The sequence below is a fragment of the Natator depressus genome, chromosome 6, assembly GCF_965152275.1.
Source record: "Natator depressus isolate rNatDep1 chromosome 6, rNatDep2.hap1, whole genome shotgun sequence".
NCBI classification, from domain to species: Eukaryota; Metazoa; Chordata; order Testudines; family Cheloniidae; genus Natator; species Natator depressus.
The window spans coordinates 2,501,439-2,572,191 of record NC_134239.1 but is presented as its reverse complement, the minus strand read 5'-3'; the positions used below and the strand labels follow the sequence as shown (position 1 = coordinate 2,572,191).

Here is a 70,753-nt window from a genome sequence, read left to right as displayed (position 1 = left end):
TCATCAGGTAACACTTATAATTATTTACACTCTCCCCACTTTAGCTCCCTTGCCCGGGGATAATGCCAGTTTCCCTCTTTTCTTCCCAGGCTGTGGCAAGCGTTCGGTCTCAGGGCGCATCTTCAATGGTGAAGATGCCAAGGACGGGGCCTGGCCCTGGCAGGTCAGCGTGCAGCAGAACGGCTTCCACATCTGCGGCGGTTCGCTCATCTCTGAGAGCTGGGTGGTGTCAGCAGCTCATTGCTTCAATCTGTGAGTACCCCAGGCAGGGCAGAGACAGTGACCGGGCTGCTCTGGAAGGACTCCCTCTCCCATTCCACTGGCTTCCTGGTGTGCAACATCCCTGTGTGGATGTTCCCCAGCCGCTCCACCCCAGAGCTGCCTGCATCTCAGTGCCAGGCGAGCTGTCCCTGTGAGGCATTGCTGGGCAACTGTTCCCAAATTGGATATTTTGCATCCAGGTCTGTAGCCATTTCAGCATATCGGATGCAGCTGGGTGAAAAACGGATTGTCAGTGAGACCCCAACCGAGTTGTTCTCATCGGTGAAGCGGATCATCCCCCATCCCAATTACAACAGTAGCACTTTCCTTGCCGACATCGCCCTGGTGGAGCTGGAGAAGCCGATTGCGTTCACGGCCTCCATCAGCCCCGTGTGCCTGCTTGACGCCTCCGTCCGCGTGCCTGCTGGGAAACCCTGCTGGGTGACTGGTTGGGGGAAAATTCGCCCAGAAGGTGAGGCAGATTCGTAGCTGTTAGAGAGGGGAAGGGCAGGGGAAGGTCCCAGCACCGGATGAAGGTAACAGGCTGGGTGATTTTGTAGCCCCATATGTACCCAGATAGACTGAAAGATACACGGTTACATGGTTATACAGCCATGGTTACACTGTTATATGGTTATACGGGCATAGCATTAGGATTGTACACATACACAGTTACAGGTGGGGATGTGATATATGTCCATAATAGCATGACTGGTGTGGAGAAAGTGAATGGGGAAATGTTATTTACCCCTTCACATAACACAAGAACTAGGGATTACCCAATGAAATTAGTAGGCAGCAGATTTAAGACAAACAGAAGGAAGTATTTCTTGACAGAGCACACAGTCAACCTGTGGAACTCCTTGCCAGAGGATGTTGTGAAGGCCAAAAGTACAATTGGGTTCAAAAAAGAATTAGTTAAGTTCATGAAGCATAGGTCCATCAATGGCTATTAGCCAAGATGGTCAGGGACACAACCCCATGCTCTGGGTGTTGCTAACCCTTTTACTGCTGGGAGCTGAGGCTGGACAACAGGGGAAGGATCACTCGAAATTGCCCTGTGCTATTCATTTCCTCTGAAGCACTTGGCACTGCCGTCTAGATGCACCATTAGTCTGACCCAGTATGGCCGTTTCTTAATGTTATACAGCTACAGTTGTACGGTTACACAGTTATATTTGTATACAGGTACGGCTGTACTATTTTACAGCTATGCAGTTATATAGCAACAGTTATATGATTGTGCAGTTGTATGTTTATACAGGTACAGTTATACAGGTCTATGGTTATAGGATTATATAGCCACAATTCTATGGTTATACAGTTATCTAATTAGATAGATACAGATGTACAATTATACAGTATATGATTCTGGAGCCACAGTTATACGGTTGAACACTTATGTAGTTATACAGGTACCGTTTTACAGTTCCACGGTTATATGGTTGTACAGGCACAGTACTATATATGGTTATAAAGCTATATAGTTATTCAGGTATGTACATTGGACAGGTATGCAATTATGCAACCACAGATATATGGCTATACAGTTATATAGTTATACAGGAACAATTATAGAGTTATACAGTTGTACAGCCACAGTTATATTGTATACAGATCCCGCTGTACAGTTATACATTTTATGATTGTCCAGTTATAGGGTTAAGCAGTAACAGTTACAGAGGTGCAGTTATGCAGTTGTACAGCCACAGTTATATGGTTATACACGTACAAATGTAGAATTATACATTTATAGAGCTACAGTTGTATGGCTATATAGTTATACAGGTATAGTTGTACAGTTATATGGTTATACAGCTGTACAGATATAAATGCGAGTATCAGAGGGGTGCCTGTGTTAGTCTGTATCCACAAAAACAACGAGGAGTCCGGTGGCACCTTAAAGACTAACAGATTTATTTGGGCATAAGCTTTCGTGGGTAAAAAACCCACTTCAACTTCAACATGCATCTGAAGAAGTGAGTTTTTTACTCACAAAAGGTTATGCCCAAATAAATCTGTTAGTCTTTAAGGTGCCACCGGACACCTCGTTGTTGTTTTTGTAGAAATAAAGACAGTATTATACACAGGCTTAGAAGGATTCCATTTTTATTGCTGAAATTCGGTAAATGTTGATTTTGCCATAAAAACACAGAGCAACAAAAATGATTTCCATTGGTAATAACTGAAATTTACAGATAGGCAAAGTAAGAAAAATGCTGCTTGAAAAGTTTTTAGAGTTTGAAAGAAGGATATTTACTTTGTATTTTTTCACATGGGATACTGACAATTTTGTATTAATGGATACACAGCTTTGAATCTCAACCTCCACTGTCATCAAATCATTATGTCTGACCCCCCCCCCCCGCCATAATTTCCTGCAAATGTGAAAATTTAAGCCAATAAAAATGTTAAAATATGCTTAAAAACCATCATTTTGCACAACTGTGAAAATTTAAATTGATGCAAATTGGAAACATATTCTTAAAACTCAACATCAATATGAGTCATCAAAAGTCAAAAAGTAAAATAAATACTGAATTCTGCCAAGCCTAGTTATACAGATATGTAGCTGTATAGGAACTGTTATACGGTTAGACAGTGATATAACTGCAGCTCTGGGATGCTATACACACAGTTATTCACCCTTCCTGAGTGTGATATTAAGGACTGGTCCACACTACCACGCTAAATCAATCTGTTACACACGTTCAGTTACGTGAATAACGTAACTGAAGTTGACGTAGTTAGATCCACTTACCGCAGTGGCTACTCGATGGGAGGGCATCTCCCGTTGACTTCCCGTACGTTTCTCGGGGAGGTTGGATTACACAAATTGATGGGAGAGTGCTCTTACATCGATTTAGTGTGTTTTTGCCAGACCCTCTAAATCAACACTCGCTGCATCGATTGCAGCAGTGCCGATCTACCGGTGAGTGTAGACATGCCCTATGACACAATCTAGTTACTCCGGTATCTCTGGCTGTGCTAATTCTCCTATTTTGCTTTAAACCTGTGTCGTCCCATTTTATCTTAGCTCATTTCTGAGCAGGTTTAAGCTAACGTAAAAATAGCCACACTCAGGGCTACACTTCACAAAGACAGTGCACCAGTTTGGCTTTGATCTGTTTTGTGCGTGTGTGTGTGTTTGAGCAATGTCACCATCTAGTGGCTGCAGCTCACATGGGAGATTCAATTCCTGGCCCAATGAATGGATGTTCATATTTGGGGGTTGGGGGGTTGTATGTGAGCCCTAATATGGTTTTAGAACACTCCTATTGGTGTAGTTGGCACCAGTATATTTACCGATGCCGGCTCTAGACCAATAGGAAGCAGTGTCAGAGGTGGCCACCAGCTGGCATCCAGCATTATCAAATCACACACCTAGTTATATCCTTACTGCCATGTGTGTAGCGCTGGCCTGGAACTGAGCAGCATCTGCTCAGAGATTAAAATCCACTGAACAAAATCAGGCCAACCGTATAGACAAGGCTCAAAATTTTAAAACATGTCCAACAGGCCCGAGTATCAAAGGGATTTAGGCACTTAAAGAAGCAGACAGGCTCCTAACAGGGTATTCAAACCTAGCTGTTTACATTAGGTGTGTAACTCCCATTGACTCTTGTCAAGGTTCCTTCCCCACTCTGAACTCTAGGGTACAAATGTGGGGACCTGCATGAATGACCCCTTAAGCTGATTCTTTCCAGCTTAGGTTAAAAACTTCCCCAAGGTACAAACTTTGCCTTGTCCTTGAAAAGTATGCTGCCACCACCAAGCGTCTCACACAAAGACCAGGGAAAGAGCCCACTTGGAGACGTCTTCCCCCAAAATATCCCCCCCAAGACCTACACCCCCTTTCCTGAGGAAGGCTTGATGATAATCCTCACCAATTGGTACAGGTGAACACAGACCCAAACCCTTGGATCTTAAGAACAATGAAAAATCAATCAGGTTCTTAAAAGAAGAATTTTAATTAATGAAAAGGTAAAAGAATCACCTCTGTAAAATCAGGAAGGGAAATACCTTACAGGGTAATCAGATTAAAAAAAAAGAGAGAGAATCCCTCTGGGCAAAACCTTAAGTTACAAAAGGACACAAAAACAGGAATATACATTCCCTCCAGCACAGCTTATTTTACAAGCCATTAAACAAAAGAAAATCTAACACATTTTCTAGCTAGATCACTTACTAACTTTACAGGAGTGGTAAGGCCGCATTCCTGATCTGTTCCTGGCAAAAGCATCACACAGAGAGACAGAACCCTTTGTTCCCCCTCCCCCACCCCCACCTCCAAATTTGAAAGTATCTTGTCCCCTCATTGGTCATTTTGGGTCAGGTGCCAGCAAGGTTACCGTAGCTTCTTAACCCTTTACAGGTGAAAGGGTTTTGCCTCTGGCCAGGAGGGATTTTATAGCGCTGTGTACAGAAAGGTGGTTACTCTTCCCTTTATTTTTATGACAACTCTCCATTAGATTTAAGTTGCAAAGAACCATCTGCTATAGATGCCTAGGAGCATTTCTGAACCCCACTTGGCGCCTTCCTGCATCTATAGGTACCAGACCCCTTTGACAATCTGGCCCCAAGCTTCGAAAATAAGACTTAGGCTCCTAAATCAGTTTAGGACAATACCTAAAACACCTTTAAAATCTGGGTCATTGGTTCTAGCATGTGTTAAACTGGCCAACTGCCCATCCCCCCCACAAACTCCAACCCACTTCCCTCTCAAGCCAGGGGTAGAGCCCAGTGCCCCTGCTGTAACCCACTCGAACCCCTCCTTTTCCCTCCCTTAGCCGGGAGCTTCTTGTAGATCCTTAATGTGACATATTTTTATGTGACTTCCACTCATGCCATGTGAGTCACCCAGCCCTCGGGCCTTTCATTCCAGTAAGTTCTTCCCTATCGAAGACGTTGCAGGAGCTGGAGGTGCTCACTGTAGACTCCACAGTCTGCAACAATCGCTACCGGGAAGAATTACAAAAGCCTGCGGGTGACAACCCCATCAAAGATGACATGATGTGTGCTGAGGCCGTGGAAGGCAATAAAGGCTTTGCTCCAGTAAGATTCTCTGACTGAGATCACGGCCCCCATTATTCCTGACCCATTTTCCCTGTTGACTTGGTGCTGTGTCTCCGGGCGGGGGGCGGGGGGGGAAACACCCTCCAAACTGTGGGCCTGGATGGAGGGGCTGAGCCCTGAGTTCATTCCCCAGTGTTTTGACAAGTCAGCTCTTGGAATTGAAGATGTGTCATAGAGGACAAAGTCAGCAGGGTCCATCCATTCAGTCTGACCTCCTGTATAACCTAGCCCACAAATGCACCCAGTTACCCCTTCACTGACCCCAGAGACTTGTGTCTGGATAAGCATCTCCCAGAAAGGCAGCCAGTGGGGATGTGAAGCCATCAAGAGATGGAGAATCCACCACTGTCCTTGTGGACGGTGAAGCCTGGTCCCCTCCCCTCCAATTCCATTTCTTTCTCTGTCTCTAGGGTGACTCCGGGGGACCCCTGGTGTGTAAAAAGGATGGGACCTGGTACCTTGCTGGGATTGTGAGCTGGTTCTTGAATAGAACAGTGAACGGGGTATCCAGTGTTGACCCCGATTACCCTGGGGTCTACAACCGCCCGAATGCCCACAACGATTGGATCCAGAAGAATGTGCCTGGTGTGACTTTCACAGTGGTGATCTTCAATCTGAGCAGTGCCAGTCCCCCTACCACCATCACTTGGAAAGGTGCTGGTCCCTTTGCCACAATCCCCAGGGTCCTTCTCCTTGCTGTGCTTGTGCGGCTGACTCTCTGACCCCTCTCCTCGAGTGGGACCCCATCCCACACCAGGCCTTCCTCGCCCGCCACGCACATTGACCATGTCACTTGTGTGATCAGTTATAGTTTTCTAAACCTGAATTTTATAATCAAATTTAAGTTAGATTTAATATGATCACTGTTTTTTTGTTTGGCTCCCCAGGTTATTACCTGACAATAAATAACTTTCATGGTTAAGCTGGTTGCTTCTCTCTCTCTCTGTCTTCCCCTTGTGGGTGTTTTTTTGTCTTCCTCATTCGCTCTGCAGCGACGCTCCTCATCTCTCAGCTAAAGATCCCTGCAGCGCCCAAAAATCCCGTGGGGTTTGCTCATCAAGTGGGTTATGACCAGAGCCATAGTAACGTGAAAGCGGGGCTAGGGACGTGCAGAACCTGGGGCCTATGAGGGTGGCAGATAGAAAGGGCTCCTCCACCCGGCCCGCTCAGGTGTCCTCTATTCCGGTGCAGTGCCCGTGGCATAGGAGGGTGACAGCTTGGGAGTGCTGATTAACCCGGTCCTCTCAGCCGCACTCTGTTAATGTGTGCGTCCGTCTGATTCTGGGGCTGGAGAAGAAATGACTCCTCTGTTTTCAGGTCTGGGTTCCAAGTTTGACCTTTTTCCTGAATGAAAGGCAGCTGTCGTACTCCCCAACTCCCAGCACCTGGTGTGACAGCTATGGCGATGTCCTGCAGTATCCTGGACAAACCTTATGAAATTAACCTTCTTGGCTTTCATTTAAGACCTTTAGGGGGGGCATTGTACTTCAAACGCAGGTAGGTTTGTGTCGTTGTGGAATTGTGTGTAACTCCTCTAGGAGGCTGAAGCTAGAAGAATTCACCCGTCAACCTACCTACGTCTCTGCGGGGGGTTAGGCTGACCGAGCTACAGAGCTCAGGGCACAAGTTTTTTCACAGCGCTGAGCAATGTAGCTTGATCAAAATGTTAAGTGTAGACCAGGCCTGACTAAAGCAATATCTGGGAAGGCTTCGGAACTTCAAAGGGCTTTGCGGGACAATACGTCTGAAGTGGGTTTCCTAGGAAATACTTGGCATGAAGGGAATTTAAAATGACCCACCTGGAATCCATCCCTGGGACACTGTGACTGGAGAAAAACCCATTGTCGACTAAATACCTGCACCTGGAAACTCCAGAGCAAAGACCCCTGAGCTGCATAAATAGGCTTGGCAGAATCTGATTTTGATTTTCAGAGCATTTGGACGGATAATGCGGATGTTTGTTTTTAAGTATTTTTAAGATGGTTAATGATTTAAATGTTCACAATTGTGGGGAATGATGAGGAGGGGTGAGGAGGGATGCAGTGAGTGGGGTGGTCTCGTGGGGAAGGGGGATGGAGGAGGGAAGGATGTGGCGGGAGGGGTCTCACAACGGAGGAGGGGTGAGGAGAGGAGAGCAGTGGGAACCTCCGGGGGGGGGGGGTGGAGTGGAGGGGAGGAGTGAGGAGGGACTAACCAGGTGGCGGCGGGCGGTGGGGGCCTCGGGGAAGGGGCAGAGCAGGGAGGGGGAGAGGCGGAGCCTCCCATGTGGAGTAGTGCTACTGAAATGTGTTTACAATTGATTGCATAAGAGCTAGTTGCTTCAGAGAAGTCATAAGCAAAGGGGATCAAATCCTTTCCTCTTTGCACAGGGGCACGAGTCCTGATATAAAGAGAAATGGCGTTGGGGAGGCGGGGGGGGGGGGGAGAATCACACCTCATTCTGCCGACTGCTGCATGTGAGTGACAGCGCTCGACAACGAAACACTGGGTACAAACGTAAAGAATCTCTCTCTGAAACAAATGTCTGTGTTTGAGGTTTGTTTGAATTCTGTCTGAATATTCCAACCATACAGAGCTTAGTTAGAGCAGAAACAGCAATCCGGGACCTCCCTACACTCCCCCATTCCCTGTGTCTTCCGGGGCTGCAGCCGTCCCCAAGCACTCCACCCCAGCATTCTGCATTGGGCGCCACCCTCCATGCCCTCTGCTCACCGAAGCACCAGAGGCTCCCGGAACTCGTCTTCCTTTGTCCTCTTCTTCCTCTTCCTCCTTATCTGGCCCAGCCGCTCCGTCGGGGTGCATGAAGAGACCCTCAAGGCCACCTCTGCATCTGCTAAAGCAACAATGGACAGAGCAACTATTGTCCGTGCACTTACACCCCTTGATCCAAACAACTTTCTCACTCTCCTTTGGGACTCAGAGCACGGTGGCAGCCGCAGCCACGGTGAGCATGGCCTGGGGGGCGGGGAGGAGGAGAGTTGGGATGTGGGGGGTAGCACTGTGGTATCGGTACAAGCGGATAGAGCTATTGTACTGAATACTGGCAGTGTTTTCCACAAGCGGTGGTGGTCGTAGCGGATATCTCGCTCCTGATGGTAACTGAGGCCGCACGAAGCAGCTCCTGCATGCATCTAGCTGCAGACCAGGTCCATATCCTACTAGCCTGTGGGCTGCAATGATGCCTGCTGAAGTCATTGCTCAGTGGCTTGGCAACACGTCCTACCTGGGGGAAGAAACAAGGCAGCCTTCCCAAGAAACCTTTGGCAGAGCGTTGCAGATTCCTTCCAGGAGAGTTCCCTCGCTATCTCTATGAAGCTTTCATGGAACATCCTGGGGCACATGAACAAAGTATTCTGCAGGCCCCCCGCCCCCCACACCTGATGTAAGCAGTGTCAGGATGAGCTCCACCCTGACATCTGGTGGTGAGGTGTGGCAAGTTGTGGAAAAGAACTTCAGGGGCCGATCTCATTTGCATAGGCACACCCACCCCACCTAGAATGAGGCCATAGCTGCCCAAATGGTCACCTTGGCTGCTGTGGGATCCCCAGTGTCTCTGTTATTGGGGCAGAAAGAATACATTGTTATTACCCTGATTATGGGAACTGTGCTTGGAACTGTACTTGGCCTTTTGGTATGATGGAGGGACTCACCATCAACTACGTAGCACTCGCTAGGCAAGGGTCATGGGTTCCAAAACTCTGTGGAGGGAGAGAGGTTGGGGATAAGTATTAATACTTGGTAGTATGGGCTCCTTGTTGAGGGCCTTACATGCTAGTTGCACTTCCTCCTCTCTCCACTGTGGAATATCAGAGCAAATTTTGATTCTATTAGGAGTCTAGTTGCAGGCTGCTGAGCTCACTTTGGGCTAATGGTGCACCAGCACTGAGGCTCCCCTGCTACAAGCTGAATTCACCAAAGAGCTGAACTGACTAAGAGCTGAAATCGCTGAGCGTTGTGTTAAGTAGTGAGGGAGCCTGAAGATATATTGTGGAGCAGTTTGTGGGCCGGCTGGAGTGCCTTGTGGACAGGCTGGTGGAGCAGTTTGTGGGACGGCGGCAGCTGCTGGTGGGCAGCTGAGCGAAGCAGTTTGTGGGGTGGCTGGCGGAGCAGAGTGAAGGCCTATGGAGCCGTGGGGCGGTCAGCTTCAGATCATGTAAGGTGCCCCTTACCTCTCTTCCCTCCCCCCCCCATCTCCACCCAGGTTGGGAGGTAAAGCTCTGCAGATAAACTTTTGAACTCTGGGGCTCCCCTGACCAGGGAAAGAGACTTCTGGGTCATTGGACTTTTGGGACTTTGGGTGATTTGGGGTTGCTGGACTCAAGAACCAAAGGGAAAGAGCATGCCCCAATTTGCTTGGGGTGGGTTTTTGCTCATGGGTTGTGTTATGAATCCTGTTGGTGGTGTTTCCCCAACATAATGCCACATTGTTTCTCTCTGTTATTAAAAGGCTTTTGCTACACTCAGACTATGTGCTTGCGAGAGGGGAAGTATTGCCTCTTGGAGGTGCCCAGCGGGGGTGGTATATATTTGTCCCAGGTCACTGGGTGGGGGCTGGAGCCGGTTTGCATTGTGTTATTGGAATGGATCCCCTAGATATTGTTGCTGCCAACTCTGATGGGCAGAAGGGTTATACTAGCGTTACTGGGGAATGAGACGCAGTCAGCAACTGTACCTCTATTGGTCATTTCACTATCTCGTAAGCTTGATTAAAGAAGTAGTAAATGAACAGAAGCGTCCCTGAAATATTGAAGCAAACTGAGTACTTATCTGATGTTCCCTCCCTTGCACCAGGCTCGCCAGAGCTGGACGGCTGGGAGTGGCTAGACTGCTCAGAACTCGGAAAGAGGTTCCGGCTTGCCTTGCCCCTGAATCTCCCTGTCGCCTGTCCCTCCTCCTCCTCCTTCTCCTCGACAAGCACGTTGTCCTCAGGGTTCCCTCCAGGTCCCCCGAAGTATCCAGGGGGTGCTTGACGATCAGGGTGGGGCCACCGCCGGGGATACACGCAGCTCCTCGTAGAAGTGGCACATCTGTGGCTCCACACCAGAAGGATGGTTGGCCTCCCTTGCCTCCTGCTATGCCTGCCGCTGCTCCTTGATTTTTACACCTCACTGCTGTTGCGTCCCTACAGAGCCCTTCCCCGCCATGCCCTGAGCGATCTGGCCGTAGATGCCAAAGGTCCTGTGGCTGGAGCGGAGCGGTGACTCCACGACCTCCTCTCCCCAGCGACCCAGGAGATCCATCACCTCCCGTGTAACCCAGGCAGGGGCGGATTTCCTGCCTGGAGCCAGCGTGCTCAGCGGGGCGGTAGCTATGTGAGCTCTCCACACCAAGCAAACAGATGTGTGCCAGTGTGTCTGGCCACCAGGCAGCAGAGTTCAAAACAGTGACCAGAGTTGTCACCGTGGGGCATTATGAGACATCTCCTGGAGGCAGGGGTGAAAGTAACTTCAAGGACTTACCAGTACTCCGGAGTCCTTAGGAGGGGACAGGGCCTCTACTGGAAGAGGCAGGGTCTTCAAATCCCCAGGCCCTTTAAATCAGGATTTAAAGGGCCCGGGGCTAGGGCTGTGGTAGCAGCAGCTGGGAGCCCCGGGCCCCTTAAATCACCCCCAGAGCTCCCAGCTGCTGCCGCTACCCCAGGGCCCCGGGCTCTGGTGGAGCTTTAAAGGGCCTGGGATGCCACTGCAGTAGCGGCAGCCGGGAGCCCCTGGCCCTTTAAATCGCCACCCGAGCCCAGTGGCCGCTATCCCAGGGCTCTCGCAGTGGGGCTCTGTCGGCAATTTAAAGGGCCCGGGGTTCTTGCCGGTATGCCGTACGGTGGTGTACCGGCTGACTGTCACTGCTGCCTGGAGGCCACTTAGGTCAATGTAAGCAACACAGTGTCCACACTGACACTGCATCGCCCTAAGTCAACCTAAGCGCTACACTTCTGGCCGAGGTGCTTTTATGAGGTTGGCGTAGCAGGCGAGTTAAAGCAGTGGGAGGAACACTGTAGTGTAGACACCTCCATAAATAGGTCAATGTAATCAATGTAATCATAGAATCATAGAAGATCAGGGTTGGAAGGGACCTCAGGAGGTATCTAGTCCAACCCCCTGCTCAAAGCAGGACCTATCCCCAACTAAATCATCCCAGCCAGGGCTTTGTCAAGCCTGACCTTAAAAACTTCTAAGGAAGGAGATTCCATCACCTCCCTAGGTAACGCATTCCAGGGCTTCACCACCCTCCTAGTGAAAAAGTTTTTCCTAATATCCAACCTAAACCTCCCCCACGGCAACTTGAGACCATTGCTCCTTGTTCTGTCATCGGCCACCACTGAGAACAGTCTAGAGCCATCCTCTTGGGAACCCCCTTTCAGGTAGTTGAAAGCAGCTATCAAATCCCGCCTCATTCTTCTCTTCCGCAGACTAAACAATCCCAGTTCCCCCAGCCTCTCCTCATAAATCATGTGCTCCAGCCCTCTAATCATTTTTGTTGCGCTCCGCTGGGCTCTTTCCAATTTTTCCACATCCTTCTTGTAGCGTGGGGCCCAAAACTGGACACAGTACTCCAGATGAGGCCTCACCAATGTCAAATAGAGGGGAACGATCACGTTGACCCAACTCTGTAGTGTAGACTACGGCTAGCTTGAATTTCCAGCCACTGGATCTTGTTAGGCTTTGCCTGCTAGACTGAAGAGCCCATTATCAAATATTTGTTCCTACAGACTGGGATCAAGTCACCCTGTAACCTCTTTCCCACCAGAGCAGGGACAATATAAACCCGACACAGGAAGCTTTGGGCTCCTAGGAAGGGGAACACATGCTGCAGGAGGAGTGCAATCCACAGCGGGGAGCTGAACTCCAGGAATGACTCTCACTTACACCCAAACAACTCTCCAGAGCAGGGAGGAAACTGAGGCAGGGAACTGCATGGAGCTGTGTTTGTGCCTTTTCTAGCTCCATGTATCTCTGGCTCTGTCTCAGTCAAGAGCAACTTGTTTCAGAATCCAAGTCTGTCTGTCTGTCTGTCTGCTTCCCATGACTCTAAGGAGTTCAACGGGAAACTCACAGTGTCCACACAAAGGGGACATCAGTAGAGCGTGAGTTTAAGCTACAGGGCAGTCTGAGGGCTCAGTACTGGCCCCAGGGGCTGGGCAGTGGGACTGCTGGCTCTCAGCTCTCAGGGGGTGCTAGACTGAGGATCTGCCCCCTGAGGGGCACCTGGGGACCCAGCCAGGGGCTGTTCCTGGACTCTGTTCAACCACAGAAGGATTAAAGCCCGTGGGGCTTGGTGTATTGAGACCCTCACACCACAGCCAAGTGAGTGTCCAGCAGGGAAGTTCTACCAGGGCGGTGGGTGAGTGACAGTGAACAAAGAGAGAACAAAGTCTGCCACAGTGGCCAACATTGTATCATTGGTCCATGGTGCTTCCCTGCCTGCTGGTCTGTCTGTCTGCAGCTGGTGTCTTCTGTCTTATATTGCAAGGGCTGGGACTGTCTCGTACCGTGTATCTGTGCAGCGCCCTGCACAATGGGGCCCTGATCTCAGCCAGGGGGATCTGTGTAGCATCCAGCATGATAAGGGCCCTGATCTCTGACATGGGGAGATGGGTTCTGTGCAGTGCCTGGCACGACGGGGACCCCCATCTCGGGCGAGGGGTCCATGCAGGCCTGACACAAGAGTGGTTCTCTGCACTCTGCCATCGCACGGCTAAATCCAGAGACAAGGTGGGTGAGGTCCTATCTTTTACTGGACCAACCTCTGTTGGTGAGAGAGATGCGCTTTTGCAGAGCTCTGCTGCAGGTCTGGGACAGGAACTCCCAACATCACAGCAATAGGTAACTGTCATACTCATACAGCTAAGGGTAGCCTAAAATCCCTCCTTTACCTGTAAGGGGTTAAGAAGCTCAAATACCCTGGTTGGCACCTGACCAAAAGAACCAATAAGAAAAAAAAATACTTTCAAATCTGGGCGGGGGTGGGGAAGGGGAGGTTTTGTTTGTGCTCTCTTTGTTGTTCTCTCTGGGACAGAGAGGGACCAGGGCAGGAAAAACCATCTCCTAAAACGTTACCTAAAATAAGCATCTAAGATTACAAAAATTGTAAATAAAGGCAAAAAAATGTGTTAGATTATCTTTGTTTTAGCTTGTGAATTTTCCCTGTGCTAAGAGGGAGTTTTATTCCTGTTTTTGTAACTTTGAAGTTGAGCCTAGAGGGGAATCCTCTGTGTTTTAAATCTTTTTATTACCCTGTAAAATTACCTTCCATCCTGATTTTACAGAGGTGCTTCTTTTTTCTTTATAATAAAGTTCTTCTTTTAAAAACCTAATGGTTTTTTAGTGTCCTTAAAAACCCAAGGGTCTGGTCTGTGCTCACTTTGTTAACCTATTGGTCAGTATATTATTCTCAAGCCTCCCCAAAAAAGGGGGTGAAAGGGCTTGGGGGGATACTTTGGGATCAAGGGACTCCAAGTGGCCCTTTTCCTGAATCTTTGTCTATACCACTTGGTGGTGGAAGCAATACCGTACGAGGACAAAAAACAATTTGTGCCTTGGGAAAGTTTTTTAACCTAAACTGGTAAAAATAAGCTTAGGGGGTCTTTCATGCGGGTCCCCACATCTGTACCCCAAAGTTCAGAGTGGGGAGGAAACCATAACAGTAACAGTGGAAGAGCAAACCTCTTCCTTTATCTCCACTTACCAATCACATTGCATATGCTGGACATTGCATCACCCCTCTGGGGATTGGCTGGGTGACGTTGCAGGACCAGCCCCTCATAGAATCATAGAATATCAGGGTTGGAAGGGACCTCAGAAGGTCATCTAGTCCAACCCCCTGCTCAAAGCAGGACCAATCCCCAATCAAATCATCCCAGCCATGGCTTTGTCAAGCCTGACCTTAAAAACTTCCAAGGAAGGAGATTCTACCACCTCCCTGGGTAACGCATTCCAGTGTTTCACCACCCTCCTAGTGAAAAAGTTTTTCCTAATATCCAACCTAAATCTCCCCCACTGCAACTTGAGACCATTACTCCTTGTCCTGTCCTCTTCTACCACTGAGAATAGTCTAGAACCATCCTCTCTGGAACCACCTCTCAGGTAGTTGAAAGCAGCTATCAAATCCCCCCTCATTCTTCTCTTCCGCAGACTAAACAATCCCAGTTCCCTCAGCCTCTCCTCATAAGTCATGTGTTCCAGACCCCTAATCATTTTTGTTGCTGGACTCTCTCCAATTTATCCACGTCCTTCTTGTAGTGTGGGGCCCAAAACTGGACACAGTACTCCAGATGAGGCCTCACCAATGTCGAATAGAAGGGAACGATCACGTCCCTCGATCTGCTCGCTATGCCCCTACTTATACATCCCAAAATGCCATTGGCCTTCTTGGCAACGAGGGCACACTGCTGACTCATATCCAGCTTCTCGTCCACTGTCACCCCTAGGTCCTTTTCCGCAGAACTGCTGCCTAGCCATTCGGTCCCTAGTCTGTAGCTGTGCATTGGGTTCTTCCGTCCTAAGTGCAGGACCCTGCACTTATCCTTATTGAACCTCATCAGGTTTCTTTTGGCCCAATCCTCCAATTTGTCTAGGTCCCTCTGTATCCTATCCCTGCCCTCCAGCGTATCTACCACTCCTCCCAGTTTAGTATCACCCGCAAATTTGCTGAGAGTGCAATCCACACCATCCTCCAGATCATTTATGAAGATATTGAACAAAACTGGCCCCAGGACCGACCCCTGGGGCACTCCACTTGACACCGGCTGCCAACTAGACATGGAGCCATTGATCACTACCCATTGAGCCCGACAATCTAGCCAGCTTTCTACCCACCTTATAGTGCATTCATCCAGCCCATACTTCTTTAACTTGCTGACAAGAATACTGTGGGAGACCGTGTCAAAAGCTTTGCTAAAGTCAAGAAACAATACATCCACTGCTTTCCCTTCATCCACAGAATCAGTAATCTCATCATGGAAGGCTATTAGATTAGCCCCTGTGCAACGCGCCCTGCCCACACGCTTGTGGACCCTGATCTCTACAGTCCTGGTTCATCTTGTCCGTTGTCCCCAGCATGAGAGTGCTGCTGCTTATCTTAGCTCGCACAGACACCTGGCCTCCAGCACGCTGCTTAGCAATCCCCTATTTATTGCAAGGGAATCCAGATTTTTCTGCCTCCCAGAATTAGCCTTGTGATTTTAATGGGATGCAGAGTTCTCTTTTTTGAATTTCCGATCCCCCTTTATATTAACCTAGGCCTAGCCCTGATGATAACCCTATACCCATGATAACCTTAACCTAATCTCCATGGCAGTCTCAACCCCATAATAATGCTAGCCCTGTCTGCTCTTTCTTCATGCCCGAAGTGGTTGTGATACAGACATGCCCAAACTCACCCAGCCACATGCTGTCAGGGGTATTATATCTGTACCCGACCGTGTACAATGAAAGGGATGTGTGGGGTCTCTGAGATTGAGCTGATTGCTGTGGTTATTACAAGATGTCTCTGGCCTGTGTTATAGCAGGGGTCAGATTAGCTGATCACAATGGTGCCTTCTCACCATAGAATCTATGAACCCCCCTAAGCTAACCTTACCCCCATTACAACCTTAGCTTTGCCGGAGCACTGTCCTTGACCAGCTATTCTCGGCACATTCGGTTGCTAACAAAACAGGGAAGTGAAAATCACAATGGGGCTCCCCCACTGTAAACTTGACCGTTGCACTTTTTTATTGGTTTTCCAGGACGCCCGTTAACGGGGCAATTCCAGTTAGAGGAGACTGAGAACGGTCACATCCTGTTCACATACAGAATTTAGCAGCACTTGGTTCCTTGAGTGGCTCATGAGGGGATGGGTCACATCTGTTCTCTCTCGATCTGGGGAGGGTGGAGGCAGGAGTCTTGTCTATAAAAACCTGCCCCGGCACATTCGTTTCCCAGCCCGGCTTTGGTTGGAGCGATGGAGCCAGCTGGGTTTAGCCAAGACAGGACCATGCAAGGCTGGATCATGAGGCATCTCTGCTCCCTCCTGGCCACAACACTGCTGACGATGAGCCTGGTGCAGGGTGAGTGTGGGGTGGAGTGGAGATGGGAGACGGGGCCCTACTTCCCCAGGATGAGAGAGAGATATGGGCTTGCAGGAGAGGGAATTGGGCTAGTTAATAACAGGGGGATCCAACCCTTTCATCCTTCATAGATACCCCTGTAAATCTAGCCCCTAGTTCTGCATTCACTCCTGAGCCACCCCATTCAGATCAATGGGGATTGTGGACTCTGGAATCTACAGATGGCAATCTGAAGAGTGACTCTGCAAAGATTTTTAACTGTTGCTAAGGATAGTTTCAGGAGGGTGTGGCCTGAGAACTGTGGGTGAAGGTACTGGCACCCATTCCCCCAGACACATTGTGTCAGACCCCAGCAATGGCACCCCCAACATCCTAATATCTTTCCCTTCTCTTTCTTCACTCCCTAGGTGCCCAGGGTGCTCAGAATCAAACAGGTAAGACACACAGCGAAAAGCCAGCCTCACCTACCCTGGGTATGTGGAATGAGAATGAGGCTGGGAGCCAGGAATTCTGGGTCCTATCCCAGCTGTGGGATGGAAGTGGGGTCTAGGGGTTAGCGCAGGAGGGATCAGGTGGTGTCATTGGGGTTAGGGACAGGGGTTAAAGTTATCATAGGGTTAAGGTTATAATGAGGTCAGGATGTTATAGCATGAGAGTTATCATGGGGATGAAGGTCTGAGTTGAAATGTGGGCTTTCTTTCTTTCTTTCTTTCTTTCTTTCTTTCTTTCTTTCTTTCTTTCTTTCTTTCTTTCTTTCTCACCTAGTGGCAGAATGAAGAGAGGATGAGTTAAAGTTTTACCAAGATGGCTTCTGTTAATTTATTTAATTGGCCTATGGAAATAACACTTTTATATTTAAGTGACCTTGTCCCCAGTAGACAGGACAGTACTTTGCTAACAGGTACAGGCTGTAGACTGTGTTTTATGTTTTTCTTTTACTCATAGCTTTATGTTTCCACATCCTGTTCCTTCACTTTATTTTGATTCTCTGTTAAATCAGCGTCAGCTTGGTTTTGCTGTAGACACGTCCAAGTGCCGGGTGCTAAGGAGAGGGTTGAACTGAGGGGAAAGCAGGGAGCTGGGGGCGTACTGTTTCCACGGAGGCAGCAGATCGGTGCTCATGGCGGGTGTGCAGAAAGCAGGGGACTGGGCACTGGAGTGTAACGGGGTCAGGTGTGTAAATTGCCCCCAGCAGAGGGATCGAGCAGGGCTCACAGAGCACCTGGGAGGCCAGCAGCTGGTGGCAGGGAGAGTTGCCCCTGCTGGGCACTGTCAAGGCTCCCCTCCCCACCACCCCACTGGCAGCAGGAGGTTTTTGTGCAGCCCAGACACTGTGGGTCACCCTGAAAAGTTTCACAGTGCTCATGGGAGTTAGAATGAGACAAATAAAGTATCCAGAGTAAAACGCCAGTGTTACCTGCCCTGGACATGTGGAACCAGAGTGTGGCTGGGAACCAGGACTCCTGGTTCTATCCCAGGCTCTAGGAGGGGAACGAGTTGGTCTCTTATTGTCAGGTAGTATTTGTAATTATTTACACTCTCCCCACTTTAGCTCCCTTGCCCGGGGATAATGCCAGTTTCCCTCTTTTCTTCCCAGGCTGTGGCAAGCGTTTGGTCTCAGGGCGCATCTTGAATGGTCAGGCTGCGAAGGACGGGGCCTGGCCCTGGCAGGTCAGCGTGCAGCAAAACGACTTCCACATCTGCGGCGGTTCGCTCATCTCTGAGAGCTGGGTGGTGTCAGGAGCTCATTGCTTCGATCCGTGAGTGCCCCAGGCAGGGCAGAGACAGTGACTGCAGCTGCTCTGGAAAAATTCCCTTTCCCTTTTCACTGGCTTCCTGGTGTGCAACATCACTGTGTGGCTGTTCCCCAGCCGTTCCACTCCAAAGGTCGCTGAATCTCAGCACTTTGTGAGCCATCCCCATGTGGCGTTATGAGTGGCTGTTTCCCAGCTGCCCTAACCCAGAGGTGGCTGCATTTCAGCGCCACACAAGCAACCCCCCTGTGGTATCACTGTGCCGCTGTTCCCCAATGGCGTTTTCCTGTATTCAGACCTGGGGTCAATTCAGCGTATCGGGTGCAGCTGGGTGAAAACCAGATTTTCGATCAGACCCGCAACCAGACGTTCTCATCGGTGAAGCGGATCATCCTCCATCCCAGTTTTGACAGTGCCACTCACCAGTCCGACATCGCCCTGGTGGAGCTGGAGAGTCCGATTTCCCTCACGGCCACCATCAGCCCCATCTGTCTCCTTGATGCCTCCGTCAGTGTGCCGGCTGGGACACCCTGTTGGGTGACAGGCTGGGGAAACCGTTTACCACAAAGTGAGTAAAACTTGTAGGCATTAGAGAGGGGAAGAGCAGGGGAAGAACCCAGCACCAGGTGAAGGTTACAGGCCAGGTGATGGCAGCCTCATATGTTCACAGATGATCTGAGAGTTACATGGTTATAGAATCATAGAATTGTAGGACTGGAAGGGGCCTCGAGAGGTCATCTAGTCCAGTCCCCTGCACTCATGGCAGGACTAATTATTATTCGGGCACCGTTACAGTTAGATGGCTATGCAGCCATTGTTACACAGTTACATGGTGGGGTGCAATAGAGGTCTATAAAATCATGACTGGTGTGGAGAAAGTGAATAAGGAAGTGTTATTTACCCCTTCACATAACACAAGAACCTATGAAATTAACAGGCAGCAGGTTTAAAACAAACATAAGGAAGTATTTCTTGATAGAAAACATAGCCAATCGATGGAACTCTTTGCCAGAGAAAGTTGTGCCGGCCAAAAGCATAACTGGGTTCCAAAAAAAAGGAGATAAGTTCATGGAGGGTAAGTCCATCAGTGGCTATTAGCCAAGATGGTCAGGGGTGCAACCCCATGCTCTGGGTGTCCCTAAACCTCTGACTGCAAGAGGGTGGGACTGGACAACAGGGCATGGATCACTCAAAACTGCTCTGTTCTGTTCATTCTTTCTGAAGCGTCCAGCATTGACCACTGCTGGATAGATGGATCACTGGTCTGACCCAGGGTGGCAATTCTTACGCTCATGGTTATACAGCCAGAGGTGTATGGTTACAGAGTTATGTTTTTATACAGGTGTGGTTCTATTTTTTACAGTTATAGGATTGTACAGTTACATAGTTATGCAGGTACAGTTATACAGTTGTACAATTATATGGTTATATGGTCACCGTTCTATCTAATGATATCGGTACAATTATACCGTATGGGATTCTACAGACGCAGTTATATGGTTAAATAATTATACACTTGTACAGCTATACAGCCACAGTTATACCTTGAAAAAGGTCCAATTATACAATTGTACAAAAACAACGAGGAGTCCTTGTGGTACCTTAGAGACTAACACATTTATTTGGGCAGAAGCTTTCGTGGGCTAAACCCCACTTTGTCAGATGCATGGAGAGAAAAATACAGTAGGCAGTGTGACCAAGTTCCTCCTCTGCCTTGGCGGGTCCTGCGCTTACTGGCGGATTTGCTCGCCTCAGAGGTTCACGGGAGCCCTCAGTTTGGCCACTTTTGCTAGTGGCTCAAACCTGCCATTCACTCAGCTACCCTAATCACTGGCCAGCATGGGAAAAAGGAAGAAGAACAATCCCTGCAGTCTCTGCTGATCCACCATGGGGGTCGGGGAACAGCCCAGAGACCTTCCCCTCTGGTGGAACCCACAGTCCAGGTCAACTCCTCCTGTGTCTGACCAGGAGTTGGGAGGTTTGGGGGAACCCCAGGCCCACCCTCTACTCCGGGTTCCAGCCCAGGGCCCTGTGGACTGCAGCTGTCTAGAGTGCTTCCTGGAACAGCTGTGCGACAGCTACAACTCCCTGGGCTACTCCCCCATGGCATCCTCCCAATACCTTCTTTGTACTCACCATAGGACCTTCCTCCTGGTGTCTGATAATGCTTGTACACCTCAGTCCTCCAACAGTCCACGTTCTCACTCTCAGCTCCTAGTGCATCTTGCTCCCAGCCCCTCACATGCACACCACAAACTGAAGTGAGCTCCTTTTTAAACTCAGGTGCCCTGATTAGCCAGCCTGCCCTAATTGATTCTAGCAGCTTCTTAATTGGCTCCAGGTGTCCTAATTAGCCTGCCTGAATTTGTTCCAGCAAGTTCCTTCTGTTTCAAAAAACTGCTCCTGTTACCTTACCCAGGGGGAAAGGACCTGCTTAATCTGGGGCTAATACATCTGTCTTCTAACACTTACCTGGCAGGGGAGATACCATGGTCACGAAGGTGGTTCTCCCAGGGCGAGGCTCATCCATTGCACTGCGGGTGTGCTGACCCCTGCGATTTCCCCAAATGCGGGAAACTTGACTGCATAATTTGTGGTAGTGGGGGACTGCATTCGTGCTGTCCCCTGGTTAAAAAAAACAAAACAAAACACTCTCCTGTAGCCGTCTGGCCTGACCCTGTCACAGCAGGTATAAATACTCAGCACATGAAAAGATGGGAGTTGCCTTACCAAGTGTGGGGGGTCAGTGCTAACGAGGCCAATTCAATCAGGGTGGATGTGGCCCATTCCCAACAGTTGACAAGAAGGGGTGAGTATCAACAGAGGGAAAATTACTTTTTGTAGCGACCCAGCCACTCCCAGTGTTTTTTCGGGCCTAATTTGATGGTGTCCAGTTTGCAAATTAATTCCAGTTCTGCAGTTTCTCATTGAAGTCTGTTTTTGAAGGTTTATTGTTGAGGAATGGCCACTTTTAAGTCAGTTATTGAGTGTCCAGGGAGATTGAAGTGTTCTCCGACTGGTTTTTGAACGTTACAATTCTTGATGTCTGATTTGTATCCATTTATTCTTTTGCGTAGAGACTGTCCGGTTTGGCCAATGTACATGAAACTGCAGAACTTAGCTGAAAACCCAGAATTTTGCACAGCTGTGAAAATTTAAATCGATAAAAATTGAATCAAAAATCTTAAAACTCACCATCGGTATCATCTATCAAAACTATTTACAAAAATAAGATTTCAATTCTGACGAGCCTGGTTATAATCATTTGCATTTGTGCAGGCTCCGTTATATGGTTAGACACTGGTGTGACTGCAGCTCTGTAGTTTACACAGTTATGCACCCTTTTTAGGTGTGATGTTCAGATGCAATCTAGTTACTGCAGTACCTCAGGCCGTAGGGATGCTCTTATTTTACTTTAAACCTGTGTCAGCCCATGTTGCCTTAACTCATTTCAGAGCAGGTTTCAGCTAAACTAAAACTAGCCATTCCCTGGGTTTACACAAAGAGGGTTTGGCTTCAGTCTGGTGTGCGGGTGAGCAATGTTGCCATCTAGTGGCTGCAGGTCACATGGGGGATTCAATTCCTGGCACAAGGAAAGGATGTTCCAATATGGGGCGGGGGAGGGGGGGTGCGTCTATGTGTGTACGCATTCATGTGACCTAATCTAGGTTTCAAACCACTCCTACTGGTGTAGTTGGCACCTGTATATTTACCGTTGCCGGCTCTAGACCAAGAGGAAGCAGTGTCAGAGGCGGCCCATCAGCTGGTACCCAACGTTGTCAAATCACACACCTAGTGGTATCCTCATGGCCATGTGTGTAGCCCGGACCTGGAACTGAGCAGCATCTGCTCAGAGATTTAAACCCATTGAACCAAACCAGGGCAAACTGTGTGTAGACAAGGCTCAACATTTTCAAATGCAACCTACAGGCCTTGAGTGTCAAAGGGATTTAGGCACCTAACGGTGAAGATGGGCTCCTAAAGGCATATTCAAACGTAGCTGTGCAGGTTAGGTGCCTAACTCCCATTGACGCTCTGTTAGGCTTAGGTTCCAAAGTGCCAGCTACTGTAGGTCCTTGGAGCTTTTCAAAACCCCACTGGACACCTTCCTGTTTCCATAGGTGCCCACATCCCTTGGACAATCTGGCCCCAGTGTCTATAATAAGACTTAGGCTCCTAAATCAGTTAGGGCCTGTAAAACTGAGAGGAGCAAAACTGAACGGAGCAACACCCTGCATCACCAGGGGCTGAAGCCAAAGCCTGAGCAAATTAGCTTCCCAGTGCCCCTGGGCGTGGGGCCCCAGGCAATTGCCCTGCTTGCTACCCTCTAAAGCTGGCCCTGGCACAAGTGAGCCGTGGAGGGGCTCAGAAAGAAAAACATTGAAAACCCCTGCATTAGACCCCCCCTCTCCCCTTCCAAAGGCGGGGATAGAACCCAGGAGTCCTGGCTCCGAGCTGCCGTGTGATAACACACTGGACGCTGCTCCCCTGCCAGAGCTGGGAACTTTGTATAGAGCTTTAACGTGACAGCTTTTTATGTGACTTCCACTCATGCCCCATGAGTTACCCAGCCCTCGGGCCTTTCGTTCCAGTAAGTTCTTCCCTATCGAAGACGCTGCAGGAGGTGGAGGTGCTCACCGTAGACTCCAAGGTCTGCAACAGTCGCGTCCGTGAAGCATTAAGAAAGCCTGCGGATTACAGCCCCATCAAAGAGGACATGTTGTGTGCCGGGTACATGGAAGGCTATAAAGGCTTTGCGCCGGTGAGATTCTCTGACTGAGATCTGGAGACCTCCCTTTGTGCCGGGCGCAGCACAGATCCCCAGTGAGATAAGGGCCCTCATTGCTCCTGGCCCCTTGTCCCTGTTGACTTGGTGTTGTGTTTCGGGGGGATCCACCAAACAGTGGGCATGGATGGAGGGGCTGAGCCCTGAGTTCATTTCCCACAGTTAGACAGGGCACCTTGTGGCTTGAGGATGCACCATAGAGTATAAAGTCAGCAGGGTCCATCAGCCCATTCAGTCGGGCCTACTGTATAACCCAGCCCACAACTGCACCCAGTTACCTCTTCACTGAGCCCCAAGTGAAGAGGTAACTGTGTGCAGTTACCCCTTCACTTGGGTAACTTGTGTCTGGGTAAAGCATCTCCCAGAAAGGCAGCCAGCGGGGATGTGAAACCATCGAGAGATGGAGAATCAACCACTGATCTTGTGGACGAAGGAGGCTGGACCCCACCCTCAAATCCTATTTCTTTCCCTGTCTCTAGGGTGACTTCGGGGGACCCCTGGTGTGCGAACAGAATGGGACCTGGTACCTTGGTGGGATTGTGAGCTGGTTACTGACGATGACAGTGAATGGGGTAACCAGTGTTGCTGACGGTTACCCTGGGGTTTACAACCGCCCGAATGCCCACAATGAGTGGATACAAAAGAACGTGCCTGGTGTGACTTTCACGGTAGTGAACTTCCCTTCAAACAGTGCCCATTCCTCTGCCATAATCCCCAGGGTCCTTCTCCTCACTATACTTCTGTGGATGACCCTGTGACCCCTCTTAGATTGGGTCCCCATCCCACACCAGCACTTCCTCTCCCTTTGTGCACATAGACCATCTCACCTGTGGCACTAGGCCTGGGTATTCACACCCTACACACTGTGGTAACAATCTTTGTGCAAAATACCCCTTATGAGATATCATTTGAAAACTAATAACTGTGTGATCGTTCATATCCTTGTGTGATGTATGTATGCGATGGGTGCTAAGAATTATGGAGATATGCTGGATGGTACCTAAAGTATGTTCATACCAGGTGTATTTGGCGGAGTTGTTAAACAGATTGATCCTAAGGGAAGGACTGTGTGTTTACCTCAGTTTACACAGAAGCAGTGTACAGACCTATCAAGCTAACAAGGGTGGAGGCAAACCTCACACTGACAAGTGGGGAGAAGACAGCCTGGTGTCTACACCCAGCAGGAGAGAGAAGCTCCATCTGGGTTTTACTTTTCCAAAGGATCCATTTCAAAGGTTTATTGGTCTGAACCTTGTGTGATAACCAACCGAATTAACTGATTGGGTACAATCTTGCTGCATTAGAAGAGGGTATGGCGTGAGGTCTTTTCTGAAAGCTAATGACCTCCTGGTGCTTAATATCATTGTGAAATGTCTGTATAAACACTATATGAGGAAATATGGATACTTAATGATATTATGCTTTAAAGTCTGTGGCTAAACTGGGAGAAAGTTTCCTGCCCAGATAGGACTGGGGGCGGGGGGACAGACGGGACTCCTATGTACCTGTCTCCTATGTAAATTAAGCCTGGTAGAATCAAAACAATGGAAGCCCCATTTACATACAGGAGGAAGGAAAGCCCCCCAGGAAGGAAGAAAAGCCTGAGGCAGTCCTGCCTCTTGAAACAAGCTAGTTGAACTTTGGGAGATATAAGCCAGGAGAGAAGCCACCTTTGGCATCCATCACTACACTCACAGAGAAGGAACAGAGCCCTTGCACGCTGAGAAAGATGGGTCCTTCAACCAAGGGTGGGAGCGTTGAAGGCTCTGGAACTGAATATAGGTGAGAAACTTGCTTAGGCAAAGATCTTTCCCCTAGGCAGACAAGGGAACCAGCCCCTTGTGCTTCTGTGGTAGATCCTGCACAGACCCCCCTGACTGAGATCAGGGCCCCCGTCACTCCAGGTGCTGCAGAGACTGACCACGAGCCCAGGCAGGGATGTGTCAGCCAGGGGTGGAGGTGGGGTGGGGGGTGAGGCTGTGGACTTTTGAAGGATGGGGCACAAGTGAAGGAGCGACTGAAGGGCAAACGATAAAGCCACTGCACTCGGGGGCGGGGGATGTTTATATAGCTCCCCCCCATGTACTCCTCTTCCCCCCCACCACTTCCCCATCTGCCACCAAACTGCTGCGGGGACAGGAAATCTCTCTGGTGCCCCCCGCAGTTGCCAGCAGTCTCCCACGCTGCTCTCCCTCCCATTGGCCTCCAGCAGCTGGGACGGTCTGCGATGCCTCCGTTTCCACTCTGCGGAAATGGGCGGCGGGGGCAGGTCCCTGGAAGTAGAGGGGAGCAGGGGGATGCCGTCACTGAGGTGCGGAAGAACGGGCCTGCCGGGGGGATTCTGACCCCAGAGCCCTGGCCACCCGTGGGCACCAAGCACAGGAGCTCGGGCGAGGTGATCACAACGGTCCCGTCTGGCTTGAGAATTGACATGTCTATGTCTGGACTTCCGGATATGGCCCCGGACGGCATCCCAGAAAGGCGATTGCAGCAAAGAGCAGGCCTGGCTCCTCGCCCTGATTTCTCCGCCAAAGAGAAACAGCTGGGATGTCAGATAAATCACCCGGGGCCAGCATGGGGAACCATCCTGCTGCCGATTCGGCTGCAAACCTCTGGGCCTCACAGCGGAGGGGAGGGGAGACAAGGGCCCGGGCTCAGAAGTGCCGGGGGCTTCTCATCAGAGAGTTGCAGGGTTAGGAGGGACCGCAAGGGTCATCTAGTCCAACCCCCTGCCGAGATACAGGATTTGTTGTGTCTGAACCATCCCTGACAGGTGGCTCCAGCCTCCTTTTAAAACCCTCCAGTGCGAAGGAGCTTCCATGACCCTCCCTAGGCAGGTCTGTGCCATTGTCCTGCGGTTCTTACCCACCGACTCACGCGGCCCAAGTCACCCCCCATCTTCAAACCCAGGGGCTGTCTGCTCTGCTCCCCAGAGGCTAAGCTGGGCTGTCCCAACCCAGGGCTCATGTGGGGCCGGCTCATGGGGGGCGCTGTGCTCCTGGCTGGCCTCACTGCTGGTGCTGGCCATATTGCTAGCTAAAAGAGGATCGAGAGAGAATCACAGACCCCCAAAGGAAGGGGAGGTGTCGACTGGAGGGGGCGATCCTGACCCCAGGGGAATAGACTGGGGGGAACAGCCCCCATCTGTTACCTGACCCACAGCTTGCTCTGCCAGTGTCCAAGATTTAATCCTGGGGAAACGAAAGTAAAACCTCAGCTGGTTTCTATTTCCTCCTGCCCAGCAACCGGGCTCTGACCCTGAAGGAGATTGGCTCCCAGTCATGGGAGGGGTGTAGCCAGAGGCTATTAATAGCCACTGGTAGGTGGGGCTGGGAGCCAGGACTCCTGGGTTCTCTCATGCACTCTGGGAGAGGAGGGAAGTCTGGTGGGCTGGGAGCCAGGACTCCAGGGTTCTATTCCTAGCTTTAGGAGGGGAGTGGGGTCTAGTGGGTTAGAGAAGGGGGGTAGGGAGCCAGGACTCCTGGGTTCTGTCTCCAGCTTTGGGAGGGGAGTGGGGGTGTGTCCCCGAGCTCCCTGGTGCTTCTTCTTTCATAAAATGGAGGTAAAATTGATCATCAAAACATTTTGCAATTTGTGGGGCAAGGAGCTCTCTGCTGCCTTCTAGTGATAGAGGTGAAGAGCCAGCGGGTGATGAGTCCAGGGGTCAGCTGCTTGTACCAGATACCCTGAAAAGGGTCATGCCATGATCTTAAAGTTAATGGACACTTCGGGGTTGCAAAAACCTTAGCCAAGCGAAAGGCGAATTTCTGCTGGGTGGATGTAGAAAACGGAGGCAGGAAATGTGAGGTGGCTTGAGACAAGCAGAGCCCCAACGTGGAGATAATCTTGTGGGGGCACCGACGGGGCACGATGCTGCTGACGTGGTTTGGACTTTGCCTGAGACAGAATCTAGAGGGGAGCATTGGCTACTCGCTATGGACACCTTCACAAACCTGCCCCTAAGAAATCCAGAGGCTGGGACGGTAGCCGAGGTCCCAGGGAATGAATCCTCACCAGGTGCGGGCTCCCAGGTAAGTTATGCACAGCTCATGGGTGGAGCTTTGAATCCAAAGTGTTTCAACAGGTTGGTGAGATTCTAGGGATCCATTATCCGGGTCAATCTAACTCTCAGGGTCGTTCAGCTCCGGATCAGGCTTCCCAGGGAGGTTGCGGGATCCCCGTCACTGGAGGCTTTTAAGAGCAAGTTGGATGAACCCCTGTCAGGGCTCATCTAGATTTACTTGGCCCTGCTTCTGCACAAGAGGCTGGACTAGGTGACCTCTCGAGGTCCCTTGCAGCCTCACAGCTCTATGGTTCTCTGTAAGGTCATGTGGGGAAACTGTTAGAAGCGGGGCCTGCTCGGGTCCCACAATGCTAGGGGAAAGAAGAGTGAGAGCCCAAAGCTGGATAATCCTGGGAGGGACCCTCCACAGCACTGACCTGAGTAAACGAAGTGGTGCACAAGATAGAGCTGGGTCCCAGGACTAACCCCAAAGCTACCCTAAGGACCATCTGAGGGCACATTGGGGTGGGCAGGATTTCAGCTTGGCATCCCCCCAAATCTGAAAATGTAGCAGTGGAAGCTGAGGCTGGAAGGGCTGTGACACTGATGAGTCCCCCATTGGAACAGACGGGGCAGGGATTGTCAGAGGCTGCAGCTCTCGCAGACACAATAGGCGTTCCTCAGGGGCCCATTGAACCCAGCCGGGAACCCGGGAGCGGAGTTTGATGCAAAACCATTTTATTTTTGACCACACGTGATGGGGGTGCAGCATCCATATATGCAGTCACACACAGGGGGCACTGTGGAGCTGTAGGAGGGGCTACCTATAAACCATACCCCACTTAGACTGCCCATCTTCTAGTGATCCAATCCCAAACATCCTTGATCTGCATGTCCAAACACTGCCCCCTAGAGGTGCCTTGGAGCAGTGCCCCTCTTCTCCAAGTGATTAGTTCAGGCTCTTTGCAGACTCTGGCAGCGTCGCTGCACCAGTTACACTTGTGCCAGTTCACACCTCTCTGTGAAATCAGCCCAGGCTCTCTGGAGATGTAGCAAGTGTTGCCATGTGGGTCACATACCGGGCAGTTCACACCTCTCCAAGCAATAAGCTCAGGCTCTCTGCAGACTCAGCCAGTGTTGCTCTCAGTCACACTCAGGGCATCTCTCCCTTCTCATTGCAATAGGGTCAGGCTCTCTGCAGACTCAGGCACGCGGGTATTGCTGATAGGTCTCAGATCCTCTCCCATCTCCATCTCACACTGTCCACAGACAGTGGAGGGTTTCACTGCTGGGTGAACGGAGGAGGGACAGATGGGGTGCATCCTGATGGAAGGGGGGTCACAGTGACATCAGGAGAGTAGTGAAGAGAAGCATGTAGGTGCTGAAGGAGGGTCTGGCATCATTTATTCCAGAGGTGCTGTTCTCCATGGTGGTGGCTTGGCCCCCAGAGACCATGTGCCCCCATATCCATTCACCATAGGCCACTATCTGGACATAGACATCCCCGCAACTCACAATCCCCATCAGGAACCAGGTCCCATTGCAGTAACAGGCCAGCGGCCCCCCAGAGTCACCCTGGAGGATCAGATAAATTGGGATTAGTGAGGGCCTTCCCCCTCGTCCCCATCCCCAAGCATCCACAATCCAGCCCCTTAGGGCTATAGGCATATGGGCCATCCTATGCCTCCCGACCCATATATTTTGTCCACACCAACATGAGAAGTGAAAGGAGCATGGTATGCTTTCCCCACGCACTTTCCCTGAAGAAGGCACTGGTGGTAGAGGTGGTATCCCCCACTACGCTCACAGGTGCTGGGGTGGCTGTGCTCTTCCTCTCCTGTCCTACACAGAGACCACTGGCAGGGCTCCCCAGAGCAGTGGGTCTGGGAGTTAAGACCCTCCATATTGAGGCATGGGGTATTTTCCCATCTCAGAGCGACTGGCTCAGGCTTTCTGCAGACTCAGGCAGGCCTCAGTTACCCTCGAGCCACATTGTCCCTCTTTTCTACCCAACCACAAAAGTTCTACTATTACTTTAATAAAAAATAAAGGCTGGAGCTCTGCCCTAATCACAGGACTCCAGGAGCTGGGGCCTAGGCACAGCGCTGTGACTCCACATGGCTCTAAAAGCCAGAGCCGCACCTGCCAACTCGAAGGAAGCTGGGTCCAGAGCTCCCTGGCTGCAGCAGCCTTTCTACTCGCTGCAGTCCCTAGATGGTGACAGGGAGCCACACTGGGGCTCACCTGCATCCAGCCAGCCCAAACACCTCCCTCACCTGGCAGGAGCCCCTCTGCCTTTTGGCGTAGCCGGCACAGATCACGTCGGGTTTGACGGGGTCCCTGCCGATGTTCGGGTCGGGGTCAATGTTGTAGAGGGTGTTGCAGGCTGCAGTGCCGACCAGCTGAATCTGAACCTCCGGCAGCGCCTTGGGGGGTGGGAGAGACGGCAGGGGAGAGAACCAGGCTCCTGGATCCATTGCCTCCCGCAATGCACCCCCATGCCTGACAGTTTCCTGTCCCCATCTGCTCCCCCACCCACTCCATCTTCTCCCCATGTCCCCCTCCCTGCATCCGTTCCCCACTTCCACCCAGCTTCCAGAGCTGCACTGATCCCCACAGGACCCAGTCTGTGCAGCGCTGCCCCGAGAGGGGGTTTCCTCTGCAGGATTCAAATCCGGGGGCCATCTGTATCTAAATCACAAGGTTCCCGCCTGAGATCAATAGATTAGCTGCCTCAAAGATGGCTCTGAGGGATACAGCCAATTGGGGGTAGCCAGCGGGCAGGGGGCAGCAGAGAGCTGGGTGGGGATTATTTCAAGATGCGGCAGGAATCACAGGACTCCAGGAACATGGGGCTTGAGGAGTGGAGTGATAGCGCCTCCCCCCGGGGGATGGTCCTACCTGCAGAGGCTGTTGTCCTGCAGCTGGTGACCCAGCACGTGTGGTTGCCAGGGAAGGAGTCGGAGGGGGCCTGGCAAGCAGACGGGGAGGATTTCATCGGTGTATCGCACTGGCTCCACCAGCTGCGTAGAGCAATGTCAGCTGAACCGAGTCCCCCCCCCGTTGTAATTGGGGTGGACGACGATCTGGCGCACAGGAGATGAGACCCGGCTCAGGGAGGGGTTGGACAGCTGGCGCTCCCCGAGGTTCACGTGACAGGCAGGCTGAGATGAGAAAAGAACAAGGTGTCCTGACTCAAAGATCCTGCCCTGCTCTAACCCACTAGATGCCACTCTCCTCCCATACCTGGGGTTAGAACCCAGGAGTCCTGGCTCCCAGCCTCATTCTCATGGCACATGTCTAGGGCAGGTAAGGCTGGAGTTTTGTGGAAGGTGTCTTACCTGTCTGATTCCAACTCCCCTGAGCACCTAGTGAGTGAAGAAAGAGAAGGGAAAGATATTAATGTGTGTGTTTTGGGGGTGGCGGTGGGGGTTATTCACAGGCATTGCTGGGACCTGAGAAGGTGTGTGGAGAGGAATGAGTGCCAGTAGCTCCACCCATAATTCCCAAGCTCCGTTCATTATCCCCAGAACAGCCCTGTCATGCCATCCTCAGCGCCAGCCACAATTCTTAGCAGTGTTTCTATTTGATTCACCACCAGTAGGTGCAAGAATCAACACTCTCCGTTGATTGGAGAGGGGCAGCTCAGGCCTGAATTCACAAATCCAGGTTGGATGGGCTGGGGGATCTATGAAGGTCCAAAGGGTTGGATCCCCCTGTTATTCACTAGCCCAATTCCCTCCCTCACAACCTGCATCTCGCTCCTCTCCATCCGGGAGGTAGAGGCTGGTCCCTACATCCCCACCCCACACTCACCCTACAGCAGGGTCATCGCCAGCAGTGCTAGGGCCAGTGGGGAGCAGAGACGCTCCATGGTTCAGCCTTCCCCAGACCTGTCTTGGCTGAATACAGCAGCCTCCACTGCTCCGACCAAAGCCCGACTGGGGACTGCAAGTGCCGGGGCAGGTTTTTATGGACACCTGTGTGCCCCTCCCTGGATCTACAGAGAATAATGGGGACTGATTTCCTGGGAACCTAAGCCAGGAAATAACAGCTGCTAAATTCGATGTGCTGAACAGGTTGTGACCGCTTTCATTCTGCTCTGCCTGGTGTCACCCCAGTACGGGCGTCCTTGAAAACCAAACAAAAACTTGTGATGGCCCAGGTCACTGCGTGGTGATTTTCACTTCCCCGTGTTAGTGCCAACTGAGTGTGCTCAGAAGAGAGTGACAAAGATAGTACCAGGTCAGGGATGTGGTTATTGTGGGGTAAAGGTTATCATGATGTTAGGGTTAAGGGTATCATGCGGATTGGGGTTAAGGTTATCATGGGATTAAGAGTATCATGGGGTTAACATGAAGGATATCATGGCTTTTAGGGTTAAGGCTATCATGGGGTTAAGGTTAAGGGCATCATGGGAGCTGGGGTTGAGTTTATAGTGGGGTTTAGGTTTAAGTGTCATTTTCCACCCTGTTTTTTGGACCCTGTCGCCCTTGGCATCACTCCAGTGACAATTTGGGGATCTGCCCCATCTGTCTTGAGAATTCCAATTGATCCTATGAAGTTGTTCTTGTGAAATAGTTTGGACATGGAGCCTTTATGTGGAATCCAATATTTCTTGACTGGGGAGGGCTTGGTCATCTAGACTAGGGACAAAGGTCACTCGTTCGAACTTAAATTGTCACCCATTCAGGCGGGGACACCTTGGAAATGTTGTCCTCTGAGACTACCAAGATCTACCTCTCTGACTCTTCTGCAGGGAGGTGGAAGCAAAATATCGACCATGAAGGAACAAAGAAACTAGGTGTTGGGATGGGGACACATTAACTGAAGGGAAGAATCACAAAAGCAGGATGTGATGCTCTACACCCTAGGGGAGGGCCCTGTAACCCCCATATTCATCATTTGTATATAATTCTGATATTGCATACAAAGCAGGCCTTGTAAGCTGTCATGGGAAAGGTTAGGATCTGCTGAAACCCACTAAACCTCTAAATATGTTCATCATTAATGCATATGAAGTTATGAGAATTTTGTTGGAGGATTGTCACTAAAATATACTGTGAACTGGGGAATCGCCCAGATACTAGTTCCCCAAACTCAATCACCAGGGGGAGAACCAATGCCTGGGCGGGTGTTGAACAACCGTCAACAGCCATTGTCCAGAAAGGGAGCTACAATGCAATGACTCACCTGCATAAGGCCACACCAGGGGAATTGCTCAACCTTGCCTGGGGACTCAGCAATGCCCACCAGACATGCCTGGACTTGTGTTCTCCATGCACATGGGACTAAGGGTATAAAACAGAACACAGGGGCCCCAGGCTTGGCCTTTCTCTTGCCCCCACCTATGCTGCAAGCAACAAGGACGCTCAGAAGACCAAAGACCCCAACAGAGGAGACTGTCCCAGATTTCAAGGGTGAAACCTGTGTACTATGAACTGCAATATCTAGTGGGGTGAGAAAAATCTGCTTAGGATAGATGTTGGCCTGTCTAATAGGGCTGAGAGTTTAGACTGTGTCCTTATATTTTATTTTATTTTGGTAACTAACTCTGACTTTTTGCCTATCACTTATAATCACCTAAAATCTGTCTTTTGTAGTCAATAAACTTGTTTTACTGTTTATCTTTCCCATTAAGTTTGCCTGAAGTGTTTGGTAAATCTGCTCAGGTTTACAAAGGCTGGTGTCTATCCACTTTCCGTTGATGAAGTGATGCATTTGAGCAGTGCAAGACGGTATATTCCTGAGGTGCAAGACTGGGAGCTTGGGGGATTTGGCTGGTGCCTTTCTCTGTATGATTCATGAGTGGCTCTGGAAGCATTCGTGCAATCCAGCTGAGTGTGGGGGCTCCACATGCCGGTGGCTGAGTGATCACAGCCCCTGGAGGGGTTTGCTGCTTGGCACTGGCAAAGCTTTGTGAGAGAGAGCCCAGGCTGCACTCTGCAGATCCCATTGTACAGGATACTTTGGGCAGAGGGAGGGCAGAGATGGGGAGGAGAGGGGAGGAGGTGGAGATGCTTTGATAGCCAGGAGGGGATTCCTGTTTAACTGTGGATCAGCCAAGGTCAGAGAAACCTAGCTGAGTGGGAAAAACACTGTGACTTGGAGAAAAGCCACAAGCTGTGGGGAAAGGATATGGGGCACCCCACAGTACTCTGTCCAAAGCCAAAGCACTACACGCTCCCCAGCAGCGAGGAACCTGAGCCAGGGAAATGCACGTAGGTGTGCTGGCTATTTTGTCTAGAGCTGTTTATTTCTTGTGCTAATAAGCACAGCTGACTGACATTGTTTGGAGGAATAGTTTATTCGTGGAAATATACAGTTTGGAGTCTACTAAAACAATTCACAAATTCAGATTGAATTTGGGAAATAGTTTAAGATGAAAAAACTTGGAAAAGTGGAATCATTTCTTTGACACTTTCCCAACGAAACATTTTCTCTTTTCACTTCAAAGCTGTGCTTTATTTTGAAATTTAACTAGATTTATATTTTTTTAGAAAATCTAAATAAAAAGGGATTAAGAAAGAAAGAAAGAAATACCATATTTCAACCCTGACCCTCATCCTGATGATACCCCCTGCTCTAACCTCCATGATAAACTTCACCCAATGATACCCTTAGCCTCATCTCATTATAACTGTAGCCCTATGATAACGTTAACTCTTATCCCTAACACTGATGATACCACCTTATCCCCTCTGATCTAACCCACAAGACCCCACTCCCCTCTCACAGCTGCGATTGGACCCAGAAGTTCTGACTCCCAGTTTCATTCTCACTGCACATACCATGGGCAGGTAAGGATTTTGGCTGGCGCTGAGGATGGCAGGGCTCTTCTGGGATAAAGGGCAGAGCTTGGGAATTATGGGTGGAGTTACTTGAACTCATTCCCCTCCACACACGTTCTCAGGGCCCAGCAATGCCTGCGGATATCCCGCCCCCCCCCCCACATTAATATCTGTGCTTTCTCTTTCTTCTCTCCCTAGGTGCTCAGGGGAGTTGGAATCAGACAGACAAGACACCCACCACAAAACTCCAGCCTTACCTGCCCTTGACACATGAGAAGGAAGCTGGGAGCCAGGACTCCTGGGTTCAACCCCTGGATCTGGGAGCTAGTGGGTTAAAGCAGGGGGCCTGGGAGTCCAGATTCTGGGTTCTGGGTTCTTCCCATTGTCATGTCGTTGGGCACTGAAAAATAGGGCAGACTGAAAAACAGGGCAGACACTCCAAACTGGTGATATGTTCTATGAGTAATTTCACGAAACCAGTAACAAATGTGATCATCTCACCATGGAGTCACAGACTGTCCCCTTGGACTCTCTGGTCTATCTTACCACCCAGACAAACTGGATGTAGTGATAAATGGTCAGAAAAATCACACCACACTCAGGTTGGTTGCAGTCCCAAGACATCAGTCACTTACTCCAGATCAGTTTGTACCTTAGATCCTACACCAAAGACAATACCCTGTAGCCAGTCCTTGTTAGGGAGGTGATTATACACCATTCTCTTGCTGTTTCCTTTGACTACCCTAGTTTTACTGCTGCAGGTCACTTGTTGCAAAATACTTCTGGTGCATTCAGCATCCCACCTCTGCCACCACCTGTCACGGAGCCACAGGATCATTTCTACTGCCCCATCTTTGGAACTCTCTCTAGGATGAACCACTTCAATGTGTCCGACCCCCTTGGGGTCTCACTCTTCCTCCAGGGTTAGTCAGATGGCTTCATCCCCCTCAACTGAACCTCTGGGGCTCCAGCCCTCCTGCTTCATATTGTGAGTTCTGCTCAGCACAGCCAACTGAGCCAGAGGCCTGGCAGAGACGTGTCCATGCTGCAGGGACTAATGCACCTCACCCGGTATTTGCAGCGACACTCACACCCAGTATTTGCAGTGCTGTCAAAACTGTCGGGCTAGTCAGCTGGCACACCAGCACAGGGGGAGAGAGGGTCCTTTGTGGAGCACAGAGAACTGAAGGGTAATGCACGGCCCATTCTTGGGCAGCCCAGAGCCCAGGTAAACTGCAGTGAACCCCATGTTTGAAGCTCTGTCTGTCTCTCCATCTGACCTCCTGAGTCCCCAGGTGAGAGTCCCGACTCCTTCCAGCACCCAAACTTCATTCCCAGTCCTTTGTTCTGGAGCTGCGGGGTGCTTCTCATCTTCCCTTCTGAGATATGGGGAAATCCATCTCCTGCTGGGGCGCTGGTCACCAGGTGTCAATGGCTGGTGGTTGGATTTGCCATCATCTTCATGGATTCTCCACCGACGTGGGGTCAGCCCGTCCTTTTCCACACCTAAGGGCTTGTCTGGACTTGAAATGCTGAGACCGACGGCGGTGGGACTGGTTCTCCTGCCAGCGTAGTTAAGCCACCCCCCCGAAAGGCAGCAGCTGGGGTGATGGGAGAATTCACCCATTGATCTAGCACTGTCTGCACCAGGGTAGGTCAGTTTAACTAGGTTGCTCTGGGCTGGGGGAGGATTTTTCACACCCTTGAGTGACATAGTGATACCAGCTGAATTTCCCAGTGCAGGCCAGGCCTGTGTCTCTAGCCTGCCCTGAGAGCAAGCAGTCCTTTCCCACATGTGGGGTAACAATGCATACAGGGGAAACTGAGGCATAGCTAGGGACCATAAAAATATTACAGGAAATTCCCGCTTCGTCACACTTGCTCTGGGGAGTCAATGCCTTGCCTGGCATGATGGGGACCCAGATTTTAGTTGGGTGGGGGGTGTCTGTGCAGCATCCAGCATGATGGCAGCGGGGGACGACTGACCTCAGGTGTCTGAGTTTGTCTGTGTGCAGTGCCTGGCATGACAGGGGGCCAGATCTCATTTGAGGGGGGTCTGAATAGGGCCAGGAACAACAATAACCTGGATCTTGGTCAGGGTCTGCGCAGCACCTGGCACAATGGGGGCCTCAGTCTTGGTTGGGGAGGGATCTGTGCAGCATGCAGCCCCCGATGCTCTGCCATCCCACAGCTAACACCAAGCCGCGGAGCCAGTGGGAGGCTGTGGCGGTGGCAGGACTGGACCTAGCGGGAGGAGGCACCGGCTGCTGCGGGGCAGGTTGTGGCTGCTGCCAGGAGGAGACAGAATTTGCAAAGCCGATTTATTGATGATTTTCAGAGCATGGGTCTCGGGGACCAAAGCAGCTGTGGGGCCCTTTCCCGTCAGCTTTCCAGTCACCCCTGGGGGGCGCTGTAGAGCTGCAGGAAGGGCTGGATATAATCCCGCATCCCCTGCACTCCCCATTCCCATAGCGCCCCTGTGCCTCCATCCACCAGCCTCTCCCAGCTGCGTCCCACAGACCCCAGCAACGTGGGACCCACACCCGGTGCCAAGGGGTGTGTGTAGACACCCCGGCGGGTGCAGGGCTGTTGGCTCCAATCTCCCTGCAGCTCATGCCCAGACAGAGTAGCCCCTGCCCAGAGGGGGGTTCTGACACCCTCTTAGTTGGGGAGGGGGTGGCTGTGCCAGGTGAGCTGCAGGGGACATCTGTGCTGGGGGGGCAGGTCACAGGCTGTCAGGAGGAGCCCAGCAAGCAGCAGTAGGACAGGAGAGAAGGCCGAAGGGTTGGTGTCACCAGTGACCTCCTGGATCCAGTTGGCAGAACGAGACCCGGATATACACCCCAGGACTGGGGGTTGAGGAGTCCGTGCAGTTAGCCCCCCAGCTGATGATCCCAGCCAAGATGAAGTTGCCATTCCTTGGGCAGACCAGAGGCCCCCCCGGAGTCTCCATAAGGGAGAGAGAGAAGGACTTTCCGGTCAGTGAGGTTGACTCCTTTGCCTCCATTCCCACAAAGAGGCTCCTGATTTTCCTCTATCAGAGCCGGGGAGAGAACCCAGGCGTCCTGGCTCCCAACCCCCCTGCTCTAATCCCCGAGACCCCACTCCCCTCCCAGAGCCAGGGACAGAATCCATGCATCCTGGCTCCCAACCCCCCTGCTCTAACCCATCAGACCCCACTCCCCTCCCAGAGCTGGAGAGAGAACCCAGGCGTCCTGGCTCCCAACCCCCCTGCTCTAACCCACCAGACCCCTCTCCCCTCCCAGAGCTGGGGATAGAACACAGGAGTCCTGGCTCCCAGCCCCCACCCCCCAGCTCTAACCACTAAACCCGACTTTCTTCTTATGCCATGGCCTCCTTCCATGCTGGGGCAGAGCTACCACCGTCACTCGATCCGTTTTCTCTGGCATTAAGCTCAGGTTAAGTCAGACCCGTCCCAGTTCAGCAGGGCTGGAGCTTGGAGAGTTCCTCTCTCCTCCTACGGAGCCTTTTGAGGTCTCCCAGAATGCACTGCTGCTGGGACACCCGCTTTCATTGGCAATGAGACACGGGAGAAGAACAAATTAAAACATCACCGGCCTGGGCCTTTTGGGGGCACGGGGGAGGAAGGGCCAATGTTTGCAAACAGAACAATGGGCCAGATAATTTCAAGCAGCCCCAGCTTTGCCCCCACAAGCCAAGGAGCCGTCCCTACGCACATGCAAAATACGCAGCTGTGTAGGGCACCAGGAAATTTGGGGTACCAATGTACCTGTGTAACCATATAACTGTGTCTGTACATAACACTGTTCCTGTGTAGGTGTGTAACTGCTTAACTATATAACTGTGTCTGTGTAAATGTATAACGTAGAACTCTACAGCTGACCCTCTCTAACCATAGACGTGTATGACCACATCACTGTAGCTGCATAATTGTATATTTGTAAAACTGTCCCATGTACAACCGTACCTGGATAACTACAGAGCTGTAATACCATGTAGCTGTCTAACTCTGCAACTGTAAAACTGTACCTGGATATCGATATAACTGTTTAACCATGTAACTCTGACTGTAGTCATATCGTGTGTAACTGTAGAACCGTACCTATATAATTAGATAACTGTATTACCGTAGAACTGCAGCTTTTTAACCGTATAACCATAAAACAATACAACCATACCTGTATAACAATATAACTGTGCAACTATGCTCTGGCTGTGTACCCATAAGGACATAAGAATGGCCGTACTGGTCAGACCAGTGGCCCAGCTAGCCAACAGTGCCAGGTGCTTCAGAGGGAGTCAAGAGAACAGGGCAATGTATGGGGTGATCCATCCACTATCATCCACTCCCAGCTTCTGGCAGTCATAGATTCATAGATATTTAGGTCAGAAGGGACCATTACGATCATCTAGTCTGACCTCCTGCACAACGCAGCCCACAGAATCGCACCCACCCACTCCTGCGATAAACCTCTCACCTATGTCTGAGCTATTGAAGTCCTCAAATCGTGGTTGAAAGACTTCAAGGAGCAGAGAATCCTCCAGCAAGTGACCCGTGCCCCATGCTACAGAGGAAGGTGAAAAAGCTCCAGGGCCTCTTCCAATCTGCCCTGGAGGAAAATTCCTTCCCGACCCCAAATATGGAGATCAGCTGAACCCTGAGCACATGGGCAAGATTCACCAGCCAGATACTACAGACAATTCTTTCCTAGGTAACTCAGATCCCACCCCATCTAATATCCCATCACAGGCCATTGGGCCTATTTACCATGAATATTTAATTACCAAAACCATGTTATCCCATCATACCATCTCCTCCATAAACTTACCGAGTTTAATCTTAGTTTTATCAGTCAGAGGTTTAGGGACACCCAGAGCCTGGGGTTATGTCCCTGATCATCTTGGTTAATAGCCATTGATGGACCTATCCTCCATAAACTTATCTAATTTTTTTTAGAACCCAGTTGCACTTTTGGCCTGCATAATGTCCACCGGCAATGAGTTCCACAGGTGGACTGTGCATTGTGTGAAGAAATACTTCCTTTTGTTTGTGTTAAACCTGCTGACTGTTAATTTCATTGGGTGACCCCCTGGTTTTCTCTATTATGTGAAGGGGTAAATAACACTTCCTGATTCACTTTCTCCACATCATTCATGATTTTATAGACCTCGAACACATCCTCACCTCATCTTGTCATGGAGAAGCAATGAGTCTGGAACAGTCTCTGCTGTGGCGCTATTCTGGAGTGGCTATTGCGGATGAGTTATTCAGGAATAGCAAGGCCGGTCTAGTCCCGCTATGCAGAGAAGCCCTGCCTGGCCCCCCATTCAGCTCTAGAAGAGGCCCTGGTTAGCACCTGTCCCAGCCAATCTGAGGCTGACACCCAAGAGAACTTTGCAGTCTGTGTCTAAGGGTCTGTCGACATTGCATCCTGCCCAGCTGCAGGGGAATGAGGAATGACAGTGACGTGAAGGGCTTGGTGAGGGCTGTGTTGGGACACGGCCCCAACAGGCAGATCAGACCGAAGGAGCCAGGGCAAAAGTTCTGCTCAGCCAGCCCGATTCCCAGCTCCCCAGAGGCCCCGTGACGCCGGGTGGAAAGGTCCGTGCTGCCAGCCCCAGCACAGGGGGAGGACTGAGGGTACAGCTGGAGCACGCTGTGCTGTGACTTTGGCCTATTCCCCACAGGGGCCAGTGAACAGAGCCTCTGAATCCACCTAATCCTGCCCCCTTCCCCGGTCTCCGCAGGTGCCTCCCATGATGCACCAGGGCCATGATATATGCACTAAGAGAGGCGATGCTGGTGCATCATGGGAAATGTGGTTCAGAGGCCTGATTCTCCTCTATACCCCCAGCACTCAGTGTGAACTACACCTCCCATAAGTGCCCTGCAGCAGTCATGCACCACCTCCCCTCCCCAAGAGAGGAGACTGTGGGGCATCATGGGGGATGTAGTTTGGGTGCCCCAACTTTCCATTCCTCTCTGTAGAGCGGGCTCATGGGAGCTGCTGTCCAAGCAAGGAGTCCAACCCACTGAGGAGAAGAGAGAGGATGCGGTGCGTGAGCTACATCAACTCTGACAAACTCCTCTCGTTTAAATGCCAACAGGCGTCTCCTGGGGGAAAACAGGGTTTGTTTCTGTGGGTGGAGATGCCTCCACAGGCTGGGCAAACCCTCCATCACCAGTCGCCCTCTAGTCCAGTCAAATTCTTGTACCCCGGGGGTTCAAGAACCTGAGATTTCACCCAGACCCTTTCCCTGTCACCTCCAGCAGGAAGGACCCAGTTCCCCACACCTCCCCAGCCCTGGTATGGAGGGGAAAGGGGAGGTGCTGGTTGGAGTGGGGCACTGTTGGAAGCCAGGACTCCTGGGTTCTATCCCCAGCTCTTGGAGGGGATTGGGGTCTTGTGGGTTAAAGCAGGGGGAAGAGAGGATCTAGTGGTTGGAGCAGGGGGGAGAAGGAGCCAAGCCTACTGGCTCCTGCAGTTTTCCAATGGAAAGAGAATTTTTAAGGTTCTTGCCTGACCTGTGAAACATCCCTCCCTTTTCCTTTCTCCCACGTCAGCGCCATGTTGGCCGCATGCCAGCCATGGGGGCATTCTGCCATTACAATTTAGAAATGTGAACAGTGACTCCGATCCCCGACTGACACTAATTTGAACCTTGCCCAACACGTCCTCATGCCCCATTTGACTAGTTGAGTTCACAGCCTGGCAGCATTAGCATCATTGGACTGACTGGGCATGCACCAGGAGATCCAGTGGCAGGCGTCTGTTCCCAGCCAGTGCGAGATGGAAATTACACACCCAGGAGAGGTTTTAAAAACTAACTGGACAAGTGAATCGAGGGGCTGCGCTTCCCGTGCTGGGGTTTCTCCCCTTGGCCGGCCGGCTGCAACACACTCCCTTCCCAACATCACCTCTGATCCTGCCCAAAATCTCCAGGGCTGTTCTATGCGTCAATGGCCAGAGCCTGGTGGGTTTTGGTGAAAACTGGAAAACCAGAAATGGGGGACACGCAGAGTCCTGGGCATCTGGTGGGTCAGCCAGCAGCTTCAACCACCTCTGCAGGTGGCTGGAGATCATAGAGCCAGTCGCCAGGAGCAATGGACGTGTCCCTGCACTGCAGCCCCTCGGTCTCAGCTGGGCCCCAATGTCCAGTTCGGGGTTAACATGCTGACACCTTGAATGGGTGAGTGCCCAGCCAGCAAGGAAATAGATAATAATGGAGGCAATAGGGGGTAACAGAATCCATGGCATGCAGCCTACAAGGGCTCTGTGTGCCCCCCATTTCCCCTCCCCCCCAGGCCAGGGGCTCTGTTGCCCCATCATTCTCCCCAGGCGGCCACACACTGAACACCTCTTTGTGGGTGATAACAACTTGCAGCTCTTGGTCTCTGTGGACACTTTCCCGAAAACTAGGAACCCCCTATTCCTGGGTCTGAGGGTGTTTCAAACTGGGAGATCACTCCTTAGCGCCTCCCCATGGTGGCTTTTTGCAGGCGCTCATGGAGGAGCACAGTCATTTTCACCATAACACAGTACAGCGACTGGGCCGCCTCCCAGTGAACGTAGGAGAAGAAAGAATCAGAGCCTTAAGCTAGCAAGGGCTCGAGCCCGCTCTGCCCCAACGGCGACAGCACCACGGCTACGCCAACATAACCCTGTCCTACGGACACAGCCCAAAGTGGTGGCAGGGGGTACAAACCCCACCTCCCCGAGCTGCAGTAGCTACATCGACAGAGGCGACCTTCCGTCCACCTAGCTGCACGTGGTCAGGTCGGCCTAGTGGCGATGCTCAGGTGGGGGTTGATTTCTCACCCCCTGAGAGATGTAGATCTACTGACCTGAATGGAAAGTGCAGACCCAGCCTCAATCTCTCCTGCTGATGGGTAGAAAGGAGAATGTTAAATGCCTCTGTTACTCTGGGATGGTCCCGCATCCAAGATCCTTTGCCTGGCCACCTTCCTATGTACTACAAAGTAGCACCCTGGAACCCCCATATTCACCACTATGATATGATTATGGTATGTTTTGTAAAATGCATACCTTGTGACGTATCATTTGAAAAGTCTTCATCTGTTGAACATTAATATCCTGTTGGATTGTGTGTGCTGTCTCTGTATGTGAAGTTATGAAGTTTTGCTCTGTGTGTGTTACTGAAAAATGTTGGCAGACACCCACAACCAGCCTTTCAGGTACAACAAAGGAGTTGTTAGACATAAACATAAACAGTTAGACAGTGGATTAATGGCTCATCAAAATCCATCAAGGAAAGAATCCACTGTCCTAGGAACTGGATAGAATGGAGACTTCTCAGTGGGACATGTATACAGTGGAGACTGCTTGACCAATGGGGACTGCCTGACCCCCATGTCACAGCAAAGGATCTTTCCAGCAAGCTGGAAGAAACTATAAAAGAGGGGAAGTGACATCATCACTTGGCCTCACTCCCCCTGCAACTCAACACCTGGAAACACATCTGGAGAACAAAGACTTTGAACTAGCGGGGGTTGATCCCAGGCTGGGAAAGAATCCCAGCCTGTGTATTGAGGATCTGTGACCTGTTTGTACCATCTGTCAGGGGGAGACACTGCTTCATTCAAATCCTGTTTAGTTTGTGCAGTCAGAGTCACCGGTGTGGTGCTCTGGTCTGTTCAATGTTGATAACAGTTGGCAGGATGTGTGTGTTCCCTCTGTGTGCTGCCCTGGCTCTGCAGATCGCTGACACAGCAGACTTGAAGAGAACCCCCAATGACCACAGACTCCGATAAAGTATGAAGGCACCCGGCCAGGTTTATTGCCAAACAAAATACAGTCTCTACTTCCCCAGATTGGATGTCTACAGTTCTGCTAGTACATATGTGCTCCCTGACAATGGACCGGCTTGGTCAGTGGCGGGACTCTCCACTGCCCCATAGGCCAGACAAAGACAACCCCAGAGAGGTCCATTTTTATACACAGGCACAAACAAGTTACACGTCACTCCTGATGTATTGAGGTATGGCCCTTCTACATGTCAAGGTGCTACCTATTATCTTGCACATGTTGGTTTGATCAGAACAACTCTATCCATCCTATTATCCTTTTGCCCCTGTCTTTAGGATGGGTCTGCCTGTTCCTGTTATCTGTGTGGAATGTGCAAGTGTCGGAGTGTTCTGGTACCATCCTGGCACATGTTTATACCTTTAGTGCCCAGTATCTTTTAGGTATGTGTGTTTTTGCAACATCAGCCCTTTCCTTGCCAGCTTCTGTGAGCAGGGCCTGCCTCTGGCTCACAGCTTAACTTTGCTTTATGTTAACAAAGTCTTGACCCCTACTTTAGTTTAGGCCTTAGACCTCATACTGGGCCTCTGATATAAGGGTTTATGTTTCAGGGTCTCATCTTACCACATGCCCCCACTTTTTGTCTTTTTATGGGGAGGACGTTTACCCATCATCTCGGAAAAGCATAATGCATGGACTAAAGATAACCCAGTGGGCTCAACATTGTTATGTGGTTATCTTATTTTACCATCCATACACTCATGCCCCATCTGTCCTTTGGTCTGTACATTCCCTCGTACAATTGATAAACAGATTTTATTATCCAGTTATTTGTAGTCCCTTATGGTGGGCCTGGGAATGTTAGGCCCGGGACCTCGACTGAGGAACATAGTTTTATAATTGAGTCTTAGAGGCACTCCCAAATAATTAATATATATCAGTAATATGGATATGGTGTATGTATTTGTAGAGTATATTGGCGTATCATAGAATCATAGAATCATAGAATATCAGGGTTGGAAGGGACCTCAGGAGGTCATCTAGTCCAACCCCCTGCTCAAAGCAGGACCAATCCCCAATCAAATCATCCCAGCCAGGGCTTTGTCAAGCCTGACCTTAAAAACTTCCAAGGAAGAAGATTCTACCACCTCCCTAGGTAACGCATTCCAGTGTTTCACCACCCTCCTAGTGAAAAAGTTTTTCCTAATATCCAACCTAAACCTCCCCCACTGCAACTTGATGCATAGTATGTATGTGTACGTATAACCGCACTTGATATCCAGGCATAACAATTCTTTTCCGATCTGGTGTTGTAGTTTGGCCCTTGTGGTACTGCAGATAGCAACCCACTTTTATTAGGGCAATTACAGTTGCCATCCATATCATTAATAGCAGTAGGCTGAGTGTTTTGAAATCCTGGGATAGGGATTGTGATAATGTGTCCCACAGTGCTGTGTGTATGAGAAGTAAAACAGAAATTTGGAGTAGTGACACTACCACTGAGGCCTTTAAATATAAATATATTGTAATTAGTTACTACACAGTACTGTCCATCCATGTTATAGATTACCCCTTACTGCTGGTTGTCACCCTCTGGGACGCTTCACCGGGCAGGAAACACAAGTGGCGAGCTTCTCTGTTCCATTGGTTGAACTGCTCTGTGATACACCCGTAGCTGACGTAGATCCAGTTGTTTCTTATGGATGCTGTCGTACAGATAACCTACCGAATGGGCAGTAACCAATTTATCAAATATTGCTGTGTCGGGATGTAGTGTTGGTATCCAGGCACTGAACAAGATTGTTTTGAATAACATGTGCCTTAGTTAGGATGCGGTGTCAGTAACCCAATTGGTAGTTACTGGGCAACTTAATTTCTTTACCAATTTGTTTATTTTTTTTCTTGCCTTCGTGTTGTTTGCTGCCGTTCATTTGTTGATTTTTACCTGAGTGTTGGTTAAACGGTTTAGCGATGTTATGCACGCTGTAAATGATATAGAGCAATAATATAACAACAATACAACACCTCAACAATAATACAGCAATAATAGTTGGTTAGTCTCTAAGGTGCCCCAAGTCCGCCTGTTCTTTTTGCGAATACAGACTAACACGGCTGCTCCTCTGAAACCTGCTTTTATACAGTGGCCAAATTCAAATGAACTGACAGCGATTTCTAGCTGATTGCCAACTTCATTTTTCTTTTCTTGATGCTTGGGGGGGTTTCTTCACTGTATACTGATCTCTTCTGGTGTCTTTGGTGTGATAACTTCGGGTGTCTTTGGTCTGTGGGATGCAACCGTAAACAGCTAGTTTGTTAGCATAATAAAGTTTTTTGTTTGTTTTACATCTCTTCTTGTTTTCAGTAATCCAAATTTAATACACTGAGGAACGTAGTTTGTTTGTGATGTGATGGGGACCAAGTCTTTTCTCTCACAAGCACACCTGTTGTCCTGGGAGCAAAGATGCTCCAGGGAGTAAATCTCAAAGTCATCATAACCAGATTTAATCTCTGCCTCCCACATTGGCAGCTCCAGAGGTATTAAGGGTAACGTTGGTGCGGTTAGCAAACAGGGAAAGATTAGACTCTTAGACTGATTTTAGGATTCTGAGCAGGTACTATTGCAATTGTTGAGTAGACATTCATTTTCGCTTGAGGTGCATTACTAATATTTTATACTAAATAAAATGCTTAACTGCTCAAATAGATGCTCACAATCTTCTATGAGAAGGTGTATTGCTTTCCCTTGCCGAGCACTCTGTTTTAGCAAGAGTTAATAATAGAATTTTTACTAAGCTTTTCAGATTTAATTTGCTTGTGACACGAATTCCACTTTTCTTAACTGTTTAGAAGCACAAACCCTAACAACCACTGCTTCCCATTAACATAATATAAAAGAAAATAAAAATTAAACCAAAATGAATTTTAAATACAGGTCTATGCAAATACTTTGAGGGTATTATACTTTTATGATGCTTGGTTGTGTTTGGGAGACAAAGGTGGAAACCTGTTGAAATTGTTTGGTTAGCTTTATGCATAAATTGTTATTATAAAACATTTTTGTTATGACATTCTTATAACTATATTCAAAAGTGCAAACAAGTTTATAAAAAGCCCAAACAAGAAATTGACAATTTTGTTAATATTACCTGACTCTTAAGGTTGAAGTTTCCCTACCTATTTATTTCTTTGAATAAAAATGAAAAACAAAACTGTGATTAATAAAAGAGAATTCTTTTTGTTAGCGATTGCATTATTCGTTAAGGCAGAAATATATGCATATATATCTATAACTGAGACCTTGTTGAACTTTGAAAAAAAATGGAATTAAGAATATTATGATGGTTATACCCCAACCATAATATCAAAATAGTGTGGTACCACTTACATATACCACTTAAATAGTGTGGTACCACTTTTGACAAAGTTCCTCCTCTGCCTTGGTGGGTCCTGCGCTTATTGGCGGATTTGCTCGCCTCAGAGGTTCACGGAAGCCCTCAGTTTGGCCACTTTTGTGGCTCAAATCTGCCATTCACTCAGTTGGCCTCATCACTGGCCAGCATGCGGAAAGGAAGAAGAACAATCCCCGCAGTCTCTGCTGATCCACCTAGTGGATCGGGGAACAGGCCAGAGACCTTCCCCTCTGGTGGAACCACAGTCTGGTTCAACTCCTCCGGTATCAAGTAGGGAGTTGGAGGGATGGGGGGAACACGGGCCTGCCCTCTACTCCGGGTTCCAGCTCAGGGCCCTGTGGATTGCAGCTGTCTACACTGGTTCCTGTAACAGCTGCGTGACAGCTTCAACTCCCTGGGCTACTTCCCCCTGGCCTCCTCCCAGCACCTTCATTATTCTCACCACAGACCTTCCTCCTGATGTCTGATAATGCTTGTACTTCTCAGTCTTGCAGCAGTACGCCTTCTCACTCTCAGTTTCTTGCACCTCTTGCTCCCAGCTCCTCGCACACACACCACAAACTGAAGTGAGCTCCTTTTTAAACCCAGGTGCCCTGATTAGCCTGCCTTAATTGATTCTAGCAGCTTCTTGATTGGCTGCAGGTGTTCTAATCACCCTGTCTGCCTTAATTGTTTTCAGAAAGTGCCTGATTGTTCTGGAACCTTCCCTGTTACCTTACCCAGGGAAAAGGGACCTACTTAATGTGGGGCTAATATATCTGCATTCTATCACTCTCCTGTAGCCCTCTGGCCTGGAGGGAGAAGGAGGGAGAGGGCTGCTGCTCCTACTACTCCTGCTACTGTTAGGCTCTGGGCTCTCCCTGCTGCTGCTGCTGCTCCAGCTGCTCCCCTGGCTTGGCCAGACACCACCCCACTTCTCTGCTACCTGGTTGCTGGCCGGCTGCTGGACCCCCCCACCTTCGGGTGCTGCTACTGTTCCAACTGCAGCTCCTGAGTAGGGGGGCTGCTGGCCCGCTCCCCAGAGTTATGGAGTGAGGGACCCCAGCCCCAGCCATTGCTGCTGTGGACACCACCACCACCACCACCTGAGAGGGGTCCTTTCTGCCTGCCTGGACCAACACCAAGCCTTTTCTCCCCAGATCCGACCGATCCTAACGCTTGCAGAGTGCTCTGGGAGGAGCTCCCTATGGTTAGCGTGGGCAACTGAGACCGGCTAGAGCTGCTTCTCACTCTGGCCGAGTTCTTGGAAGCCCTCCACTACATGCCCACCAATAAATCTCCAGGCACGGATGGGCTGACCATGGAGTTCTACCGCGTGTTCTGGGACGTCCTCGGCCCAGACCTAGTCACCATCTGGGCCGAGTCTTTGCAGAACAGAGTCCTGCCTCTTTCGTGCAGGTGAGCTGTGCTCACCTTATTGCCGAAGAAGGGGTACCTCCGCGATTTACGAAATTGGTGTCCTGTCTCGCTCCTCAGCATGGACTAGAAAGTCGTAGCAAAAGCCATCTCGCTACAGGTAGGGTCCGTGCTGGCGGATGTGGTCCACCCAGACCAGACCTACACCGTCCCGGGCCGCACCATCCTTGACAACCTGTATCTGGTCCGGGACCTCTTGGAACTCGGGTGAAGGGATGGTCTGTTGTTCACCCTCCTGTCCTTGGATCAGGAGAAGGCGTTCGACAGGGTGGACCACAGGTATCTCCTGAGCACTCTGCGAGCGTTTGGCTTTGGACCCCAGTTTGTGGGTTTTCTCTGGGTGCTGTACGCCTCCGCAGAGTGTCTGGTCAGCCTCAACTGGACTCTGACCGAACTCGTCAGCTTCAGGTGAGGAGTATGGCAGGGGTGTCCCCTCTTGGGCCAGCTGTACACTCTGGCGATCGAGCCCTTCCTCTGTCTCCTCCGCAGGAGGTTGACAGGGTTGGTGCTGCGGGAGCCGGAGCTGCGGCTGGTCCTGTCGGCGTATGCCGACAACATACTCCTCGCGGTCCAGGACCCGGGCGACATGGCGCGGGTGGAGGCTTGCCAGGCCATCTATTTGGCAGCCTCCTCCGCCGGGTCAACTGGATCAAGAGCTCTGGCCTGGTGGTCGGTGACGGCTGCAGGCGAGCTCCCTCCCACCCACGCGTCAGGCCATCCAGTGGAGCACGGGTCCGCTGCTCTATCTTGGCGTTTATCTTTCTGCCATGCATCCCTCTCCACAGGAGAACTGGCACGAATTAGAGGGCAGGGTGATAGAGCGGCTCTGGAAATGGACAGGACTACTCTGGTGCCTCTCCCTTCGAGGGAGAGCGCTGGTGCTTAATCAGCTAGTCCTGTACATGCTCTGGTACTGGCTCAACACCCTGGTCCTGGCCTCGGGTTTCCTGACCAACCTCCGGACATCGATTCTGGAGTTCTTTTGGTCAGGACTGCACTGGGTCCCTGCAGGGGTTCTCCATCTACCCCTGGAGGAGGGAGGGCAGGGCCTGAAGTGTCTGCACACTCAGGTTCCTGTCTTCCGCCTCCAGGCCCTGCAGAGACTCCTTCATGGTGCAGGTAGTCTGGCGTGGAGCATACTGGCGCACGCCTTCCTGCGCCGCTTCCGAGGGCTCTGATACGACCGGCAGCTCCTTTACCTCCACCCGAGAGGTCTTCCGCGAGACCTCTCCAGACTGCCTGTCCTCTACCAGGACCTCCTCCGGACCTGGAAACTGCTTTCAACGACCAGGTCCGTGGCGGCCACCAAGGGGCCAGATCTCCTCGCAGAGCCCCTGCTACACAACCCCCAGCTCCGTGTGCAGGTGGCGGAGTCCCCCTCGTTGCGCCAGAGGTTGGTCCTGGCAGAAGTCACAAGAATCGGAGACCTCCTGGACTACGACTGGGGAGACTGGCTGGATCTCCTGACGCTCGCTCAGAGCATGGGGCTCTCCAGACCTCGTACTCCGCGTCGCGTACTTCAGATGAGGGCCACTTTGCTGCCCACTACTCGGGTTTACCTCGACCAGGTCCTGCACGAGGGCACGCCCCGCCCACCCTCCACCCCAGGCCCGCCGGACCTTTTCATCGGACCCCTGCCCCGTGGACCCAACCGCCCCCCCTTCACCTTGAGCTGGCTCCACGAGATGCAGCTGGTCTGCTTCCAGACCGCGCCAAGGAAACATCTATACACACTCGTGCTCCACTCCTTTCATGTCCTCACCCTTGCGTCCTGCCCCGATACAAAATGGTGGGACTTCCTGCCACCTCTGGAGGGTGAGGATCCCTGGTGGGCCAGCTTATATTCCACCTTGGTCCCGAGGCCTGCCGGGGATATCATTTGGCGGCTCCTTCGCAGAGCCATGAGCACGGGCGTGTACTTGGCGCGGTTCACCCCATCCCAGACACCTGCCCCTTTTGTGGTGTGAGGGAAACCCCTGCACACATATACTTGGAGTGTGCCAGGCTTCAGCCCCTATTCCAGCTCCTCACAAATATTTTGTTATGCTTTTGGTTGCACTTTTCCCCTCACCTTCTTATTTATGCACTCCCAATCCCTGGCCCCACAAAGTCTCAGGATCTCCTGGTCAGCCTCCTCCTGGCCCTCGCTAAAATGGCCATCTATAAAACCAGAGGGAGGAGGTTGGCCGATGGAGTCTCCTGTGACTGTGGGGCCTATTTCCGATCCTCCATCCATTCACGTATCCGGGCAGAGTTCCTCTGGGCGGCATCCACTGACTCCCTTGACGGCTTTGAGGCACAGTGGGCGCTGTCCGGGGTTCTCTGCTCGGTGTCCCCGTCCGGTTCCCTTCGTTTGACCCTTTGACCACACTCCTGTCCCTGTTATTTCATTTGTTGTCCCCCGTAATCATTTAGTGTCCAGGTCCTGTGGATCCCCCTCTTAGGTTGGGGGGGATCCTTTAGCAAAGCCCGCCCGCTTCCCGGATCCCAATAGGATCACTCTCCTGTAGCCATTTGGCCTGACCCTGTCACAATATATATATATTTTAAAGGGTAAAAACTTGACTTTTCTTGCAACAAAATAAAATTAATAAAAAGTAGTCACGTGACACACACAACACAGGACAAAATACATGACATACAGGACTAACTTACAATTAAGACCAAAATTCTATTTATAACTATACAAAATAAGGCAAACAAAAATACAAAATAAACAAAAGGGTTAAACATTTAAATAAGCAAGTTATTACCTTGTTATTTAAAACTTTTAATACAAATTGACACAATTCATATTACGATTTGCAAAATTTATTGTATTAATTTAGTAACTGAAGACATTTTCCATGACTTTATATTAACCTTATTTTAAAACTGTGCTATGTGGAAATAAGGATAGCCCATGTTTCAAATATTAGTTCGTGATTAGGATTAGAATCAGAGTCTGCATTTCCACTGCATGGCAACCATATCTGCAAGAAAGTTTGGAGTAATTCCAGCTGTTGCATTCCTGAACCGTTAAAGTCATTAGTATGCTGGATTTACTTAAAGTAAAGTTTTACCTTATTTTCTCTTTGTTTGCTTGTTGTTTTGTTCTGTTTTCAATTGCTTTATCTTTTGGAGGTTTCTCTAAAAACTACGACTTTTAAAACAGAGAGAGAGAGAGCAGAAGTGAGGAGAGGTGGGGGAATGGGGGTGAAGAGCAACCTAGGGAGGTAGGGAGACCTGAGCCAAGAAGGTCTCTTCAAGTACAGGCAGAAGCAGCAAGCTTAGCAAACTGAGAAAGGATATAAAGGAAAACTTAACTGGTATGTCAAAATATTTGAGAAAGAAAGTTCTGTGTTTAGCTCTGAGGGAGGAGTGTGGTTCAGTCGGTTAACGCCGTTGGGAACCCCCACCCCGGGGTTTTATCCTGGCTCTGAGAGGAGAGTGGGGGTCTTTACCTGCTCTTGTAAAACCTTGAATTTATTCCCCCAGTGTCTGTTGCATTTGTGCGTGTTAGGATGTAGATATTCAGGCCTGTCGGTAAAGGCCTGTACTTTAAGAATTTAGGTGTATTCTTATCATTTGGCTAGTCCTAGAGGTATAAAAGAGAGAATCAAAATCACTGTCTGCCGGAGTAAGGGCCTTCTCTTACTGTGACAGTCTGAGGCCCTGTGCTTAGGCTAAGGCCTTTGGCTAAGCAGCAGAGGCAGCCATAAGCTGGGAAGCGACCGGTCACCTCCTCACATTCCAAACTAGTCACATAGAAAGAAGGTGCTATTGGGCTGTTAGGATACAATCCTGTCCTGATAATGCCTATCGCCTCCAGAGAAAGGGAAGTGCCTGGACGATGTAAAAGGAAACTTAGTTTGATAGTGTCCTGTCTGGCAAGAACTCACTTATCAATAGCTGGGATGTGAAATCCTCACTTCTGTATTGTTTTGTCATTATAGTTCCCACTTTGCTATTGTTTGTCTGTATAATCTCTGTCTGGTTCTGTGATTGTTCCTGTCTGCTGTATAATTAATTTTGCTGGGTGTAAACTAATTAAGGTGGTGGGATATAATTGGTTACATAATCATGTTACAATCTGTTAGGATTGGTTAGTTAAATTTCAGGAAAATGATTGGTTAAGGTATAGCTAAGCAGAACTCAAGTTTTACTATATAATCTGTGGTCAATGAGGAAGTGAGTGGGCATGGGTGGGAGGGGGTGGGCGTGTGGGTGGGGGAGATGGGAACAGGGAATGGGGGTAAGGAAATTGGAACCATGTTTTGCTAAAGGGGGAGATGGGAACAGGGAATGGGAGTAAGGAAATTGGAATCATGTTTTGCTAAGGGCAGGAATGGGAACAGGGACACAGGTGTAAGGCTCTGTGGTGTCAGAGCTGGGAAGGAGGATACTAAGGAAGGAAACTGGAATCATGCTTGCTGGAAGTTCACCCCAATAAACATCGAATTGTTTGCACCTTTGGACTTCAGGTATTGTTGCTCTCTGTTCATGCGAGAAGGACCAGGGAAATAAGTGGGTGAAGGAATAAGCCCCCTAACAGTGCGCATGCCAGATGGATGGCGGGCGTGCCCTTTTTTGCTGCAGTTAACTGTTTTGGGGCAACTCCATGTGTTAATGCATCAATTCTAGGCGTTAACCTGCTTCATTTCGGTTTTTTACTTTGAAGTTCTCCTTTATTCACTCCCCTGCGATCGAGTCGCAGCTCCTGTCTCCGAATGTGCTCTGTGAACTGTTCCATTTTTTCCCTTCGTCTGAGTTACCAATTCGGTGACAGCATTGTGTGCTACTCTTTCCTTCTGTGCACTTACTTCTCCCGTTCTGACAGACACCCGTCTAGGTCTCAGTGGAAGTTTAACCGGAGCCTGGCTTTTATTATAAGCTGCTGGTTGCAATGCAGTGGACTCCATTTCATCTTTTAATTTTGCTAGGGCCCCCTTTTTCCATTTCTGTCCCCATTCTTTGGGCACAAGGGAGCTATCTGAAGCCTGCTGTTGACCACAGATATTTATAACAGGGGACGGCCCATCTTTTTTTATTGGTTTCTTACAGCTGTTTTCAATGTTTTATTCTGTTCCTGTGCTGGTTCCAGGGCTTTTTAGTGTCTTCTGATTCTTGTAACACTTTCTTTGTTTCTGTTACTTGCCCCGCCAATTTTGTGGCATGTTGTCTAACCATTGAACAGCCATGGTTATAGTTTGCAATATTCTACATTTCAAGGCTACAGTTTCTGCCTTAGCCTTACAAATTTCATTCCATGTTTCTTCCCCACTATATTTTTTAAATTCATATGGACCCCTTTTGCTAGCAACCCAGAGGGTCCAAGAGTTATCAAACTATGTGGGGATTTGCAGAGAAGGGTTAAGCGGGTTTCCTAGCTCACGGTTTCCTGTCATGTTAGATAACGATTCCTACAACGGACAGCTCGCTTACTCACCAGATCAGCGGTCGGGGTCACCAATGTCATCAGACACCACCGGTGTGGTGCTCTGCTCTGTTCAATGTTGATAACAGTCGGCTGCGTGCGTGTGTTCCCTCTGTGTGCTGCCCCGGCTTTGCAGATCACTGGCACAGCAGATCTCGAGCAAACTGCCCAATGACCACAGACTCCGATAAGGTACGAAGGCACCCAGCCAGGTTTATTGCCAAATGAAACACAGTCTCTACTTCCCCAGATCAGATATCTACAGTTCTCCTAGTACATATGTGCCCTCTGACAATGGACCAGCTCAGTCAGTGGCGGGACTCACCACTGCCCCATAGGCCAGACAAAGAACTCCTCAGGGGTCCATTTTTTTACGCAGGTACAAACAAGTTACACATCACTCCTGACGTATTGAGGTACAACCCCTCTACGTGTCAAGGTGCCACCTATCACCTTGTACATGCTGATTCGATCAAAACAACTCCATCCATCCTATTATCCTTTTGACCCCTGTCTTTAGGATGGGTCCGCCTGTTCCTTGTTATCTGTGTGGAACGTGCAAGTATCGGAGTGTTCTGGTACCATTCTGGCACATGTTTGTACCTCTAGTGTCCAGTATCTTTTAGCTATGTGTGTTTTTGCAACATCAGCCCTTTCCTTGCCAGCTTCTGTGAGCAGGGCCTGCTTCTGGCTCACAGCTTAACCTTGCTTCACATTAACAAAGTCTTGACCACTACTTTAGTTCAGGCCTTAGACTTCATACCGGGCCTCTGATACAAGGGTTTATGTTTCAGGGCCTCGTCTTACCGCAGTGTGTAGAGCATTGACCTCAAATTTATTTTTGTTTCTTAAGTAACCAACTCTGATTTCTGCGCTTGGTACTTATAATCACTTAAGATTGATCTGTCTGTAGTTAATAAACCTGTTTTATATTTTACATTAAAAAGTAAGTTTCGGTTGAAGTACTTGGGAAATCTCAGCTCAGTTTACAAAGGCTGGTACAGGGTCCTCTGCAAATTGAGGGAGGGGCAAACTGGGTAATGAACTTGCACTGGACAGGCTTCTGACCACTGCCGGACAGGACAGTTCTGGGGTGCAAGGCTGAGGGGGAATTGGCTGGGGCCTCTCGACTGTTGGTTCATGAGTGGCTGGGAGAAGCATTCATGTAACTCAGGTGGGTGCATCCCTTCCCCTGGATGTCTGTGTGAGTGCAGCGCCTGCTAGAGGCTTGTAGCTTGTCACAGCATCACAGTGTGAGAGGCACACCCCAGGTTAGTGGGACACAGGTCTCCGTGGTCCCACAGTCCAGGTTGCACCCCATGAGGAAATGGCTTGGGTGAGGTTCAGTGCAACAGTCTCTGAAGTGCAATGAACTTTACAGTCACAACAAATTTACGAGTCTGGTGTCTTTTTCCAGGACCAGGATGCGCTGCAGGTGGGGTTCCTCTGGGATGCGTTCAGGGTCTGTGTAACTTAACCCACTCTGAACCTTCAGTTCTAGCCTCCTGTCTGGCCCTTAACACCCTCTCAGCTGGCTCTATTCCCATCAGAGAGGTGCACATCTCTGGGGAATGGACTGGAGGGGATGATCCTGCCCCCTGGGGAGGAGGGAATCGACGGGAGACGATCCTGCCCCTGGGTGTAGACCTGGCTTGACATTAGTAACTTGCCTCATTTCTTAGTGGCCGTGCTTGGAAAGGGGACTGGGAGAGTGAGTTGTAAATAGGGGCTTGCCATGCAGGGTGCTGCAGTTGGGGTGGCTGTGCTAGCTAAGATAACGTGAGGGGGAAAGGAGTCCAGGAGAGCTGGCTGTATTTTAAAGACTCCTTATTGAGGTTCCAGGGACAAACCATCGCGATGTGTAGAAAGAATAGTAAATATGGCAGGCGACCAGCTTGGCTTAATAGTAAAATCCTTGCTGATCTTCAACACAAAAAAGAAGCTTACAAGAAGAGGAAGATTGGACAAATGACCAGGGAAGAGTATAAAAATATTGCTTGGGCATGCAGGAGTGAAATCAGGAAGGCCAAATCACACCTGCAGTTGCAGCTAGCAAGAGATGTTAAGAGTAACAAGAAGGGTTTCTTCAGGTATGTTAGCAACAAGAAGAAAGTCAAGGAAAGTGTGGGCCCCTTACTGAATGAGGGAGGTAACCTAGTGACAGAGGATGTGGAAAAAGCTAATGTACTCAATGCTTTTTTTGCCTCTGTCTTCACGAACCAGGTCAGCTCCCAGACTGCTGCACTGGGCAGCACAGCATGGGGAGAAGGTGACCAGCCCTCTGTGGAGAAAGAAGTGGTTCGGGACTATTTAGAAAAGCTGGACGAACACAAGTCCATGGGGCCGGATGCGCTGCATCCGAGAGTGCTAAAGGAGTTGGCAGATGTGATTACAGAGCCATTGGCCATTATCTTTGAAAACTCATGGTGATCGGGGGAGGTCCCGGATGACTGGAAAAAGGTTAATGTAGTGCCCATCTTTAAAAAAGGGAAGAAGGAGGATCCTGGGAACTACAGGCCAGTCAGCCTCACCTCAGTCCCTGGAAATATCATGGAGCAGGTCCTCAAGTAATCAATTCTGAAGCACTTAGAGGAGAGGAAAGCGATCAGGAACAGTCAGCATGGATTCACCAAGGGCAAGTCATGCCTGACTAATTTAATTGCCTTCTATGACGAGATAACTGGCTCTGTGGATGAGGGGAAAGCAGTGGACGTGTTGTTCCTTGACTTTAGCAAAGCTTTTGACACAGTCTCCCACAGTATTCTTGCCAGCAAGTTAAAGAAGTATGGGCTGGATGAATGGACAGAAAGTTGGCTAGATTGTCGGGCTCAACGGGTAGTGATCAATGGCTCCATGTCTAGTTGGCAGCCGGTATCAAGTGGAGTGCCCCAAGGGTCGGTCCTGGGGCCGGTTTTGTTCAATATCTTCATAAATGATCTGGAGGATGGGGTGGATTGCACCCTCAGCAAGTTTGCAGACGACACTAAACTGGGAGGAGTGGTGGATACACTGGAGGGTAGGGATAGGATACAGAAGGACCTAGACAAATTAGAGGATTGGGCCAAAAGAAATCTGATGAGGTTCAACAAGGACAAGTGCAGAGTCCTGCACTTAGGACGGAAGAATCCCATGCACCGCTACAGACTAGGGACCGAATGGCTAGGCAGCAGTTTTGCAGAAAAGGACCTAGGGGTGACAGTGGACGAGAAGCTGGATATGAGTCAACAGTGTGCTCTTGTTGCCAAGAAGGCCAATGGCATTTTGAGCTGTATAAGTAGGGGCATTGCCAGCAGATTGAGGGACGTGATTGTTCCCCTCTATTCGACATTGGTGAGGCCTCATCTGGAGTACTGTGTCCAGTTTTGGGCCCCACACTACAAGAAGGCTGTGGAGAAATTGGAAAGAGTCCAGCGGAGGGCAACAAAAATGATTAGGGGACTGGAACACATGGCTTATGAGGAGAGGCTGAGGGAACTGGGATTGTTTAGTCTGCAGAAGAGAAGAATGAGGGGGGATTTGATAGCTGCTTTTAACTACCTGAAAGGGGGTTCCAGAGAGGATGGATCTAGACTGTTCTCAGTGGTAGCAGATGACAGAACAAGGAGCAATGGTCTCAAGTTGCAGTGGGGGAGGTTTAGGTTGGATATTAGGAAAAAAAATTTCACTAGGAGGGTAGTGAAGCATTGGAATGTGTTACCTAGGGAGGTGGTGGAATCTCCTTCCTTAGAGGTTTTTAAGGTCAGGCTTGACAAATCCCTGGCTGGGATGATTTAGTTGGGGATTGGTCCTGCTTTGAGCAGGGGGTTGGACTAGATGATCTCCTGAGGTCCCTTCCAGCCCTGATCTTCTATGATTCTATGATCCTATGGTTCTATAAGCAGCAGCCTCATGTTGGGACCATAGACACCAACTTTCCTGGGCGCCGGTGGGTGCTCGCGCCCCCCCGCCCCTGCCCCGACTCCATCCCTGCCCCGCCCCCATTCCAACTCCTTCCCCAAAGTCCCCGCCCAAACTCCGCCCCCTCCCTGCCCCTCTTGGACCCCTCCCCAAGTCCCTGCCCTGGCCCCGCCTCTTCCCCAAACGTGCTGCATTCCCCCTCTTTCCCCCTCCCTCCCAGCGCTTGCCATGTGAAACAGCTGTTTTGTGGTGGCAAGTGCTGGGAGCTAGGGGGGGAAAGCGGGCACACGGCAGGCTTGCAGAGGATGGGGAGCAGAGGCGGAGGTGAGCTTGGGTGGGGGGGGGCGGGGAGCTGCTGGTGGGTGCTCCAGCCCCTTTTCCTTCTCTTACACAGCCCCCGGCTTTGTCTCTTTCCACATTCAGGGTGTTTCAGCTCAGTCCCGAGGGGCCCAGTTCAGAATCTTTCTGTGGGTGCTTTTGTCTTTGTCCATGCGCAGGCCTGCGGCTGGTCCTGCCTGTAAACACGGGGCTGGGCCAGGCGGGGCGGGAAGGCGTCGATTGTTCTCACTCTTGTTTGAATCATGATGTTTGGACCCAAATCCTCACCCACCATCATGACCCTGGGCCCCAAATCCCCCATGACACATGATGTTTGGACCCAAATCCCTGCCCAGCATCTTGACATTGGGACCCAAATCCCCCCCACCCCCGCTTATTTGATTTTTTTTTCACAGTTTTGGGGAGTTAGTCACAATTTTGGATGGGTTTGTTGGCAATTGCCTGGCTCCGACAGCTTTGGAACACAATACTCTGCATTTTACGTCTCCCTTCTGACAAACCCCTTGCTGTAACCATTCTCAACTTCCGGTAGACAACGTGGGGATTTTTTGTAATATTTTTAGGAAGCCTCAGTTTCCCCCAGGGGAAAACAGCTCCAGTTTGCTCTCAGGGCAGACCAAGAGGAACAGAGGTGTGCCTGTCGCCATGCTGTCTGGGAGGAATGAATAGGGTCATTCAGGGACTGCTTGAAACTGACCTAGATCAAGAAGGGGTTCAAAGAGACAAAACAAGCTTCACACCCATCCTCCGAGCAGACTGCCTGCAATCCTTCCCCAAACCAACATGGTTCCCCTAAGCTACACGCACACAGAGCCCCAGGAATCTATGTAAGCTTCCTGGTGATAAAATCCCTCCTTTACCTGTAAGGGGTTAAGAAGCTCAAATAACCTGGTTGGCACCTGACCAAAAGGGCCAATAAGGGAAGAAGATCCTTTCTAATCTGTGCAGGGAGGCTTTGTTTGTGCTCTCTTTGTTGTGCTCTCTCGGGACAGAGAGAAGGACCAGGCAGGAAAAAAAACTTCTCCTAAAACCCTACCTGAAATAAGCATCTAAGATTACAAAAATTGTAAGTAAAGCAAGGAAATGCATTAAATTATCTTTTGTTTTAGCTTGTGAATTTCCCCAATGCTAAGAGGGAGATTTAGGTTGGATATTAGGAAAAACTTTTTCACTAGGAGGGTGGTGAAACACTGGAATGCGTTACCTAGGGAGGTGGTGGAATCTCCTTCCTTAGATATTTTTAAGGTCAGGCTTGACAAAGCCCTGGCTGGGATGATTTAGTTGGGGATTGGTCCTGCTTTGAGCGGGGGGTTGGACTAGATGACCTCCTGAGGTCCCTTCCAACCCTGATATTCTATGATTCTATGATTGTATGATTTATTCCTGTTTTTTGTAACTTTGAAGTTTTGCCAAGAGGGGAATCCTCTGTGTTTTAAATCTTATTGCCCTGTAAAATTACCTTCCATCCTGTTTTTACAGAGGTGCTTCTTTTACTTTTTTCTTTATAATAAAGTTCTGCTTTTAAGAACCTAATTGGGTTTTAGTGTCCTAAAAACCGAAGGGTCTAGTCTGCGCTCACCTTGTTTACCTATTTGGTTGGTATATTATTCTAAAGCCTCCCAGGAAAGGGGGTGAAGGGACTTGGGGGGATATTTTGGGGAAACAGGAACTCCACGTGGTCCTTTTCCTGAATCTTTGTCTAACTCACTTGGTGGTGGCAGCAATACTGTCCAAGGACAAGGAAGAATTTGTGCCTTGGGGAAGTTTTTTTACCAAAGCTGGTTGAAATAAGAGTAGGGTGTCTTTCATGTGGGTCCCCACCTCTGTACCCCAGAGTTCAGAGTGGGGAGGAAATCCTGAGATGGTGGCAGTGTGGTGGGATCATTTTGGACCAGAAGCACAGACCTCAGGATTTTAAAAAGATTTTTTCTTTTGGCTGATAGAAAACCAGGGAGGTATTTTTTAAAAAAGGACACTTCTTTTTTTTTTTTTTTAGCTGAGAGCAGCTGGAGTTTTTTTTCTTTGCTTGAAGGCAGAGTAGTTAAGTTCCTGCAAGGGAATTCACAAGCTGGGTTCTTTTTTTCTTTCTAGCTCTTGGGTTAGGCTAGGCTAAGCGCAGAAAGGCTAGGATGACAGAAAGTGAGGTCCAAAAGAAACTAGAATTAGCCAGATTGGAAGCTGAAGAGAGACAGAAAGAACATGAAAGACAGATGGCCTTAAAGCGCTTGGAATGGAAACAGAGGAGAGGAAACAGGCAAAATGCTTGGAGACAGAAATGGAGATGAAACGCTTGGATACAGAGTTAGAGCTGAAGTGCTTAAATCTGGAAAGGGCTAAGCTGGGTCTACCAGATAACCCTAACAATCCTTCTCCAGGTACCGCTCCCCATTCCAAAAAATTCCCCACCTACAAGGTAGGCAATGATACAGAGGCCTTCTTAAAAAATTTCAAAAGGGCCCGCCTTGGGTACAGGATCTCTACAGACCAGTATATGGTGGAGCTGAGGCAGCAGCTCAGTGGACCCTTAGCAGAGGAGGCAGATGAAATGCCTAAGGAACACCAGAGCAGTTATGAACTTTTTTAAAAAAAGGCCAAAATTAGAATGGGGCTAACACCCGAGTAGGCCCGTCGGAGGTTCAGAGCCCTAAGGTGCAAACCAGACGTGGCATTTTCCCGACACGCTGACCACCTTGTGAAACGTTGGGATGCCTGGATATCAGGAGCCAGCGTTAAATCTCTGGAAGATCTGTCTTTCCTAATGCAAATGGAGCAGTTCTTAGAGGGTGTTCCTGAGGAAATAGAAAGGTAAATCCTAGATGAGAAGCCCCAAACTGTAATCGAGGTGGGGGGGGGAGATTGGAGCCAGATGGGTGGAGGTGGCGGGGGGAAAAAAAGCTAGTAGCAGCTGGAGCGGAGACCAGAAGGGGCAACCTCAGACCACACCCTGCTACCGGGGCAGCCCAAGGCCCCAACTACATCCCAAGGAAACCCCCAAACACCTAATTGTCCCACCACACCAGTGTCCAGCAACCCCCTCCCCCCAGTGACCCGTCAGCTGGGCGATGTTTTAAATGTAATGAGCTGGGGCATGTAAAGGCCAACTGCCCCAAGAACCCCAACACATTACAGTTCATTGCACCGGGGTCACACCAAAGGTCCCCAGGCCCAGATGCCTCCCAGGTACCCTCAGAGTGAAGGGAAACTGTGAGTGTGGGCGGGAAGAAGTTTTCAGCATGGAGGGACACTGGAGCACAGGTGTCAGCTAGCCACCAATCCTTAGTAGACCCCAAATTCATCAACCTAGAGGCCCAAGTGATGATTCAACCCTTCACGTCAAACTCTTTAAACTTGCCTACAGCCAAGTTGCCTGTGCAGTACAAGAGCTGGTCAGGAATGTGCACTTTTGCAGTCTATGATGATTATCCCATTCCTATGCTGCTGGGGGAAGACTTGGCCCACCATGTGAAGCGAGCCAAGAGGGTGAGAATGGTCACCCGCAGCCAGGCTAAGCATGCCTCCAAACCTATCCCTGTTCCTGAGCCTTCCACCAGGGCCCCGTCTGTGTTACCAGAGACCCAGATGGAGGTGGTGGAACCAGACCCATGCCAATGACTGCAACACCCATAGTGGATTCAGACCCAGAGACCGAGCCAAAGCCAGTCCCCGAACTGGGACTGGCAGAGCAACCAGCACCAGAACCATTGCCAGCACTGAATCCAGCTCTTGCAACCCCGTCTACAGCCCCAACACCAGAGGGCACCACCGAGCCTGCACTGGCATCAGCAGCAAATGACTCTACACAAGAGGCTCAGCCGGAGCCTGAACCCCAACATAGTGCACCAGCGGAGAGCGGTTCACAGTCAACGGAAACAGCCCCATCACCTGCATGGCTTCCAGAGGGACCAAGCCTAGGTCCACAATCCAGTGAGGAACTGATGTCTCCAGCATCAAGGGAACAGTTCCAGGCCAAGCAGGAAGCAGGTGAAAGCCTCCAGAGAACTTGGACAGCGGCACGGAGCAACCCACCGCCTCTCAGCTCTTCTAATCGATCCAGGTTTGTTGTAGAAAGAGGACTTTTATACAAGGAAACTCTTTCTGGTGGACACCAGGAAGACTGGCATCCTCAGAGACAGTTGGTAGTTCCAACTAAGTACCGGGTCAAGCTCTTGAGCTTAGCCCATGATCATCCTAGTGGCCATGCTGGGGTGAACAGGACCAAAGACCGTTTGGGGGGGGTCATTCCACTAGGAGGAAATGGGCAAGGATGTTTCTACCTATGTCCGGTCTTGTGAGGTGTGCCAAAGAGTGGGAAAACCCCAAGACCAGGTCAAAGCCCCTCTCCAGCCACTCCCCATAATTGAGGTTCCATTTCAACGAGTAGCTGTGGATATTCTGGGTCCCTTCCCAAAAAAGACACCCAGAAGAAAGCAGTACATACTGACTTTCATGGATTTTGCCACCCGATGGCCAGAAGCAGTAGCTCTAAGCAACACTAGGGCTAAAAGTACGTGTCAGGCATTAACAGACATTTTTGCCAGGGTAGGTTGGCCCTCCAACATCCTTACTGATTCGGGAACTAATTTCCTGGCCGGGACCAAGAAAAGCCTTTGGGAAGCTCATGGAGTTAACCACTTGCTTGCCACTCCTTACCACCATCAAACAAATGGCCTGGTGGAGAAGGTTAATGGAACTTTGGGGGCCATGGTACGTAAATACATGAATGAGCACTCCAGTGACTGGGACCTAGTGTTGCAGCAGTTGCTCTTTGCCTACAGGGCTGTGCCACGTCCCAGTTTAGGGTTTTCACCATTTGAACTTGTGTATGGCCATGAGGTTAAGGGGCCATAACAGTTGGTAAAGCAGCAATGGGAGGGGTTTATGCCTTCTCCAGGAGCTAACATTCTGGACTTTGTAATCAACCTACAAAACACCCTCTGAGACTGTTTAGCTCTAGCTAGTGAAAACCTAAAAGATGCTCAGGAAGAGCAAAAAGCCTGGTATGATAAACATGCCAGAGGGCGTTCCTTCAAAGTAGGGGACCAGGTCATGGTCTTAAAGGCGCACCAGGCCCATAAAATGGAAGCATCTTGGGATGGGCCATTTACGGTCCAAGAGCACCTGGGAGCTGTTAACTATCTCATAGCATCCCCCACCTCAAGCCTAAAGCCTAAAGTGTACCATGTTAATTCTCTAAAGCCCTTTTATTCCAGAGAATTAAAGGTTTGTCAGTTTACAGCCTAGGGAGGAGACGACGCTGAGTGGCCTGAAGGTGTCTACTATGAAGGAAAAAGTGACGGTGGCGTGGAAAAGGAGAACCTCTCCCTGACCCTTGGGCATATGCAGCAACAGCAGATCAAGGAGCTGTGCACTAGCTATGCACCGATGTTCTCAGCCACCCCAGGACGGACCGAACGGGCATACCACTCCATTGACATAGGTAATGCTTGCCCAATTACAGCCCAATCTTACCGGGTGTCTCCTGAAGCCAAAACTGCTATAGAACGAGAGATCCAGGACATGCTACAGATGGGTGTAATCTGCCCCTCTGGCAGTGCATGGACATCTCCAGTGGTTCTAGTTCCCAAACCAGATGGGGAGATACGTTTTTGCGTGTACTACCGTAAGCTAAATGCTGTAACTTGCCCAGACAACTTTCCAATGCCACGCACAGATGAACTATTAGAGAAACTGGGACGGGCCCAGTTCATCTCTACCTTGGACTTAACCAAGGGGTACTGGCAAGTACTGCTAGATGAATCCGCCAAGGAAAGGTCAGCCTTCATCACCCATGTCAGGCTGTATGAATTTAATATGCTCCCTTTTGGGCTGCAAAATGCACCCACCATCTTCCAAAAACTCGTAGATGGTCTCCTAGCGGGATTGGGAGAATCTGCAGTCGCCTATCTTGATGATGTGGCCATAGTTTCTGATTCATGGGAAGAATATCTGGAGCATCTCTGGAAAGTCTTCGAGCGCATAAGGGAGGCAGGACTAACTGTTAAGACTAAGAAGTGTCAAATAGGCCTAAACAGAGTGACTTACCTTGGACACCAGGTGGGTCAAGGAACTATCAACCCCCTACAGGCCAAAGTGGATGCTATCCAAAAGTGGCCTGTCCCAAAGTCAAAGAAACAGGTTCAATCCTTCTTAAGCTTGGCCGGTTATTACAGATGATTTGTACCGCAATACAGCCAAATCGCCACCCCACTGACAGACCTAACCAAAAAGAAACAGCCAAATCCCGTTCAGTGGACCGAAGAGTGTCAGAAGGCCTTTAACCACGTTAAAGTGATACTCATGTCTGACCCTTTGCTAAGGGTCCCAGACTTTGACAAACCTTTCCTAGTATCCACTGATGCGTCCGTGCATGGTGTGGAAGCAGTTTTAATGCAGGAAGGACCAAATCAAGAATTCCATCCTGTCGTGTTTCTCAGCAAAAAACTGTCTGACAGGGAAAGCCACTGGTCAATCACCGAAAAGGAATGTTACGTCATTGTCTATGCTCTGGAAAAGCTACACCCACACGTTTGGGGACGGCGTTTCCACCTGCAAACTGACCATGCTGCACTGAAGTGGCTTCATATCATCAAGGAAAATAACAAAAAACTTCTTCAGGGGAGTTTAGCTCTCCAAGATTTTGATTTCGACATACAACACATTCCAGGAGCTTCTGACAAAGTGGCTGATGCACTCTCCCGTGAAAGTTTCCCAGAATCAACTGGTTAAAATCTTCCTTGAAATGTGGAAAATATTGTTAGTTTTTATATAATCAGTAGTATATCTAAAGGTGCATGTGTCTTATTCACTCTGTTTTCCCCTAGAGCTCCAGGAAGAAATCACAGCCAGTGTGCAACAGGCTGTCCAGCACCATGTGTGATTTGGGGGGCGTGTCATAAATATAAAGGGAAGGGTAACAACCTTTATGTAGCAGTAGTATAAAATTCCTCTTGGCCGGAGGTACAGAATCACTTACCTGTAAGGGGTTAATCAGTTCAATTAACCTAGTTGGCACCTGACCAGAAGGACCAATGGGGAAAGGAGATACTTTCAAATTTCAGGGGGGGGAAGGTATTGTTTGTGCTCTCTTTTTGTGTGCCCTCTCGGACAGAGGGGGGACCAGGGCAGGAAAAAAACATCTCCTAAAATGATCCTGAAATGATACATCTAAAATTAAAGAAATTGTATGTAATAGCAAGGAAATGCATTAGATTATCTTTTGTTTTAGCTTGTGAATTTTCCCTATGCTAAGAGGTAATTTTATTCCTGTTTTGTAACTGGGAAGCAGAGTCAGAGGGGAATCCTCTGGGTTTTAAATCTTTTTATTTACCCTGTAAAGTTATCTTCCATCCTGATTTTCCAGGTGTGATTCTTTTACTTTTTTTTAAATAAAATTCTTCTTTTAAGAACCTGATTGATTTTCAGTGTCCTAAAAACCAGGGATTTGGTCTGTGCTCACTTTGTTAACCTATTGGTTGGTATATTATTCTCAAGCCCCCACAGGAAAGGGGGTGAAGAGGCTTGGGGGGGGGGATATTCGGGGGGGGGGGATAGGGCTCCAAGTGGCCCCTCCCTGAATGTTTGTTTAAATCACTTGGTGGTGGCAGCGATACCATCCAAGGGCAAGGAAAGGAATTTTTGCCTTTGGGAAGTTTTTAACCTAAGCTGGTGGAATATAAACTCTGTACCCCAGAGTTCAGAGTGGGCAGGGAACCCTGACAGGGTCCCTGTCACTCCAGGCCCTGCACAGACCCCTGCCCCTGACTGAGATCAGGGATCCTGAAACACCAGGCCCTGCACAGACCCCCCCTGACTGAGATCGGGACCCTGTCACACTAGGCCTTGCACAGACCCCCCCCCCGACTTAGATCAGGGCCCCTGTCATGCCAGGCCCTGCACAGACCCCACCTAACTGAGGTCAGGTCCCCTGACACGTCAGACCCTGCAGAGATCCTCCCTGACTGAGATCAGGGCCACATCACACCAGGCCCTGAACAGGCCCCCCCTGATTGATATTGGGGCCCCTGTCACGCCAGGTGCTACACAGACCCCCCCCCCACCACTGAGATCGGGGACCCGTTGTTCCAGATGCTGCAGAGACTGACTGTGATCGCGGCCAGGATGTGCCAGCCAGGGTTGTGGGAGGGTGGGAGTGTGTGAAGTTTTGGGGGATGGGGCACAAGTGAAGGAGCCAGGGCAGGGTAAAGGAAAAAAACTGCTCTGAGCTCAATGGTGGCGGAGTGTTTCTCTAGCCCCCCAATGTACCATCCCCTCCCCACCCACTACCCCCCTGCCACCAAACTGCTGTGGGGGCAGGAAATCTCTCTGGTGCCCCCCGCTGCTGGAGGCCAACGAGAGAGAGCAGCATGGGAGGCTGCTCCCTGCGACAGCTGCCAGGGAAAAGTGCTCCACCGGCAGGTCCCTGGAAGTGGAGGGAGCAGGGGGAGGTGCAGAAGAACGGGCCGGCCGGGGGGATCCTGACCCCAGAGCACTGGCCAGCCGTGGGCACTGAGCACCGGACAGAAGGCCCAGCCCAGCTACCTCCAGCAACGGGACAGTCCCAGGAGAACCTGGGCAGGTGGACCCCGGACTGGGGATGGGTCCACAGGGCAGGCCTGAGTCACAGCCCTGACTTCTCCTCCCGACAGCGATGGTCCAGCAAGGACCTGATCTCAGCTAAGCCACATAAGTAGTGGGGGGGGGGGAGAAGGGGGAAGGATGAGGGTCCGTGAGCTTCTGCTTTCACTTTCCCGTACTTCACAATTTTAAACAGGAAAATGCTGGGGAGAGGAGATAAGGGCTCAGGGGTGCCGTGGCTTCTTGAGGCACACGGCTGGCGGTCTGGCTGAAATCACACCCCACACCCACGGGGCAGCTCCAGCTGGGTATATAACTCGCTGCCTTGAAGCCAGGGGCTGTCTGCTCCGCTGGCTGGAGGCTGAACTGGGCTGTCCCAACCCAGAGCGTCTGTGGGGCAGGATCATGGCGGGGCTCTACTCCCAGCTGGCCCTGCTGCTGCTGGTGCTGGTGCTGCCATCCCCAGCGCATGGTAAGAGAGACCAAGGGATCCAGAGCGATGCAGAGCCGCAGGGAACAGACCATAGAGGACGACCCTGCAGCCTGGGGTGGGGAATAGATCTGAGGGGGCAATCCTGTTCCCCGGGGGGGAATCGACTGGACGAGACAATCCTGCCCCCTGCGGGTGGAACTGACAGGAGGGGACGATCCTGCCCCCTCGGGCTGGAATCGACTCAGGGGGACGATCCTGCCCCAGTAGACTGGCTCTGCCGCTTTCCCAGGGCCTGGGTTCAAGGGTTTGTGGGGACGTGAGCAAACCAGGTTCTGTGCACTGAGGGGCAGAAATGATGTGCCGGTCCCCAGGCCCTGCTGTGAATGAAGGGACCCTGAGCCCACCTCTGAGACACACACCCCCGGGGTTGCCATGACCCCTCCAGCCCCTCTGACTCACTCCCACAGGAGTCCAAGCCCCAGCACCCTCTCAGCTTCTGCTCCCGAACCCTCTACCGCCCTAGGGCTTTGCAGGGTGGAGGGAGGACGTTTGGCCCTGAGAGAGCTGGGAGCAGCCCCCTTTCATCTCATGTCAGCATTCACTCTGAAACCTACTGATGCACAGTAGCCACCTACGATTTGAGGCAGAGTATTTAGTGTATGGGAGGAGCTATGGGACAGTGGATGAGGCTTTTATTCCAGCTCTTTTCCCCACCTTCCACTCTCCCCAATCGGACCCTAGTGATGCTTCTCCCGTAATGGTCCTGACTCTGTCATGTCTCCCCAACATTTCCATTTCCTCCGCAGGTGCAGAGGAGAGTCAAGACCAGCCAGGTAAAGAGTCTGGACTTCTGGGTTCTGCAACCTGCCCTGGGAGTGGGGTATGGGTGGGGCTGGGAGCCAGGACTCCTGGGTTCTATCCCTGGCTCTGGGTGGAAGATGTGCACTTTGTCCCATGTTCACATGGCGCCCCTGTTTTGTGCAGTGTTCAGCCGTATCATAGAGGGGAAGGATGCCCGGGAGGGTCGATGGCCCTGGCAGGTCAGTGTGCAGTTTTATGATGCCAAAAAAGGTGACTACCGCCACATCTGCGGAGGCTCCCTCATCTCAGCCCAGTGGGTGGTGTCAGCCGCTCACTGCTTCAGTTGGTGAGTAACCCAGGCAGGGGGTGATGACTCTTCCCTGGCCTCCTGCTGTGCATGAGTTCCCCAACTGCCCTCCCCCCCAGAGGTGGCTGCATCTCAGCACCCCCCTGTCTTCCCCTTTTCTTTTTCTCTCCTCCAGCTCTCAGTCCTGTTCCCAGTACCGTTTGGTGCTGGGGGCACACCAGCTCCTCAACCCCTCCCCAAATCAGATCCTGGTCAATGTGAAGCAGATCATCCTCCACCCCCATTACAATAAGAAGACCAAAATTGCTGACATCGCCTTGGTGAGGCTGGAGAAGCCCGTGAAATCCACGAAGTTCATCCGGCCCATCTCCCTGCCGGGGGCCTTCCGCAAGTTCCCCGAGAAGATGAAGTGTTGGGTCACCGGCTGGGGAAAAGTTGAAATGACCAGTAAGTGTCAGAAGTCTCAGAGAGGCACTGGGAGTCCATAATTGTTAGGGGGTTGGGGAGAGCAGTTTCCGGCTCTGTCTCCACCCCTGCTCTGCCCCCTCCCCAGCCCCGTTCCACCCCTTCTCCCAACCCCCCTCCCCTGAACGACGCAGCCTGGAGGGTTAGTGGGGGCCTGACCAGCACCAGGAGTGGAACCGCCCCGCACTCACCGGCGGTGGCGGGAAACGGAGCGACCTGGCTCCCAGACAAGTCGCTCCACTTCCCACCACTGCTGGTGAGTCCGGGGAGGCGGGCCCGACCCCTGCTGCCGGTGCCAGGCCCCCCACTAATCCCCCGGACCACCTTGGGCCCCACAGGGCCCCCAGAGCATGGGGCCCAGGGCAGTTGCCCCGAAACATCCTATGGACGGGAGGGCTCTGGTGGTCATGGATACTGTGACCATCTCGGCTGACCTCCTGGAGAGCACAAGGCAGAGAACGTCCCTGATTGAATTGCTGCTCAAATTAGACCAGATCTCTTGGATCTGGATTTACAAATTGCCCGTGATGGAGAACCCACCACGACCCTTGGTAAATTTCCCACTGTTAAAAACTGACACCTTATTTCCAGTCTGAGTTTGTCTGGCTTCAACTTCCAGCCACCGGATCATGTTAGATCTTCAGCTGAGCCCGTTATTAAACACTTCTTCGCATTGTAGATACTTATAGACTGGGCTCAATTTACCCCTTAACCTTCTCTTTGTTAAATCAAATCAATTGAGCTCCTGAGTTAGAGGCTTGGGGTCCCGGATGATCAGGGCCCTGTGAGTGTGTGTGTGTGTGTGTGTAGGGGGGCAGCGCTGCCCCCTGCTGGAGGGGAGTGTGTGTGTGTGTGTGTGTATTCCTTGTGGGGCAGCACACAGGGACATGCCTGCGCTTAGCCATAGTAGATGTGCCTTGACAGCCAGACTCGTCTCCAGAATGGCACAGGCATGGGGGAAGCTGCCCACAGGCACAAATGGCTCGTCCGGACCCTGGTGCGCGGGGCGCAGGAAGAGCCGGATGCTGGTGGAATAACCCTGACACGCTCCCGGTTCTCCCCCTCCAGAGTCTCTCCCAAAACCCAAGACCCTGCAGGAGCTGGAGATTCCCATCATCAAAACAGCAGACTGCAACGATCGTTACAAGACACTGGCTCCACACTCACCTCTGGGTCCAGACGTAATCAAACCCAACATGATCTGCGCCGGGTACATGGACAGCCCCAAGGGATTCTGCAAAGTGAGAGCCTTTCCTCCCAGCTGATTGTGGGTATACAGCACCGCTGCCCAGACCCCAGGCAAGATCAGGGCCCCCTTGTGCAAGGCGCTGCCCAGACCCCAGGCAAGATCAGGGCCCCCTTGTGCAAGGCGCTGCCCAGACCCCAGGCAAGATCAGGGCCCCCTTGTGCAAGGCGCTGCCCAGACCCCAGGCAAGATCAGGGCCCCCTTGTGCAAGGCGCTGCCCAGACCCCAGCCGAAATCAGGGTCCCCTTGTGCCAGGTGCTGCCCAGACCCCAGCCGAGATCAGGGCCCCCTTGTGCAAGGCGCTGCCCAGACCCCAGGCGAGATCAGGGCCCCCTTGTGCCAGGCGCTGCCCAGACCCCAGGCGAGATCAGGGCCCCCTTGTGCAAGGCGCTGCCCAGACCCCAGGCGAGATCAGGGCCCCCTTGTGCCAGGTGCTGCCCAGACCCCAGCCGAGATCAGGGCCCCCTTGTGCCAGGTGCTGCCCAGACCCCAGCCGAGATCAGGGCCCCCTTGTGCAAGGCTCTGCCCAGACCCCAGGCGAGATCAGGGCCCCCTTGTGCCAGGCTCTGCCCAGACCCCAGCCGAAATCAGGGCCCCCTTGTGCCAGGCTCTGCCCAGACCCCAGGCGAGATCAGGGCCCCCTTGTGCCAGGCTCTGCCCAGACCCCAGGCGAGATCAGGGCCCCCTTGTGCCAGGCTCTGCCCAGACCCCAGGCGAGATCAGGGCCCCCTTGTGCAAGGCGCTGCCCAGACCCCAGGCGAGATCAGGGCCCCCTTGTGCCAGGCTCTGCCCAGACCCCAGGCGAGATCAGGGCCCCCTTGTGCCAGGCTCTGCCCAGACCCCAGGCGAGATCAGGGCCCCCTTGTGCAAGGCGCTGCCCAGACCCCAGGCGAGATCAGGGCCCCCTTGTGCCAGGCGCTGCCCAGACCCCAGGCGAGATCAGGGCCCCCTTGTGCCAGGCTCTGCCCAGACCCCAGGCGAGATCAGGGCCCCCTTGTGCAAGGCGCTGCCCAGACCCCAGGCGAGATCAGGGCCCCCTTGTGCCAGGCGCTGCCCAGACCCCAGGCGAGATCAGGGCCCCCTTGTGCCAGGCGCTGCCCAGACCCCAGGCGAGATCAGGGCCCCCTTGTGCCAGGTTCTGCCCAGACCCCAGGCGAGATCAGGGCCCCCTTGTGCAAGGCGCTGCCCAGACCCCAGCCAAGATCCCTGACACAGGTCGCTGCTCTTTGTTGCTTAGACTGGGTATGTTCTGTAACCCCCCATCCAGCCTTCGCTCTCACCGTGACAGCGATGGGAATTGGGGCCCTGACCCCCGTTTCTCTCTCTAGGGCGACTCCGGGGGGCCTCTGGCCTGTCAGCAGGGTGGCACCTGGTACCTGGCTGGAGTCGTGAGCTGGTTTATGACCAGAGAGGTGCGTGGAACCATCTGTGCTGACTGCAGGTTCCCCGGGGTCTTCACCCGGGTGACGGCCTACAACAGCTGGATCCGGAGACACATGAGAGGCACGGCCCCTCTGCCAGCGTCTCTCCCGCTGCGCTGATACTCGCCGCCCTCCTCCTCACCGCCCCGTGAGCCGACCACGGACCTGCCCCTGGCACTGCCAGGCCAGCCCCTCTCAGGATGTCTATAGACGCCCCGCCCTTGACACTGGGTTTGGGCCCCATGTTGCTGGGGTCTGTGGGACGCGGCTGGGAGAGGCTGTGGATGGAAGCACAGGGGCGCTATGCGGAAGGCGAGGGCAAAGGGTGAGGGGTTATCTCCTGCCTTTCCTACAGCTCTGACTGGGAAGCTGACGGGGAAGGGCCCAGGAGCCGCTTTGATCCATGACTTGTGCTCTGAAAATCTTCAATAAATCAGCTTTGCAAACTCTGTCTCCTCCCCGCAGCAGCTGGTGCCACCTCCCGCTAGGGCCATTTCTGCCAAGGCAACAGCCTCCCATGGGCTCCATGGGTTGGTATTAGCTGTGGGTTGGCAGAGCACAGGGGC

The 70,753-nt window shown here is 50.9% G+C and overlaps 2 protein-coding genes, 1 non-coding gene and 2 pseudogenes across 3 annotated transcripts in view; 4 read left to right on the top strand and 1 right to left on the bottom strand.

Annotated features, from left to right (window-relative positions):
- The window catches only part of LOC141988449 (serine protease 27-like), a 10,005-nt gene extending 3,791 nt beyond the window's left edge, over positions 1 to 6,214 (top strand). The window contains exons 3-6 of the mRNA XM_074954241.1: positions 90 to 252; positions 462 to 733; positions 5,147 to 5,316; positions 5,748 to 6,214. Coding sequence (XP_074810342.1) covers positions 90 to 252; positions 462 to 733; positions 5,147 to 5,316; positions 5,748 to 6,059 — 917 coding nt within the window. The 3' untranslated portion in view covers positions 6,060 to 6,214. The remainder of the gene's footprint in view (positions 1 to 89; positions 253 to 461; positions 734 to 5,146; positions 5,317 to 5,747) is intronic.
- A 10,061-nt stretch (positions 6,215 to 16,275) lies between these two features.
- Positions 16,276 to 23,679, top strand: LOC141988460 (serine protease 27-like). The gene is made up of 6 exons (XM_074954255.1): positions 16,276 to 16,381; positions 16,789 to 16,815; positions 17,979 to 18,141; positions 18,432 to 18,703; positions 22,728 to 22,897; positions 23,401 to 23,679. Exons 1-6 carry the CDS (start codon positions 16,276 to 16,278, stop codon positions 23,677 to 23,679), a joined length of 1,017 nt encoding a protein of 338 aa, XP_074810356.1.
- On the top strand, positions 20,600 to 20,763 carry LOC141990251 (U1 spliceosomal RNA). Its single transcript, XR_012640127.1, has one exon. It is a non-coding gene; the product is annotated as a U1 spliceosomal RNA (small nuclear RNA).
- Positions 23,680 to 28,262: 4,583 nt separating the features above from the next.
- LOC141988837 (serine protease 27-like) lies at positions 28,263 to 40,268 on the bottom strand (annotated as a pseudogene).
- A 25,645-nt stretch (positions 40,269 to 65,913) lies between these two features.
- LOC141988835 (serine protease 27-like) lies at positions 65,914 to 70,339 on the top strand (annotated as a pseudogene).
- Positions 70,340 to 70,753: the final 414 nt, after the last annotated feature.

Bases quoted from the DNA above. Each gene is read 5' to 3' on its own strand.
- LOC141988460 (XM_074954255.1), top strand. From the start codon at position 16,276: ATGGAGCCAGCTGGGTTTAGCCAAGACAGGACCATGCAAGGCTGGATC. The intron at 16,816-17,978 runs GTAAGACACACA...TTTTCTTCCCAG, and splicing joins GGGTGCTCAGAATCAAACAG to GCTGTGGCAAGCGTTTGGTC. The intron at 18,142-18,431 runs GTGAGTGCCCCA...TCCTGTATTCAG, and splicing joins GGAGCTCATTGCTTCGATCC to ACCTGGGGTCAATTCAGCGT.